The sequence below is a fragment of the Schistocerca cancellata genome, chromosome 3, assembly GCF_023864275.1.
Source record: "Schistocerca cancellata isolate TAMUIC-IGC-003103 chromosome 3, iqSchCanc2.1, whole genome shotgun sequence".
Taxonomy (NCBI): Eukaryota; Metazoa; Arthropoda; class Insecta; order Orthoptera; family Acrididae; genus Schistocerca; species Schistocerca cancellata.
The window spans coordinates 197,219,895-197,291,983 of NC_064628.1; the positions used below are offsets into that span (position 1 = coordinate 197,219,895).

General features: G+C 42.1%; 1 protein-coding gene across 2 annotated transcripts; it reads left to right on the forward strand.

The window, feature by feature from the left end:
- Nucleotides 1-24,826: 24,826 nt before the first annotated feature.
- Nucleotides 24,827-58,607, forward strand: LOC126176680 (trypsin-2-like). 2 transcript variants are annotated; one of them, XM_049923842.1, is made up of 2 exons: nt 24,827-25,219; nt 57,814-58,607. In XM_049923842.1, the coding sequence occupies exons 1-2, from the start codon at nt 24,836-24,838 to the stop codon at nt 58,174-58,176; spliced, it is 747 nt and encodes a 248-aa protein (XP_049779799.1). In that variant the 5' UTR covers nt 24,827-24,835; the 3' UTR covers nt 58,177-58,607. The 2 variants fall into 2 exon arrangements, with proteins under 2 accessions (XP_049779799.1, XP_049779798.1); XM_049923841.1 differs by lacking the exon at nt 57,814-58,607 and adding an exon at nt 41,332-42,125.
- Nucleotides 58,608-72,089: the final 13,482 nt, after the last annotated feature.

Here is a 72,089-nt window from a genome sequence, read left to right on the forward strand (position 1 = left end):
ACCAGTCAATTCAGATTACCAGCCCCATTAGGATCACGGTCATGTTACTAATAAATATTGGACTGCTATTCGATCAGATCAGGTCGGGATAGTAAAACGGAGGTGTTGCACCGTCCAGTAAGAACTCCTGAGGACAAAATGATAATAAAACGGAGGTGTTACACCGTCCAGTAAGAACTCCTGAGGACAAAAGTTTTTTTGAGAAAATTCCTTTTCCTGATATGTAAGAAAGTGGAGTAATTTATGATTTAAGTCTTATACGTCTATATTTTAATTTACAGACGAAATAAAGTACAAATAATTTAATGGGATCAGTTGGCTAAAACATTGTGATTGTGTATTTTCACATTATGCCTGTTAGCACCAATGGCTCAGCGCAAGGACATGCAGAAACGGGCTGCCCGAGATTCATTGCACTTCGTCTTCAAACGGCTGCAAGCTATTATTCTGGCAGCTTGTTCAAATCATCGGAGACAATCATGTTTATTGCACGTTAGTACGTGAATGACTTGAGAGCAGTCACCACAACAGTTGGGAGTTTTGTCAAAAGCTGTAACAATTTCGCAGAGTGGACTACACTTTGCATTGAACAGAAGAGAGTCACTTCTAGTGGTAAGAATGATAAAACTGGCTGAAGCATAGGAATTCTTGCATCTTCTACTATTAGCCACATGATGGAGTAAGGCTCTGATGCAAAAGTCATGACTTTTGAAAAGTACCACATCATCACCAAAGGCATGAGAAGTCCTCATCGTAGTTCCAAGTTTAATCTAATAGTAATATCAAAAGATTATATATTTGTAATTAAATAACCACAAGAAACTATTGAAAGAACAAAAAATTTGCATATTACACTCTAACATTCTGTTTCGATTTGTAGTTCTATATGAGCACAATTTAGAGAGACTTTGGCGCCTAACATCCTTCTAGGAACACCTTACACGAAATAGAACGTCGTCTTGGAGCACCTTGCTTATGAAATGGCCTCTCACATCAGACATAATTGTACATGTTTTGACAGTATCTGCTTGCACAAAGTGAAAAACTAATCTGGAGAACTATGTCTGATAGTTCATCCTTCGTTTTATAATACCCAGAGACATATATGATAAAAGATCAGATGCCTTCCCTACATCTTCTTGAGTTCAGTTTATTCACAAGCAACGCATAATCGTGTACAAGCTATTCCGTCTGAGGCCAAACTGCACTATGCGAGCATAGATAAGGCGATACCAAGATAATGGAGAATGCTGTAGGCCTTGTGGGAATTGTGGTTAGCATGTTGCGACACCAAATCAGAATGCTGTAGGCCTTGTGGGAATTGTGGTTAGCATGTTGCGACACCAAATCAGTATAACTTACATTTCAGCACTTGATAGAAAAATGCGTTTTAAACATGGTGTCTGCGGGAATGCAACTTCATTCGTGATTAGCAGGGCGCAAAACATTTCGACGTATCGGTATTTTCCTAAATAATTAATGATTGACCATTAGGTGCCCATTTTGACTCCGCATAATTTCGCTGTAATTTGTGCAGGCTTGAGGCGAGATATATCCTCGTGCACTTGGAATGATTCACAAAATTGGTGAGTGACTTGATGCTGAGCGATATTATGATGCTATCAGCAGGACAAGAATATCCCGAAGTAATGATGTGTATCCAGTAGTATCAGTCCCAAATAATGATGATGCAGATGTGGTTTGCAGAAGATAATGGCGTTTTCCTTCTCGTTTGTCCTAGTTCTGTATGAGACTTTGCCATTGTTGAAAACCTGTGTGGGCAGAGATGAAATGGATCACATAAAAAAAACTTGATCCATCCCAAGAGAGTTTGATAGTCTTTCCAAAGTCTACTTTGCTGCCTAAAATGAGGTTGAGAAACGAATTATTACGTTCCTCATATACCCTCTTCCCTCTCTTACTTAGAAAATACAGATGGTCTCCGAAGTACGAGATATAAAACGCAGAGGAAACCACATGCACATCCATTTTTAGAGTGAAAGTGTTTTTTTCAGAACTGTGAACTGTTCGTCGTGCTGTTTTCTTGTACGCTACAAATCAAAGTAATTAATGCAGTATGTAATATACCTTGCTCTGTGACCCATAATATTCAATAGCAAGAAACTACTCAGCATGGAGACGGGAATGCATTGGATGGTGTATAATATAAGTGTGCAAAAAACTGTACAAAATTTATAATTCAGCTGTTGGCTGCCACGACAAAGGATGGTCCAGATCTCACATTTTCATTCTGAAGAGTGCCAACGGCACTCAGTAGGTTGAGGGGTGTGTTCGCAGGCCAATAGTGCGTAGTAGATATGCTGATGACCAAGAAACACTACGTTGTTAGCTTCAGATATCAGGCCGTTTGTAATGAGAGGCAGGTATGCCGCAGAGGACAGTTTTAGAGAACAGTTGTCCATGGTAATAAAGGGGATAAGTTAAGAAAGGTCAATGGTTGTACATACGAGTTGGGGCAGGATGCTGTGAGAAATCAAGACATTTTACAGGAGACTGAGGACAAATTTTAAAGAAGGTTGCCTTCGGAAATGTTTAGGGGAGTGCCAACACTGGTTCCAATTGATTTGCGTGCAGCTGTTAGAGTGGCAGTGGAATGCACGGACCCTGATGTGTCGACCAGTTTGCAAGCCATATCGGCAGTGGTTTAGGTCAATATAAGGTGTCGACAGATGGGACACATCAGAAGCAATGGTGCCAGCAGGGAACAATGGGAATAGAGGTTAAGGTCACCGTAGTGGTAACTGTTGTTTCAGAGGAGGGGGACCAGGAAGGGAGCAGGAGTTAAACTCCAAAAGAACCCAAGGTTGACCTATGGGCATTCTCAGTAAAATTACATGTTAGGGAATCGTATGCAGAGATGGATTGTGCAGAGGAAAAAGTAGCGAGGGAGAAGAATAGCAGAATGGTATGCCGCACTGGAGTGCATGTGCCAGTTGCCAGGGGGGATCTTGTGAAACGTAAGTAGTGAAGATCACCACAGTATAAACTGCATGGAGCGGGGAATGCAGATGTCACACCGCTGGGATTAGTGTACATAGACTTTTGCCTGGGCATGGTTCATTTCGGACTCTGTGTAGAAATTGTGGTTCAAATGGCTCTGAGCACTATGGGACTCAACTGCTGTGGTCATAAGTCCCCTAGAACTTAGAACTACTTAAACCTAACTAACCTAAGGACAGCACACAACACCCAGCCATCACGAGGCAGAGAATATCCCTGACCCCGCCGGGAATCGAACCCGGGAACCCGGGCGTGGGAAGCGAGAACGCTACCGCACGACCACGAGATGCGGGCGTAGAAATTGTGGCTCGTGTAGATGAGGACTGTGACATGATTCTGTATATCGTCCCTCGCTCCTTTAATTTTTTCGATGATTCGTCGTATGAACGAATAGATTTGTATGCTGCTAGTTATGAAATGCCACACGTAAGCACAGACTGAATTAATTCTTTGCAGAAATCCGCTTCTCAGTACCAATACAGTCCCAGGATGTAACATACAACTAACTTGTTAAATAATCCTATTGAAATTACTCAGTACAAAACAATGCTACCCAGAGAAACGACATAAACGCCTTCGTAGCTGTATTGCTCAAATTTTGATTAATAATCAATATTGGCCACTGAAGGCTTTCTGAATCAGAGGTCACCCTCATTCTGCCTGCGGCCTTGTCAAAGAGGGCGGGTGAGTGGAAAGACTTTCAGGGTACTACCTTGCCCTTGGGGTGGGGAACTGTTCCTAAAAGCGGAAGAATCAACAATGATCAATGGCGTGAGAGTGCAGAAGGAAATAGAAACCAATGCATTAAAAACACATACCCTGATCCTCAGGACACGTGGCCTGCAATTGAAACAATGTCATGATGATTTCTTCAACGGCAAAAAACTGAGGAATATTCCCTCATTCTGATCTCCGAGAGGGGGTTGCCGAAGGTGAGGTGACCATAAGAAAAAGACTGAATAACCAACGAAAGGATAACGTTCTACGAGCCGGGGCGTGGAATGCCAGAAGCTTAAGAACGTATTAGGGAAGCTAGAAAATCTGAAAAGGCAAATCCAAAGGCTCAATTCAGATATAGTAAGGGTGAGTGAAGTGAAATAAAAAAAGGACAAGGATTTATGCTCAGATGAGTATAGGATAATATCAACAGAATCAGAAAATGGTATAACAGGAGTAGGAAACGTTGTGGATAGGAAGGTAGGGCACAGAGTGTGTTGATGTGAACAGTTCAGAATTGATTCAGGTGTACAAGTCAACGTCGCAAGATGGAGATGAAAAGATAGAGTAAATATATGAGGATAATGAAAGGGCAATGCGTTACGTAAAAAGAGATGAAAATCTAATAGTCATGGGTGATTGGAATGCAGTTGTATGGGAAGGAGTAGAAGAAGTTGTTACAAAGAATATGGGCTTGGAACAAGGAATGAGAAAGGGGAAAGGCCAGTACAATTTGATAATAAATTTTAGCTAGTAGTAGCAAATCCTCTGTTCAAGAATCACAACAGGAGGAGTATACTTGGAAACCGCCGGGTGATAAGGGAAGATTTCAGTTGGGTTAGATGGAAGTCAGACAGAGATTCCGAAATCAGATACTAAATTGAAAGGCGTATCCAGAAGCGGATGTAGACTCAGATCACAATGTGGTAGTCATGAAGAGTAGGCTGAAGTTTAAGAGGTTAGTCAGGAAGAATCAGAGCTCATAGAAGTTGGATATAGAAGTACTAAGGAAAGATGAGGTAACCTTGAAATGCTCTAAGGCTATAGATACTGCTATAAGGAATAGTTGAGTAGGCTGTACAGTTAAAGAGGAAAAGTGCAATCGCAGAAGTTAGTAAGAAAAACAAAGGTACAAAGAAGGTAATTGCCAAGAAACCATAGCTAAAAGGAAAAAGTAATTAAATTTATCTATGAAAGAAGGAAGTACAAAAATGTTTATGGAAATTCGTAAATACAGAAACGCAAGTCGCGAAGAAATGAAATCAATAGTAAGCGGAGGGAAACTAAGATGAAATGGCTGCATGAAAAATTTGAAGAAATCGAAAAACAAATGATTGTCGGAAAGACTGATTCAGCACATTTTTGTTTTTGTTTTGTTTGGGTCATCCGTCTTCTGACTGGTTTCATGCGGCCCGCCATGAATTCCTCTCCTGTGCCAACCTCTTCATTTCAGAATAGCACTTGCTACCTACATTCTCAATTATTTGCTGGCTGTATTCAATCTTCTGTTTTCCTCAACAGCTTTTGCCCTCTACGGTTCCCTCCAGTACCACGGAAGTCACTCCATCAAGTCTTAAAATATGTCTTATCGTCCTGTCCCTTCTACTTATCAGTTTTTTCCACATATTCCTTTCCTCACCGATTGTCAGCAAAACCTCCTCATTCCTTACTTTTCAGACCACCTAATTTTCAACATCCGTCTGTAGCACCATATCTCAAATGCTTTGATTGTTTTCTGTTCGGGTTTTTCCACAGTCCATGTTTCACTACCATACAATGCTGTACTCCAGATGTACGTTCTCAGAAATTTCTTCCTCTAATTAAGGCCTATGTTTGATACTAGTAGACTTCTCTTGGCCAGGAATGCCCATTTTGCCATTGCTAGTCTGCTTTTGATGTCCTCCTTGCTCCGTCTGTCATTGGTTATTTTACTGCCTAAGTAGCTGAGTTCCTACGCTCCATCTACTTAGTGACCATCATCCTGATGTTAAGTTTCTCGCTGTTCTCACTCCTTCTACTTCTCATTACTTTCATCTTTCTTCGATTTACTCTCAATCCATATTCTGTACTCATTTGATTGATCATTCCGTTCAGCAGATCATGTAATTCTTCTTCACTTTCACTCAAGGTAGCAATATCATCAGCGAATCGTTATCACTGATATCCTTTCACGTTGAATTTTAATTCCACTCCTGAACCTTTGATTTATTTCCATCATTGCTTCTTCGATTGAACAGTAGAAGGGAGGGGGGGAGAGGGGAAGACTACAACTCTGCCTAACACCCTTTTTAATGCGGTCTCTTCGTTCTTGGTCGTCCACTGTTATTATCCCCTCTTGGTTCTCGTATATATTGCATGTTACCCGTCTCTCCCTATAGTTTACCCCAGTTTTCCTCAGAATTTCGAACATCTTCCACCATTTTACATTGTCGAAGACTTTTTCTGGGTCGACAAATCCTATGAACGTGTCCTGAGTTTTCTTTGGTCTTGTTTCGATTATCAACCGCAATGTCAGGATTGCCTCTTTCGTGTCTTTACCTTTTCTAAAACCAAACTCATCGTCGTCTAGCACATCTTCAATTTTCTTTTCCATTCTTCTGTATATCATTCTTGTATACAACTTGGATGCATGAGCTGTTAAGCAGAGTATGCCATAATTCTCGCATTTGTCAGCTCTTGCATTCTTCGGAATTGTGTGGATGATATTTTTCCGAATGTCAGATGGCATGTAGCCTGACTCATACATTCTACACACCAACGTCAATAGTCGTTTTGTTTCCACTTCTCTTAATGATTTTATAAATTGTGAGGGAATGTTATTTATCCCTTCTACCTTATTTGATATTAAGCTCTTTTAAATTCTTATTCTAGTACTGGATCCCCTGTCTCTTCTAAATCGACTCGTGTTTCCTCTTCTATCACATCATACAAATCTCCCCGTTCATAGACGCTTTCAATGTATTCTTTCCACCTATCCGCATTCTCCTCTGCATTTATCAGTGAAATTCCCGTTGCACTCTTAAAGTTGTCACCCATGTTTTTAAGGTAACCGAAGGTTGTTCTGACTTTCCTATATGCTGAGTCTGTACTTCCGACAATCATTTCTTTTTGTATTTCTTAAAGTTTTCATTAATCCATTTCGTCTTAGCTTCCCTGCACTTCCTATTTATTTCATTCCACAGTGCCGTGTATTTTTGCTATCCTGAGTTGCCCTGAACGTTTTTGTATTTTCTTTTTTGATCAGTCAACTTGAGTATTTCTTTTGTCACCCATGGTTTCTTCGCAATTACCTTCTTTGTACCTATGTTTTTCTTTCCAACTTCTGTGATGGCTTTATTAAAAGTAAATGCACGAGAGAGACAATTCTGACGTTGTGGTTGATAATGGAAATTTTTTCCAAAATATCAAGGGTGATATGAAGTTGTGAGAACCACATCACCGGCGAATATCAAGATCCACTTGCCGACTAGGGCGACAGTTGTATATGTGGGACATCTGAAACTGTTTCAGGAGAGTGTGCAGTTTATTCCAGGAGTTGTGGGGCTGCAACGAAAGAAAGAGAAAGCGAAAAAAAAACGTGCACTGAGATAGAGGAAGGTTATAGACCAAGAAATAATGAGAGGAAATCCGTGTGCAATTAAGGTCTAGGAGAAAAAAACTTTTTTTGTTTTGTTGGTTGGGTATAAGCAGTGCTGATTTTCTGGAAAATAGTTAAGTGACCTGTTGCCATTGTCTGAAGTATAAAAATTATTGCTGTGAGAAATTGTAACATACTTTTAAGACGTACCTTAAAGTAGGCAAGCCGGCCGCGGTGGCCGAATGGTTCTAGGCCCTTCAGTCCGGAACCGCGCGTCTGCTTCGGTCGCAGGTTCGAATCCTGCCTCGTACATGGATGTGTGTCATGTCCTTAGGTTAGTTAGGTTCAAGTAGTCCTAAGTTCTAGGGGACTGATGACCTCAGATGTTGAGTCCCATAGTGTTCAGAGCCATTTGAACAATTTTTTTAAAAGTAGGCAAATAATCCAGACTCATGCACCATATCTAGAATTAAGGTTAAAAGAAGTATCTTGCAGATGAACCTAGTTGTTTAAACCAAGTTCCAAATCCTCACAGAATATTGCTATCATGTTTCTCCAGCTATCGCTCCATACTTCTGCTGTCTGTAGCTAGGTGTCTTCCTTTCAGGAACCACCTCCACATAAAGAATTTTACTGAACAGCTGTAAAGAAGGTCCTGGTAGTTTGATGAACATAAAGTCTTTAGATGCAGTAATATTCTTAATGGGGTAAAAATTGGGTTCCTTTATGAAAAATTTCTAGAAAATTCACTGGTGGATACTGGTGTGTGGTTAACTGTGTTTGTAAGAGTCAATGAAGAAGGTGAAAATTTCTTTTTGCTAGGAACTCTTTTATTTCACAATATCTGAGTCCCTGATATTTTTAAAAAAATTTTTTCCTCACCGAAGATTACTGCAGGTTAGTCAAGCAGTAAGAAGGGTCTAATACTTAACTGCAGGAAGAAACATTATTTTAGTTACTTGAAAGGTCTTCTTCCAATCGCTCACCTAACATTTCATAAAATGGCGTTGGATCAATGGGAACAATGCCTAGCAGTACATCTCCTCGTATTTCCTTTTTGAAGAGAAATCTCCTAGAACTATAATTAATCATTGGCTTTCAGGACTTCATTATAATATAGATCTTTGTTTATTTCTCTCTTTCCAAACACTCTGAGTTGAGTTTCTATTTACTTTCTTGGTGGCAGTATGAGGAGTGATATTACGAGTCTGCAGTTCTAAACTAAGTTCAGACAACTCCTGTAGCTCATCACACATTAAACCCAGATCCAAAATAAAATCAATAATACTCTTGATTTTCTTTAGAAGACCTTCATACATTTATCTCTCAGTATTGTCTCTGGTCATATCACTCACACCGCCAGTAAATTACGAAGATAGTGCCTCATAATTTCTCCAAACTGCTGCAACGCTTATAAACCAATAGGCAACAAACCGGGTAACCAAGACTCTCCTTATTTTAAGAACTTGTGTTTCAACTTTTTCTTTATGTCTTCTCAGCTCTCTGGCCCTTTTGAGCGATTGTGGTAGAGAGTGTACGCTTTATTCAGGAATGATTGATGTCTGAAGAAGAAAGTTTTCGTATAACATCACCCAGCTCTTGCTTATGGCTGGCTCAAGACCTACCTAAAATTTGTGAAAAAACTTGTTTTACAAATCCAGCTGCAACTTTCTTTTTCGCCAAGATAACTGTTGCACCATCAGTGGTACTAGAAATGGAATTTTCATTTAAAAAGTCTTGACGAAAACCTGACATCTTGGAACTGAGACACTGGAGCCAGAAACAAGTAAACAGGGAAGGAATATTTTGCAACGATGGTCAATAATTTCACTGCCATGCTTCGGAGAAAGTAAAACAGACTAGAGGTCATCATTCTGAAAGAAAATCTTTAAAGCACTAAATACGCATTTAGCTGCCATGCATTTTATTTCATTCATAACTAGGAAAATATTACTTGGTTCCGTCATATCAGATAGCATTATTTGAATATATATAGTGAGCGATGACATTTGGCTAACTGTTGAACTTTAATGAAGTATCAAGTAACGTTTGTTATGTGATTCACTCATATTTTTTTGATGACTCTGGCTTTCATTTCTGCAGCAATATGACTTAATATATTGACACACGCAAACCTATAATGAAGAATACAAACCATGTCCACTCCATTTACTTTCTGAACACCAATTTCTAACTCAATCATCACTCTGTCAACTTCAATGTGTAACTCAAAATCATTTTGCGTTTCACTCGGAAGCTTTATAGGCAGTTCTAAATACATTAGCAGTTACTGACTTGTCATTCTCCAGTGCTTTAACACAGACAGTTTCCAAAGGTTTTCCACTTGCTGCAGATAATATTTTCAAAACAGCTTTGTAATCTAAGCTTCCTTTGTGTTTCAGGGGTTCTGGAAATGTTCAAAGTAATGAAATGTCTAGTTTTTACTTTTTTGAATTTTAATAATCTAAAATCTTTCCCCTTTCACAATTATTCATTTCAGAAATTTCAACTATTTTAAAAATATTTTGAAATAAGTTCTGCATGAGCATGATCCACTGGGGAGCTGTTAAACTGCTGTCAAATGTCGTACTCGTGAATGTACATGCTCATCATGTACATTTTAGTGATGTGAGAGAAAATAAGTGTAACAAAATAAGTGTTGTGGCTAACCTTTGATAGTTCGATCTATATCGCTCACTCGATTGCCGTGCTTATTTACTCTTTTGTAATCCTGAAAATATTTGTAGTGCCTTCTGTTCATTAAAGGATCAGTTTTATTGAAGGATAATCATGGGTAAACGTAAAGTGACTGGAAATCCTCTGAAGGTTTTTAAGAGAAGTAGAAATGTTGGAAAGCCAAAGGTAGGTGTTATTACCGTAAGCAATAAAGACGATAACCAAGAGTGTGAACCTAACATTGCTGACACGCCTGCCCATTGCAATGAAAGTGAGAAAGGAAGTACTTTGCGGAGGCAGCTTGCTTCAGTTAGTGATAAGTATGAATGTTTTATAGATGAATGGGATGTGAATGAAATATTTGAAATGTCAGTTCTCAACGCAACTATTGTCGACTGTGTATGATGTATTCAGTGTAGTGAAGTCGGTCTGGAACTCTCTATACAAATCACGTAGGACTTGCCAGCGAAACGGAATTGAGGTGTGGTAAGTGTTCATACATGACCACCTTTTGGAACAGTGTTGCAGTAACTCCAAATGAAGAAAATGTAGCAAAATCTATGAACACAACTTTAGATTTGTTTACGCATTGTGTACAATTGTTAAGGGTGCTATTGCAGGTGCTGGTTTCTGTGACTTAAAGAATCTTCCAAATTCCCCAACCAAGTTTCGGAACTATAATAGATTTATAGAATCTAAAGTAGAATATATCTGTAAGGAATCTATGAATTAAGCTGTAGAAGAGGCAGTAATAGAAAACAGTGGTAATAGAGGCTTGGATGCAGCATTCAGTGGTACCTGGCATAAACGGCGACACACATCTCTTCGTGATGTAGTATCTGCCACCAGTATGTACACAGGGAAAGTCTTAGATGTAGCAGTAATATCTAAATGTGGTAGGTACCCACAAAAAAATAAAGGTACACATGAAAATAATTGCACAGCTAAGTATAGTAGTAGTAGTGGAGGAATGGAAGTGACTGGTGTTGCTAGTGTATTTCAACATTCTATTGCATGTGATAAAGTGCGATATGTGAATTACTTTGGTGACGATGATTCCAAAAGTTTCAAATGTATTCAAGAATTGAAGCCCTACGATGGTGATGCTATAGCACAGAAGTCTGGTTGTATTGGAGACGTACAGAAATGAATGGGATCAAGACTTCGGTGGCTGAAAGTTTCGTTCAAAAAACAAAAACTCAGTGACGGTAAAGGGTTGGGTGGGAAGTGAAGGTTAACTGACAGTGTACTTGACAAAATACAGAACTATTATGGAGTGGCTATTAGGATAAACACACACAGAGTCGATGAAATGAAGAAGGCTGTTTGGACTCTTTTCTTTCATACCTTTTCAACCGATGAAAGTCCCCATCATTGCATGTGTCCCACAGGAGAAACAGTTAGTGTAAGTACAACAAGAGATTCCTAACTGGTAAAGTGAACAATCGTGAACATGGCGGTAATGCAGGAGATAAAAATCTATTTTTAGAGCGAAAGCAGCAGTGGAACTGTTGAAAATGTGTGTTCATGGAAAAATCCCAATGAAAGTGTAAACAGTGTTATACTGTCAATAATCCCCAAGACTATGTTTGTTCGAATAGAAACACTTCACTTTGGTGTTTATGATGCTTTTGCTGCTTTAAATGAGGACATCGTTGTAAGAGGCAAAATATTTCGAAATATGGCAGTGAACACAGGATTCAACATGGTACAAACTATGCTTACTTTAGACAAGGGACTTCTTAGTGCTGCTGAGAGGGCTGTAAATAGCCTAGAAGTACAAACCAAAGTAAACAGGTGGAAGATGAAGAGGAGGCCGGAGGAGGAGTTTGCAGAAGATAAAGATAATCCATCCTGTGGATCTAGAATGCACTAAAAAGGAATCCAAACTTTGTGGCTCGATTCCCGAAAGCTTTATTTTTTCATACAAATTACATGTTTTCTCAGAATTTACCCAACCAATTCACTTCAAATTTTCAGTAAATGTTACACAGTTCCTGTTGAATTTATAAAAAAAGTAGCAGAAAAGGTAGTGAATTTTCATTACAACAGAAAAAAATTAATCTCTAACAGCTGAAGCCAATTTTTAAAAATTCTTGTGGTAAGTTATAGCCAATAATCCAATAAATAAACTGTAAAAATTTCGACTTCATAGCTCTAATACTTTCTGAGAAAACATGTAATTTATAAACGCTATTTTAACATTGAAAACACAGCCCTTACCGGAACCCTTTAAAGATTTTCTTTCGGAGAGATAACTTCTGGTCCGTTTTGCTTTCTCAAAAGCATGGCAGTGAAATTGTTGACTGCTGTTGTAAAATATTCATTCGTTGATAACTTGTTTCTGAATTCAGTGTTTCAATTATCTTACAACTTTACACCACAGTTTCTTGTTTTTTACTATGTCACTCATACTCTTTACAGAAATCTCCTTTCTGTTCCCGTGACCAACAGTTAGGAAAATCACGATCTATACTATTTACAGGAGTAGGACCACAAGCTAATGGCACATTTCCTGCAAGTGCGATTTCATATCCACTACTCTTTCCCTGACTTTCATTACCATCGCCATTTTCATCATCACCTTGAAACAACTTAATTTTCTTATTCTCTGGGAATGGGAAATACTGTGTAACCTTACGACTTATTTTAACTCTGAAACTCTAACAGTATTCAACACTTCACCTTAACCTTTTCAACAATGAATACCGAAGTCAACATACGACAGCACAACATCACTGCAAAACAAAGTAATGTCTTCTCGAAATATATTTTAAAATCTGATCACATAAGGCTATTATTCATTTCCGTGGCCCTTTAACATTCACATATGGAACGATTTCAGTTATACTGTACATATCGATGTTATACTCTCGCTTTTAAAGAACAGTGAGACAGGTTATCATGACACCTAAAAGCAATACTAACACACTACTTATAAATGCCACAGATGATATAGACGAAATTCAATATCATTGCTTGCGGTTGCTAACGATGTCACTGATTGACGATTTTTCTGCCTTTCAAAATGAATAAAATGAGGATTTTTTCCTCTCTAGGGATTCCTAAACTTAAACGGGACACATCCTGAGCATATCCCCAGAAACTCAACACTGGGAATGAGTATAGCATAACGTATAACGCAGGCGAGATAAACTGCCACGGGGCAGCAGAGGACTTTTATGGAGAGGAAAGGGTAATAGGAATCGCTATCCTTAGGTTGATTACGTCAGGAAACAACACAAAGGAGGTGCAGATCGTACCCGTGTTATTGATCATTGTTGAAGTGAAAGCATTGCGGAAGAAGCATATGGACGGGGGAGTGGCATTCGGTAAGCAGGAAGATGTGGTAATTACGTCATCTTTGGGCAACAGAGGGGGGAGGGGGCGGAGGAGTAATTAACGCATGAGAAATGCGACGCTGAGGCGAGAAGACTAGAGGAAGCATTCTACAGTTTCTGGCAAGGTGCAAAGAGTGACGGTGTACTCAAAGGAGTTTCAGGACAATGCATGAGGATACATGGGACTTAATGAGAATTTGAGAGACGAGATGATGTAAGTCCTGGGAATTACACCACATGATCGCTGTGGGTGGCCAGCTTCTGAAAATTATGTTCGCGTCAGCTAACGTGAAAGACATCTGGAGGAGGGACGACTCAATTGGAAGTGGAAAAACAATGGGTAAAAGGAAACGAGGCATCAAGGAAGTGGCACAAAATGCAGATTGCAAATTTAGAGCAACATTAATTTCTCATGGTAGGGGTTCACAACCATGAAGAACTTTTGGAAGTACCTCATATTCGCCACTGACTGTAGAAATTATTTATTTCACAACTGCAGTTTCGGCCTTTGGACCGTTTTCAAGTGATACTTCAAAAGATTTTGCTGATGTGTGCAGTACCACTCGAAAATGTCCCAAAGACCGAAATAGGATTGCTAAATAACTAAATTCTACAGTTTATGATAAATATGATGTACCTTCAGAGAATCAAGTTTTAAGTAATACTCGGTTAATACAATAGCCTGGAGAAGTGACGAGCTAAATAAGAACTGTGGAAGAATCAGTGAACCTGAACGTAAAGATGTTGCAAGCCGAGCTGGAGTCAGTGAGTAAGGAATTAATGATAACGAAGTGCTTACAGCCCTTGGAGAACAGTATGTAGGAAGCACAAAGAGAAATGCCGGAAAGGAAAGAAGCGATGCAGCAGGCTTTGTGAGGACGACCGGGAGTGAACTTATTCTCGCCGTATCAGTGCCTGGGGTGACTACAGGAGGTTCAAAAGGAACTACCACCAAAATGAATGTGACGGAACCTAGCTATGAATACTTGACTTTGTGTTTTAACCTAGCCATGATGGATGTGAGGACTCTTGGAGCGAAGGTGTACATTTCAGTCTGCTTTCCAGTAACAGGAAATCAGGCATTTTACCAACGTTACGTAGTCAATGCGTATCTCATCAGGAGGGGGATCCTGAAGAAGTTTGTCAGGGTAAAAGTGAGCGGTTGTTGCTAAGTGCGGAGGATAAGAGCAGGCATGTGGAAATGGAGGAAGCGGAGTTACAGAAGTGTTACAGGTGTGAAGTTACTTTTATACAACCAGGATAGTGAGAGAGGATCAAAACGCCTGCACAGTGTAGTTGTAAGTAGGCTGTTTATGTTTTCTTATCGGCAACGTTACGTAGCGCTCGGTATGAAAATCACTGGCTGTGCTGTGTGCAGTCTGTAGCTAGTTTGCATTGTTGTCTGCCATTGTAGTGTTGGGCAGCGGCAGCTGGGTGTGAACAGCGCGTAGCGTTGTACAGTTAGAGGTGAGCCGCCAGCAGTGGTGGATGTGTGGAAGGAAATGGCGGAGTTTCGAAATTACATATATTATGACTTTTGATGATATTAAGGTAAATACATTGTTTGTTCTCTATTAAAATCTTTCATTTGCTAACTATCCCTATCAGTAGTTAGTGCCTTCCGTAGTTTGAATCTTTTATTTAGCTGGCAGTAGTGGCGCTCGCTGTATTGCAGTAGTTAGAGTAATGAAGATTTTGGTGAGGTAAGTGATTTGTGAAAGGTACAGGTTAATGTTAGTGAGGGCCATTCCTTTGTAGGGATTTTTGAAAGTCAGATTGCGTTGCGCTAAAAATATTGTGTGTCAGTTTAAGCACAGTCTCGTATACAATTCTTCTAAGGGGGACGTTACATAGTTACTGTTGGGCCATAAAACGGGAAAAGATTGCGTGAAAGAGGTGATTTGACATGACTAGTACTTCCAGTAGGTCGAGGCACATTATTTATACTCTACCTTCGATAGCTGATTGTAGTAACCAGATGCTATGAACAGAGGAATCTCACACCAGCATAAAGGACGGACCTGTGCGGGAACTGAATGCTAATAAATGGGAAAAAATGCGCCACAATTTCAAGGAGAACAGCCTCCTTTGTATTAGCCAGAGGAATCTATGGAAATGTTACCACCTGTGAATCCGACTGCTTTGAACCACGCTTTAAGATCCGAATTCATTCAGTCCATAGACAACTTTACTTATGGGCAGGAGGGGTGAAACTCCATGTAGACGTTAATGCAGCGTTGACCATTGTCATATCAAGCAACAAAGCGGTTTGTTAAGCATAGTCCTAGCTGACACGTACAAGAAGCCATTCTCCAGATCCAGGTGGACTGCATTCCCAGAGCCTAAGTGGTAGTAAAGGGCACTATAACTGCAAGTTAATTTCAGTCAAAAAGGAACTGTCGGAGGTTAGAATAAATAGTGCATAAGAAAACGTAGTGGTAAGAAAAAATCGGAGTAAAGGAGCAGACTAGATCCAACTGTGATAGCTGCCAGCGAAGTTTTTACCTTAGTCTGGTTAAAGATGATTTACTTTAAGGCTACCCGAGAGACTGGGACTTGTTAAAGAAAATGAGAATGTAGCACACTGACCACTGTTAGTCATAAATTCTTGAAGTTGGAAGTTAATTACAGCAGCGGCAGCTGGAGGCAAGTGCGGGTGTTAGGCTTTACAAAATATAAAACTGCCGTCACAGTGTTGTGAGCAGAGGCAGCCTGGCAGGTAGGAAAAACAGTTGACATGGCATTAACCACGTGGTAGATCCCATAAGCATTTCCACTCCAGCGGCAGCCGAAATTTTTAGTATAGCTGCCACAAGGCATTGCAAAGTCCAAACAAGCACAGCTCGAATTTGTATAAATTCTTAGCCTTTTATACTGAAGTCACTTCTGCTGGTATCGCAGCTCTATCACCATTGCACTGTGTCTTTTGGCCGCTCTCTGGAATGCTGTTCATGGACTACAGTTCGACTATGCGTCAGGGCAGTCCGACTTGAAACTAGGGGACCGGCAGCCACCATCACAATGAGCCAGCCCTGGCCCTACGTTGCGGCTTGCCAACTGTCGACTTGGGGACTATGGGTCGCTGCTGCCATTACGTCATCGGCTTGCTTCCTTCTGGGCATTGGGTAGGAGGTTTGGGGGGGGGGGGGTGGAGATGGAGTCGTCGATGATGGAAGTAGTGGCCACTGTCCAACTGATGCTGCATTCTCTCAGCACTGTGAGGTGATAACACACAGGAGCAAATGTATGCAGCTGCCAAGCTGCTACTTCCTGTACTGAGCTACAGCAGGGGACTGTAATAAAGTGTTTGGAATTGCGAGCTGTTTCATTAGCGCCACACAGCACCTCCAACCGACCCATCTCCACCACTTCTCTTACACAGCTTATACATTCTTTGCTCAGGTCCTCCTCCTCCGGAATTTCTGTCATTGCCACCAATGTTCCTGCCCCTTTCCTGCAGACGCACGATGCTTTGGTTCACTAAACAACGTGCTATAGCTAATGTATCTCAGTCGTGTTGGCTCGTTTTCCAAGATATTATATCGTTGCTTATTGGCATGATCCGTTTTTCTGTCACGCCAGCAGGTGGCGCTTTGGTCGTCTTTGATTTCCTCTGATGTGCCCACACTGTACGCGTAGTAAGGCACTACAGTGCTCAAACGAACCTTCAGATTGAACACTGCTTTCCGTGATTTGTAGCCCAAAAAATGAAACACAAAAATGCTTATAGGTAGACAGCCTTAGCAGTTAAAGAGCTGTAACACACAAGGAAACGTTGCTGATGCAGCCACATTGTTGAGCAGCCAGCTGACGGCCAGTAGCGACAGATCAGCCCAGCTAGGTCGACCTGGAATATGTTTTGTCTTTTTTCTCGCAATAGAGGCAAAAGCCCATTATTCAGGTTCATTTTACTATAATTACAATTTTTTTCCATCGTTTTACTTACTGTATGCGATGTTGTTTCTAAGCTCACTTGCATGCAGTAGATATTGGAGCACTCGGAAATTACAGTGACTCATCTATTTTCATGCAATCAATTTTGCATCAAGAATTTGTTTAATAATGATTTACGAACATCAGAGAAAAGCACCACATCAAACAATGTCCTTGTATGACACGAGGCATTTCGTTTATTTGAAAATTTAATGCTACCTTATGGAGGAAAGAATTTAACAAGCAATAAAAGAATCTTTAACTATAGACTGTCTTGGACATATGCAGTTGATAGAATGCATAGTTAGCGCTCTGGGAAATAAATGGTTTACTTTTCGTCGCCCATTGGATGTTCGGGAAGGCCTTGCAATTGTTATAATAAAAGCATGCTGTGGCTTACGTGCCAGAAAGAGCTGCCTATAAATTTGGAGACATATTGTACCATGACTTACAAGCTGTCGACAGTTACCGCGAATTTTGTTTCAGGATGCAAGCAAGGTCTGTCTCCTTCGGCAAGTGCACAAACACTGAAAGCAACCGCATACTTCTCCACGAGACACCTGCTCACCACTAGCGGCGCAGAGCCAGCTGGCTGCTGTGCAGTCCGACGTGTTCTAGTGCCCGACCAGCGCTCCAGCTGCAATGTACCGTCATTCTTTTATTGGTTGTCACAGCCTGTGTCAAAAAGGGGCTGCCGAGTGCCTTACACTATTACACTACCGACGTGGCCCCATTCAACGGTCTCTGCGCCTGTCAGTATGTCTTTTCCCTCCCCCTTCTCCCCAAATTGCTAACATGAACAAGACCTCTACATAAGCAACAACGATGAGGCTGCATTGCGGCAGAAACCTTTAATATTCAACACATTTCTTAGACAATGAACGCTGTCGGGCATGAGTGTCTCCTTGATAAAATTACACAATCCATTTGTGTTTATAGTGCTACAAAATGAGTTATGTATGCAAGAACTCAGTGGTTGCTAACGAATAACACCAATAGACTTTTAATCTGGTGACCCTGAAAATGTTTACGGAATGCTTCTGGATGTCAAAGTATCCAAAGTGCTTTAGGATTGACCCTGACTAAGACTGCTGTTAGAATATAGAATAGTCTTTCCATCCGACATCTGTGTAAGTAGTTACGTAAAGCTTTGGAATTCAAATATTTCGGAAGAGACAGTGGTTTCTAGTGCATAAAAGAGTTCGCATTGCACCACAATAGGAACTTTTGTACAGTGAAAGGGTTATAAGACAAATGAAAGACTATTGTCGCCTTTCTACACCAACTGAAATTATTTCGGCAGTATCTTACCGACGATTTAAAAACAAGCACTGTAGTTCACATTTATTGCTTGCCATGACCAAGGGAGGCTTACAACAACCTACAGAGACTTGATAGCCAAAGAAATGTCAAATAAAATGGGTCACGAGTTGCGAATAATATGATGGCATAAAAAGATTTTATTTGGAATGTGACTTTGAAGTGAAATGAAAGGCCAGCCGGGATCGCCGAGCGGTTCTAGGCGCTACAGTCTGGAACCGCGCGATGTCAAAGAAAATGGGTCACGAGTTGCGAATGATATGATGGCATAAAAAGATTTTATTTGGAATGTGACTTTGAAGTGAAATTAATGGCCGGCCGGGATGGCCGAGCGGTCCTAGGCGCTACAGTCTGGAACCACGCGACCGCTATGGTCGCACGTTCGAATCCTGCCTCGGGCATGGATGTGCGTGATTTCCTTATGTTAGTTACGTTTAAGTAGTTCTAAGTTCTAGGGGAATAATGACCTTAGAAGTTAGTCCCATGGTGCTCAGAACCATTTGAACCATTATTTTGAAATTAAAGTGGAATCACATTGAATTATTTGCCAAAAGCAGCGGAATTGATTATTTCTCGAGTTTTGCTCTTTTTGCTGAAGAAGACTGTGACTTGGAAGACATGTATCGTTGTCATAATTACAGTACATGTGAAGAGAGTATTTCCTTTAGCATCACAAATCACAAAGGATGAATCTCTGAAAAATAAAACAAAGTTTCTGATGAGATGTTTGAAACAAAAAGTTGTTCTGAATATTAATTTTAAAAAAATACTATTGTTTAATAAATTACAAGGAATGAGAGCACGAGATTTCAAACTTATTTATTATTCTTAACACGTTTTATTCACAGATGAACATGTAAGTGAATAATGCTTCAAACATTATATCTTACTCACAAACAACGAATAGTAATTCATATGCTCCTCTGTTATTTGTCATTCGCATACATTTCGCCCAAATTTAGTGTTACGTGAAGCGCATCTCACATGCGCACACTGCAAATTCGCTGCCAATGTGGGAGTGCAGGCGCATGAAATCTGCGTGGCTGCGCGCAATCCTCACACTGCTGGCACAGCAGGCCGGGGACTACATCAGCCAACGCATCTGAGATTAGCGCCGATAAACTTCGGGAACTTCCGACAACGCTCGCGAAGCGTATTTGTATACTCACTCGCACATTAAAGGCGTGTGCAGGTAACATGGGTGGACCACGTGCTTGCAGGGCTCTATCGCTTTGCCCTCCCTTATCATCATAGGGTGCTTACTTTCTTCCCTCCTGCCAAGGGGGAAGCAGCTGCCTGCGAGCCTCCGTCGGCCCAGGTCGCTGAAGTGGGCTGCGTCTGCTTCACATCTTTAATGGTATGATGTGTATCTGAAGATAATAAGGTATTGTTTCTCGGTCATCAGTGTAATCACTAGACCCCACCGGCCCACTACCGTACCACTCACCCCATTGAGTGCCGCCAGCACTCTTCAGTGATGTCAAGGGTGTCAGGAGAGCTCACAACGCCACAGTGAACCGCAGTGTGCCATCTGAACTGCACCTACTGTGGGGTGACAATCATTGGGTCATCCGTTAAGGGTCGTGGTAATGTAGAGTGATAACGTAGAGTTAATTTTCTGAGGCCAGAATAACTGGTAAATGTGTCCCAGTTTAAAGATAACTTTAAGCATGAATGTCTAGAGCAGGGCTGGGCACATAAGCTGTCAGTGATGTTGCCCATAGTCACTGTGGGCATCTGTATTGTAGTGAGGACACAATTGGTGCACAGCTCCCATTCTCTTATTCGCGAACAGAACTGAATATTGTCGATATTGGATGACGGACAGCTCACGTTCAAATGTATAGTCACTCTCATATACTTTACATTGTCGTAATTGCTGTAGTACAACAGTGCAATGAGCAATTACGACACAGTATTACGTCTGCATAAGTAGCTGATCAATCATTACACGAGTTTTGTGTGTTGCAGTCAACAAACTTATCCTTAAAGACCACTGTTGTGTTACACAAAAATGCTATCGAATGGAAAAGTAATAATAAGAAGTTTATAACAATTCTTGAAAAAATCAAATGAATTTACGTTAATACGCATGCTTTTATATGCCATCTCTTCATATAAGGTTTTACATCTCAGTTATTAGATAGAGTTGTTTTCCCAGGTTTGTCTGTGAGTGAAATTTAGTTATGTATTGTTTTCCCTGGATGTAAGCTCGTACATCACGTTCCACTTTCTTATGAGCATAAATGTATCGCTCCATTTTCGTTACAAAATCTGACAAGAGGTACACACATTCAGATGACACCAGTAGACAACAGAAGATCGATTAACCATCTGCAGTTCGATATAGGCACTATACAGCGACAAAGAAAGAAATAAGGAATAATTTTTCCAGTGTTAAATGTCGTAACGAGTACTGCAGCTGTTACCATCTACCTAATAGCCGGTATTGGCATGGCATGGCGTGGATAACACTAACGGCCGGCCGCGGCGGCCGTGCGGTTCTGGCGCTGCAGTCCGGAACCGCGGGACTGCTACGGTCGCAGGTTCGAATCCTGCCTCGGGCATGGGTGTGTGTGATGTCCTTAGGTTAGTTAGGTTTAAGTAGTTCTAAGTTCTAGGGGACTTATGACCTAAGATGTTGAGTCCCATAGTGCTCAGAGCCATTTGAACCATTTAACACTAACGATGGAGCGTGGCATGGAAGCATTGTGGCCCTGGTAGGTTGCTAGACGGTTGGCACCACACCTGCACACACAAGTCACCTAATTCCCGTAAATCCCGGGGAGAGGGTGATGATATCAGATGCTGTGTTCATTCACATCCCAGGTGTTATCGATCAGGTTCATTTCTGGTGAGTTGGAGGGCCAGCACATCAATGTGAATCCGGCACTGTGTTCCTCGAACCACTCCATCACAAACCTTACCTTGTGATAAGGCGTATTATCTTGCTGAAAAATGCGACTGCCATTGGGAACCATGATCATCATCAAGGGGTTATGTGGTCTGGAACCAGTGAACAAGCCGCACGGGGTAGCCACGTGGTCTGAGACGCCTTGCCACAGATCACGGGGCTCCACAGAGTAAGTTAGTTTCAGTCAGATTAAGTAGTGTGAAGCTTAGGGACCGATGAGCTCAGCAGTTTGGCCCCACAGGAACTTAACCAACACTACCACAACCACCACCACCACCACCCGTGTATGATACTCCTTGGCTGTCATGGTGCCTTGCACAAGTTCTATTGAGCGTATGGATGCCCAATTGAACGTTCCTCAGAGCGTAATGGAGCCACTGCCATCTTGTCTCTGACCCACAGAACAGGTATCAAGGAGCTGATCCACTGGAAGACGACGGATTCGATCCTTGCCATTGGCAGGGTGAAGAAGATATTGGGATTCGTCAGACCATGCGATGCTCTGCTACTGCGCCAACGTCCAGTGCCAATGGTCACGTTTCCATATCAGCCTTAGTTGCCAATGTCATGTGCTAACATTGGCATACACATGGATCACTGGCTGGCGGAAGCTCGTCGCTAGGAGTGTTAGGTGTACTGTGTTTTCAGACACAATTGTACTCTGCCTAGCTTTAAGTCAGATGTTAGTTCCGCCTTAGTTAATTGTCTTGTTTTACCAGTCTGCCTATTCCAGGACGTTCAACATCTCTAATGAGGAATGGCTGCCCAGACGTCGTGGATTTGGGCGGCCACTCCACGATGTCTGGACGTGGTTTCACCTTGGTTTCGCCACTTGTTAAGGACACTCACCATAGCGCTCCTTGAATACCACACACGTCATACAGTTACCGAAATGATCTTACTGAGCCTCTGGGCCATCACAATCTGTCATCAGTCAAACTCATCTCGTGCACTGTCCCCATTCTACAACCAGACGGCATGCTCACAGAAACTACATGCACTGTGAATTTGTCTGACTTACACTCACTCCTCACCACGTGACGCTGCTATCACATGTACAGGTTCATATCGATAGTAGGTCTGTGGTCATAATGTTCTGGACCCGTAATCACATACCCACCGTTCGTCACCCACTGTATATCAACAACCTGCCTCCAACTTCCTCCAACCAAAGAGCCAATTAAAATACGACCATAGCGCCGCCTGGTGGCGTGACAGGGAAACGGATCATGCCCGTAAGCAACGATATAACATCTTGGAAAACGAGCCAACACGACTGAGATACATTAGCTGTTGCATGTTGTTTAGTGAACCAAAGCATCGTGCGTCTGCAGAAAAGGGGCAGGAGCATTGGTGGCGATGACAGAAATTCCGGAGGAGGAGGACTTGGGCAAAGAATGTATAAGCTATGTAAGAGAACTGGTCGGTTGGAGGTGCTGTGTGGCGTCAATGAAACAGCTTGCAATTCCAAATACCTTATTACAGTCCCCTGCTGTAGCTCAGTACAGGAAGTAGCAGCTTGGCAGCTGCATATATCTGCTCCTGTGTGTTATCACCTCACAGTTCTGAGAGAATGCAGCATCAGTTGTACAATGGCCTGTGACGCCGATACTTCCATCAACGACGACTCCAGCTCCGGTCAACCTCCGCTAGCTGCGGTCGCATGTATTTTGCTGAATATCAGGGGCGAAAGACTATTTCCCTGCCTTACACCATTTCTACTCTAACACTTCGTTCTTTGTCTCTGCCCTCTTGGTTCTCTTACGTATTGTATATTACCTGTATTTCCCTGCAGCTTACTCTGTTTTTCTCAGAAACTCGAATACCTTTCACCATTCGACATAGTCGAACGCTTTTTGCATGTCGAAAAATGATATGAACACATCTTGATTTTTCTTCAGTCTTGCTTCCATTAACAACCGCAGCGTCAGAACTGCCCCTCTGGTGCTTTTACATTTCCTAAGCCGAACTAATAATCATCTGACAACTCCTCAATATTCTACTCGATTCTTCTGTTTATTATTTTGGCAGTAACTTGGATATGTGAGCTGTTAAACTGATTGCACGGTATTTCTCATACTTTTCGTTTCTTGCTGTGGTCGTTGCCAATTCTGCATGAGCCCAGAATTTTTTGTACTGTACTTATTAATAAATCGAATTACATTTGTTTTAGAATTTACCCCAACTCAGCCCGTGGCGCTTACCATTACCATAATTTGCGGTACTATAGAAACCAATCGGAAACCTTTTTGATGAGTTAGAACGTCGACTTCCCTCCAGAGCTCAACGCCAGACATCAGTACATTCTCTGGTTTCGACTGTTGAGAAAGAATCGACTACCATACCTACACAGACAATCAAACGCCTCACAGAAAGTGCCCCCAGCAGAGTTTCAAACTGTCATAAAGGATTTTTGTGCACACATCCCATATTAGGTGTCCCCATACTTTTCAACAGACAACGTATTTGTAATAATATTAGTAGTTGTTACAGCTGTTTATTCATCATCATATCATTTGTACCATATATTAGATCTTAGAGGTTAACAAGAAAATATACTAAAGGGTTGACTTAGTCATGTTTACAGCAGCACATCAACTTACTTATCTTGTTCAGCAGGCACTTAAACGTTATGTGCAATGAACTTTTGAACACAGATGCGCAGAAACAAATTTGGGGATGACGTCGAAACTGACCTTAATAGCGTCTCGCATGGTCTGTAATATTGGAAATATCCATTTGCCAACATAATGGGTGGCACATCTGGATCCTCACTGTATTCATTTTCAGTACTGCACTGTAATCCGAAGTTGCTGTATGTTGAACATGCTATCCATGGACAGTATGTCTATAGATGTGTGATCCTGTCGACAGAATCATGTCTTGTGTAATAGGTATTATGTACAATGTGTGCAGGATAAGTAATAAGTGGGTAAATCTTCCATCACGCAGATCCGTTGCTTCATGCTGATAATCTTTTCTGCTAGTGTACAATGGTGCAAACACCGGACGTCATTCATTTAATCATTTAACTCTCTTCCAGTCAAGGGATAAACCAGTGGACAATTCATTATGTGGGAAACTCAGGCAGACCTTTGTTCATTGGTGGAAACTTACGAGTGGGTTATTCGTTGACATGCAATGCTTTACAGATAATTTTAGCACGTTGATACTCTGCTTGTGGTAATAGCTACAGCCGTTAGATGAGGCTGGCGCAACTGATAATAAATCTCTTTTGATTCAAAGCGACTGATAAATCTGGAGAGGTGCAGATAACTCGTGAGGCAGTTGCTGGCACACAACGCGAACGACAGTGCTGCCCGGCTGTCCCGAGAGATGAGTCCGGCCCTCACCTTGTGGCTGCTGGCTGCAGCCTGCAGCGTGGTACGCACAGTAGCGGGCGACGACCGCATTCTGGGCGGTGAGCCGGCGGACATCTCACAGTTCCCCTGGCAGGTCTCTGTGGAGTATGTGGAGGCGCACCGCTGCGGCGCCTCCATCGTCAGCGCCAACTGGGTGATGACGGCCGCGTGGTGCATCTGGGGCACCGAACCAATGTATTACGTGCTGCGGGTCGGTACATCTATACGCGAGAGTGGCGGCGCCACATACACGGTGTCCGATTTGTTCTGGCACGAAGATTTCGATTATGTTTTGACAGATAGAGACATTGGTTTCTTCGAGATCTCTGGCTCCATCTCGTTTGACGACAACGTTCAGGTATTCTGTACAGAAATATTTCATTGAGAAAAATCTTACAAAATCAAACTATGGTCGCACAATGAATTTCCACTCTTTTGTGAAGTGTGAGCTGGTTTGAATCTTCCTGGTAAATTACAACTGTTTGGTGGACCTGATATCGAACTTGGAACTTTTGCCTTTTAAGGGACAAATACTCAACCGACACGTTTGTAATATTTATATTATATGTAGGATCTCCTTCCTCTCTTTCACCCCTTCCATTTCTCTGCAGAACTACATGCATTAGCCTGGGTACAGTGCCAGTGTTGATTAGAATACACTCTGGAATTGTTTAAAGGTCGTCAACACTCCTTTTTACATAGTTGAAAATGGGTGACCCACCACAAATACTCTTAAGAATATCTCCATTTTTCCCGGACTTCTACATCTCGGAGTGCCTAGCGTCATGTTTGGTATGTCTTCTCCATTACCTGGTTCGTCCATCATCTTGGTGGTCGTCCCTACTACCTTTTACCTTCGACTTTGCCATTGATGGTCATTTTTTCCAAGTTATCCTCCTGTCGTAGAGTTATATGACCAAATAACTGCAGGATTCACTGGAAACACCCTGTGTTCTTGAAGGATTGATTTGATTGGTCCGTCTGTCTAACCATGATATTCTCAGCAACCTCTTCCAAGTCCATATGTCAAAAGATCAAGTCTTTTTGGTCCCCTTTTGTTATTGTCTATGTTTCAGCGCAATAAAGGAAAATTGGAAATATTGGAGATTTGTGCACTGTTAATTTTGTTGTATGGTTAGGACTCCATCTTTCAAAACACTTTCAGTTTCGGTGCAGCATCCCTATCCAGAACAATCCTGCATTTTATTCACTGTGTTGGCCACCCTCTTTCTGAATCACTGAGCCCAAATAGACAAAGTGATCCCCTTCTCATATTCTGATAGTACGTCAGCGGCTGATATTGGTTCACCTCTGTCAGTTATCATGATCTTTGTCTTTTTCTTACTAATTGACAGTCTAAGTTATTCATTTTCTGTCTTAACCCTACCCAGTAGTTCCTTTATTTACAGTTTTGATTCTGTGCACAGTACAGTGTCATCACCAAAACTTAAATTACGGATTCTTCGTCCTGCAATTTTGATCCCACCAGCCCAGCCAGGAAGACTCTTTCTCGTAACATATTCTCCATAGTTGTTAAACAGAACCGATGATAGAATGCACTCATGTCTGGCTCCTTTACATGGTTCAAAAGGTCTTGAAGTACTTTTTCCTAGTCTGATTATTGCCTTCCCATCAGAGTAAAGATTTGTGATAAAAGTAATAAGATGTTCGTGAACGCCCATTTCTGCTAGTACGCTCCACAGTTCTTTCCACTGAACACAGTCGAAGGCCTTGCTATAGTCATAGAAACGAAGACTAACGGGGTATTGAATTGGCTAAATTTTTCAACTAGAGGGCTGACATTAAGAATCTGCTCTCGTGTTCGTTTATTATGCCTTGTACCTTTGGAAGGTAGTGGGAGCAAAGTACTTGGAGTGGATCGTTATTAACAAAATGGCATAGAAACCAGGCGGCAGTTATAAGAGCCGAAGAAGGCATACTTTGCTATTAGGAAGTTTGAAATTAAAATTATGCCGCCTTTCTAATACCATTTCTGTTGTTTCATTTCATTAGAAATTACATGTTGCTTCTTTATGAGAAGAATTGTGGTAAATCATATACAATTCGTCGTGGAACTAAAGGTCTCCAACTTAGACATTAAAATGAACTACTGCGAATGAACTCCTTGGCAAGTGAACTGTCATTTTCTTTTCCAAAATTTATTAAATGAAAATATTATTTCCGTTAGGATAGAAAGAAGTGAAATGCAGATTTGAAAACTAAACTAATCGTACTGAGAAGACTTGAATTAAATGAATTTCTTTCTCATTGACCTAAAAATTACTCTTCAATATAATTTTAAAAGAAGGCATTACTTTCAGTAGCATAAAAAATAAAAACACATACAAATACTAAAAACCAAGTTTAAGGTTAAAGGTTTCGCTGTGTTTGAATGTTCCAGTTAGCAAACTGGTAAATTTTCATTGGTAGATTTTTTGATTTGTTCATCCTCCTGATGCTTTGTTATCATATTTAGCCAGTAAACTGCTTTAATTTTTTCCCTTTTCCGTTAAAATGTGCTGCACCATCTGTCCCTTTAGCAAGGTCACTGCTCGTCTTTTTGTGTAAGAATAGAATGCTTCATCTGGACCAACTCGTCTATGCAGTGTAACTGTGCTGTGAGACGTATATAAAACGTAAGTTTCTGTCTGTAGAGGAACCATATTACCTTTACATTGCCACACGTTTATCTACACGATATGATCAAAAGTATCCGGACATCCCTATCCAACGCAGATTTGACCACTATATGACACAACATGCAGGTGCACTATTTCATTGGATGTCACCTGAGTAACAAATCCATTTAGGATATTTCAACCCTTCTGATGCCGCCCAGGCCGAATGCTGGCGATATGAATATGAAGTGGCAGCGTGGAGGAACAACGACAGATAAGTGAGACCAGGCAGACCTCATGTAATGAAGGACAGGAACCGTCGAGCATTTCGGGGAGTGGCTGTAAAAACCCTCATGAAGGAAGCAAGATTAGGGCATAACGTCCCGTAGACATCCAGGTCATCAGAGGCGGAGCACAGGCCCGCGGTGGTGAAGAAACCATTTCGAAGCAGCCATACCGGCAATGGACTGGAGAGGTTTAGGGAAATCACCGAAACCCTAAATCTGGATGGCAGGACGCGGATATGAACCTGCGAGTACGGTGTGCTAACAATTGCGCCACCTCCATCGGTAAAAATCGCATGAGACTTGAGACAGGAATCTCTCGTGAGTTTAAAATTGCTACCAGTGGTAAAAGTAAAACAGAGTTTCTCGGGGTGTTTGTATCAGACTGCAGAAGTAGTGGGTCAAATCACCACTTCCCGACCTTGTGCAATAGCGCTATATCTCTCTTTCCTTACGCTTGTCTCGCCCGCCCCGTCCCGACCTTTATCAAAACTTCACCTCCGTTTTCTTCGTAATTGCCAAATGTTTATGTGCAGTGGGTGTGGAGGACTGAGTCTGATGAGACACGATTACCCGTACAAAGGAAGTTTAAATAATAATAATGATAATAATAATAACTTTAAATTTGCTTTCTGCAGTTTATGTGACAAACTCTTATGTTTTCATCTCTTTTTTTGGGAGTGATTATCACATCCACAAGAAAACCTAAATCGGGCAAGGTAGAAGAATGTTTTTAGCCATTCGCCAAGTGTACAAGTTCGCTGGGTCGACAACATATTCCTGTCATGTGACGCACATGCCGTCACTAGTGTCGTATAGAATATATCAGACGTGTTTTCCTGTGGAGGAATCGGTTGACTTATGACCTTGCGATCAAATGTTTTCGGTTTCCATTGGAGAGGCACGTCCTTTCGTCTACTAATCGCACGGTTTTGCGGTGCGGTCGCAAAACACTCAGACACTAAACTTATTACAGTGAACAGAGACGTCAATGAACGAACGGACAGATCATAACTTTGCGAAAATAAAGAAAGTAAACTTTTCACTCGAGGGAAAACTTGAGCCAAGGACCTCTCGTTCCGCAGGTGCTCAGGCTAACCACGGGACAACGGCGCTCCTGAGCTCACACTGTCCTTGATGTTGCCTATCTGCGGCATGGACTACTCAGTTTGTATATTTTGCTTAATTTTTTCATAGTTCCACACAACTTCTTCCTGTTTTCTCGATTGATCTGTGTTCAGTTTTTCACGGCCTATCCACTGTGCCAACTTATAACTAAATCTGAGGGGAGTGCGATGGGGAGGTTCCCTTGTGAGCAGCTTAGGAAATTCTTCCTTCGACAAATTCTGGTAGAATTAGAGCAGACCTTTAGTATTATAAAATAAAACCTTTCGGTATTCATCGGTTTGCAACCGGATTAGTTCGAAATGTAAGTCGAAAGGTGCACTTTCAATTGCCGGGCTTTACCAACACTTCAAACATTGGCTGCAAGTTAGTAATTTCCTGAAACAAGGACAAAACTAAATGGTAATAAATGAGAGTAGCGTATAAAGTTGCTTTGAAGTACTAAAATGTGATATGTTTCAATAAAAAAGTACTGTTTACTGTTGTTTTTAATTTAATGTTATGCTTGTACATTTAACAAAATCGACTTTATTTTCCTCTTAGTGGTATACCGGTGCATTAACTGGAGTCGGCTACCAAACTCATTTTTAAGGGATTGTAGCAATTTGACAAATTTTTCAAAGCGTGCTACTTCCCACGCATATGCTGTAAAATAAAACCAAAGTACTGTTTTGAATAAAACACTTTTAAAAATCCGGATACCTAACTAAGTAAAGAGTTGCTTACATCTATAGAAAAGTTGTTTTTTCAGGAGCTGAAGTTTACTGCTAAAAATCCTAAATCGACTGCCCATTCAGGGTCATGCATGAGTGGCTCTAGTTTCCCTTGTCCTCTAAAAATTGAGCCACGGCGTGGCGCAGTCGAAAAAATGCGGGAAATTATTTACCTCTTGCTCAGCCACCGTCCATGAGCATGGCACGACATATCTGGATACTCCTCTTCAAATGAAATAAAAAAATTCTTTGAAATGACGATGAATGAGTCCATGAGAACGAATACATTTCACGATGCGCACCACAAAATTCATTACATCTTGAACTCCGATAACTTTTGCACAAACAGCCTCTTCGTGGGCAAAATAATAAGTGGAAGATAAATTCAGTGTGTTAAGGTTTCTCCGCAGTAGGCCAATAATCCTTTTAAATTTACCATGCATTGCTGGCACCTCGTCTGTTGTTACAAAAAGGAGCTTTCTTCAAGTGAGTCCTATTCTTTCAGTTGTCATTTCGATCGCTTCTCACATATCCACTCCTGTAGCAGTGTCATTTATCGACATCATATCCATGAGCTCTTCCGTTACATTTAGGTCGTCATTCACGCCACGGAAAAAACGGCTAACTGATCCATGGACTCATCAAGCCCGCCTGGACGTTTTCAAATTTGGCTGACAGTTGTTCATGAAATTCCCGGCAATGTCGCTGCTTCGCCATATTTTATCGTTCTAGAAAACGCGTATTCTGCTGCATGTGGGAGATATTGTGGGACTTATTGTCTCTACTACATCCAACAAAATATTGTTTATTAATGGCCCTTCACAAAGCGGCATCCGTGCTCTTGCTAAACATAAAGCAACTTTACAACTAGTTCTGAATCCTTTCAAGGCACCCTTCATCTTCGTCGCACTAAATCAGAGAGAAAAGGATGGGTTTGGGAATAATACAAGCGAAAACGAAAACGAATACATAATTGAGAGTAATGTAAACAAACTTCAATTCGTTTCGCAGATCCTTTGATCAAAGTAAATATGATAAAGTGCTGATACGAGCCTCATTTGTGGATATAGAATTGTCTGGCGCTAGAGTTTGCACATTAATTTTTTTTTCTCTGGCTTCCCATATGATTTCAGCATACTCTTCTGATTACAATTTGCTGTAGTGTCTTCAAATAGATGATTTTCTTACACATATAATTCCTGTACTGCAGATTTGATATTTGGCGCTATAGTCACAACTAACAAAAAAGAAAGAATTTCCCATTCCGGTTTAAATGGACTTTCGGAAATCTTTGCTTCCTTGGAGCAGATTGTTCCATTATTCGAGTAACTGTCTTGCGCTTATCTATTTCACTGATGAATATGCCTTCTGTCAACGTTCTCGGCAGTGCACCACGGCGGCTTCACCGCGCAAGCCGAGATGAGGCAAATGAAGCCCAGTTCGACCGAAGCACTGTGCAAACACACTTTGCACTTCGCCTTGCAAGCGGGCGATTTGTCGAATGTGAAAGGTCCTGAACTAGAACAATGGGTCGAAAAGGACGGAGTAGAATGATTGAGCCGCTCCTCATAAGCCACACATTTCTACAGTGAATGCTGAGCGATGCTTGAGATGGTTTGAAGAGCGGTCCCACAAAACATCGGTTACCTGAAATAAAGGGATTTGGACTGATGAATCACGTTGTAGCCTGTGTGGGCTGGGATTGCGAATACGTGGAGAACGATACCTGCCATCATCCAAGTGCCAACGGTGAAGTACAGAGGAGGTGACCTGACACTATGGGGGTATTTTCGTGGTTAGGATTGTGACCCATAATTGCGCTTAAGGAATTGGTAAATGCGAAAGGAGGTGAACAAATTTTACTACAGTGCGTACTGCATACAGCAGAACATTTCGAGGGCGATGAGTGATTTTGCCAGCAAGACAACGCATAATGCAATATTTCTGATTCATTTGTTTGTGGACATTAACATTTCTGAAATGGTTTGGCCGACCCAGAGTACCGAGCTGATCCCAAAGAAATATCTTTGGAAAGAGGTGGAAGGTTGACTTCGCTCCAGACCCCAGCATCCTATATCACTACCTTCTGCGGTTTCGGTTTTTGAGGAAGAAAGGGCTACCACTCCTACGCAAATTTTCTGGCACCTCATTGAAAGTGTTCTCTGCAGAGTTCAAGTCTTCATAAATGTGCATGGTGGACACTGATAGGTGTTCACATACTTTTAACCAGATATTACACGTTTGTCCAAGTGCAGTAGGTTGCACCTGTTGTAGTTTGGTGTGTCTGACAGATGAACTGTTTGGTTTTTTGCGTTGGTCGGGATTTTCCTATTTGCAGCCAAGTACCTCGTTGACCTCACATTGGTTCATAAGTGTGAGTCCCGAATATTTTCCGAGACTTTGTTCCAGCTTTATTTCATAGACTTTTGCTTTGTTCTATTCTTCCCTTCGTTTTCTCCCATGTTGTTGCTGACTGCTTCGATTTTGTATAGATCTTTGTCTGGAATTGTTCTTTCGATGAAGCTGTACTCTTAGAGAAAATGTTTTAGGTGACGTCTGCTGAGAATTTGACTAAGGGGTGCTGGTATTTACTGAGCTATGTATCTTGGTAATTGCTGTACGTGAGCGACTCTGTTTACTTCGGATTTCATATAGCTACTGACCAAACGTATGCTCATGTTCAGAAAAAACAGAACACAGTGAACCATGGGAGGTAGGACGTTCATATTCACAAGACGTTGCAGTAGTATGTTCTCCAGAAATGATTAGCATTTTAACTACGTCGGCCCGCGATTTCGAGGTAAACGTCGACATCACGGCGCAACACCACCTACCGGGTAAAATGTACCTATGGATCTCGTTGTCGCTTTAAACCGAAGATAATACATCTGTGTAATCTGAGCAGACGTGCGGCATTTCTCACAGACGTATATGCCTTTCGTAAGGTCAAATCAATGAGCATGAAAGAGGGCGCGTTATTGGCATGAGAGGACGTAATGCTTCCATCCGGCAAAATGTTACTCGGCAAAATGTTTCGGCAGTGCAACGGGCATATGCAGAATAGTTCACAGAAGGCCGTAGAACACGAGGAAATGGTTCAGGTTGCACCGCCCAGACCACCCCCGAAAAGATCGACACCTCAACCTAATGTCATTGCAGGACAGATCTGCGTCGCCCCCGGGTAAAAAATGATTCAAATGGCTCTAAGTACTATGGGACTTAACATCTGAGGTCATCAGTCCCCTAGATGTAGAACTACTTATCATAAATAACCTAAGGACATCACACACATCCATGCCCGAGGCAGGATTCGAACCTGCGACCGTAGCAGCGACGCAGTTCCGAACTGAAGCGCCTAGAAGCGCTCAGCCACAGCGGCGTCCTCGGCTATGGTGCAACAATGAAACAGTGTGTACACTATCAGGAGGGACAGTCCGTCCCTTTATTACGGCATCGGTTGCGTCCACATCTCCGCTTACCTTTGATGAACGTGTAGAAACACGCTAGACGGCAGTGGTGTGTGAACGAAGTCGCTGGCGACAGGAATGGCACCATAATTTTTTCGGACGAATCCAGGTTCTCTTTTTTTGAAAATGATGACCGCATTTTGGTTCTCCGCAGACGGGGGGGGGGGGGGGGGAGGAGCATCACAGTAACTGCATTCACACTAGACGAACAGCACCAACTCAATGCCTTATGGTGTAGCGCGCTACTGCGTACAATCACAAATCGGAGTTGGTGCGTGTCCAGGCCACTGTCACCAGTGTGACCTAAGTGAATGACATACTACGACCTGTAGCATACATTTTCTGCACAACACCCCAAATGCCATTCTTCAGTAAGACAATGCATGAGCACATGTTTCAGCTCGAACACGTGTCATCTTGGTGGCACAGGATGTCAGCCTTCTGCCCTGGGAAAGCCAGATCACCGGACTTGCCGCCAATCGAAAATGTATCGGATATGGTGAAACGAAGAGTGCAGGACTGTGACCCAATGCCAACCACCACAGATGAACTTTGGAAATGAAAGCAGCATGGATGGATATCGTACAGGACGAAATTCGCGCCTTATACGCATTGGTGCTTCCACGCATGGAACAAATTATCAAGGCACATGGCGAACACGACATATTCTGAAGCGAGGTTACTGAAATGTTAATAAGTTCTGGAGAACTCACTAACGTACAAGTCCTATGAATACGAACATCCTCTATCTAGTCGTTCAAGATATTCCGTTTTTTTGTTTTTTTCTAACAGGTGTGTAATTTTTGTACTGCTTTCGGATTTTTCAAACTGTTTTGTTGTATGCTGACTGTAGTTTAGCCAATTATTTGTTCTTCCGCTCAAAATTCTACAGATCCAGCAATGTTCATAAGTCCCGTCTTATTTCGGTTTAATTTGTTTCATATTCTGGCTTCATAATTCCTTATGATTTAACGCGCTTCTTCCCTCTCATTTTCTTCCATCCCCAGGAATCGGACGTAGGTGGTCCGTGTATGCTTGGCATATGATCTTCTGATCACACATTTGTAATCCATGAAGTTGTTGCCTCAGGGTAAAGAGAAAAGCATCAACAGCTATTTCATATAGTGCCAAGGAGACGGGGTAATCTTGTCGTACCGAATTATTAATTTGTAGTAGTCTACGTACTTGTCCGTTTACCCTGTGTCCGGATATGCCAATTTTGGGAGGTTCTTTGTTGTGTCAGTTACTTTTTGGGAAGTTCAATGCTTTCACAGTCTAGAAAAGACGTAAATGGTTGACTGTATCAAAGGCTTTTTCGATGTCAAGCGATATGATTGCGTATTGCAAATAGCGAGCCTCTACTTTTGTTCTGATGCCTCTGTAATCAGTTAAAGTTTGGTGTATCAGCCGATCTTTCTCCACACATGCCTGGTATGTTCCAGTTATAGTGCTGACAACTGAACTGAATGACAGTGTAATCCGCATGAAAATTTTGTAGTCACTGTTGAGCAGTGTTATAGTTCGAAGACTCTCGACTGTCTTTCCTCCTCGGTTTTTGGCAATTAGGACCACACCACTGTCCCATCAACAATTATCTCGCGATGCATATGTAAGCAACAGGTCCGTATAAACATTTTTAGCTCTTTTCAGTAGCACCAACTACTTTCACGGTTAGCTCTGTTGCGAAGTCTTCTTCTTCCTCTGGATTTTTTTTCGTTGTCATATAATAACTCTCTGTGTCTTTTCGTCCGTTGCTATGCTGGTTGCTAGTTCTGTAATGTGACTAAGGGTTTCTTCTCTTTTTTCAGCTTGTTTGTTCAGTAGCATCGTGCTTGTACACTGTGTTGACAAAGTCATGGGACACCTGATAATATCACGTCGGGCCTCCTTTTGGCCGGCATACTGCAACAACTCGACATGACGTAGACTCAATAAGCCGTCGGAAGTCCCGTGCAGAAACAATGATCCACATTGCCTCCCTAGCTGTCCATAATTGCGAAAGTGTTGGCGGTGCAGAATTTTGTTGCCGAACTAAACTCTAGAGTATGACTAATAAATGTTCGATGGGATTCATGTTGGCTACATAATTCGCTCAAATTGTAAAGAATTTTTTCAAACCAATTGCCAACAACGATGGACCGGTGACATGATGTCAATGAATGTCTGCAGATGTTTTCCAACAAGCAGAACACAATCAGTCAATGTTCGGTTCAGCTGGACCAGAGCACCCAGTCCACTCCATGTAAACACAGCCCACATTATGAAGCCACCACCAGCTTGCTAAATTCAATGTTGAAAATTTGGGGCCGCGCGGGATTTGCCGTCATGGACTGTGCGGCTGGTCCAGGCAGAGGTTCGAGTCCTCCCTCGGGCATGGGTGTGTGTGTTTGTCCTTAGGATAATTTAACCCTGCGGCAGGCGCGCTTAAGATTGTTGCGTGAGCGGCCGCGTGCGGTACACAGTGCCGCGTACATTTAAATACATAATAAGCAGTTTCTTTAATATTTAGGTGGAATTAATTATTTATTGTGTATAACATCATTCTTAACATCAACTTTTAATATGATCTGTATACATACACTCCTGGAAATGGAAAACAGAACACATTGACACCGGTGTGTCAGACCCACCATACTTGCTCCGGACACTGCGAGAGGGCTGTACAAGCAATGATCACACGCACGGCACAGCGGACACACCAGGAACCGCGGTGTTGGCCGTCGAATGGCGCTAGCTGCGCAGCATTTGTGCACCGCCGCCGTCAGTGTCAGCCAGTTTGCCGTGGCATACGGAGCTCCATCGCAGTCTTTAACACTGGTAGCATGCCGCGACAGCGTGGACGTGAACCGTATGTGCAGTTGACGGACTTTGAGCGAGGGCGTATAGTGGGCATGCGGGAGGCCGGGTGGACGTACCGCCGAATTGCTCAACACGTGGGGCGTGAGGTCTCCACAGTACATCGATGTTGTCGCCAGTGGTCGGCGGAAGGTGCACGTGCCCGTCGACCTGGGACCGGACCGCAGCGACGCACGGATGCACGCCAAGACCGTAGGATCCTACGCAGTGCCGTAGGGGACCGCACCGCCACTTCCCAGCAAATTAGGGACACTGTTGCTCCTGGGGTATCGGCGAGGACCATTCGCAACCGTCTCCATGAAGCTGGGCTACGGTCCCGCACACCGTTAGGCCGTCTTCCGCTCACGCCCCAACATCGTGCAGCCCGCCTCCAGTGGTGTCGCGACAGGCGTGAATGGAGGGACGAATGGAGACGTGTCGTCTTCAGCGATGAGAGTCGCTTCTGCCTTGGTGCCAATGATGGTCGTATGCGTGTTTGGCGCCGTGCAGGTGAGCGCCACAATCAGGACTGCATACGACCGAGGCACACAGGGCCAACAACCGGCATCATGGTGTGGGGAGCGATCTCCTACACTGGCCGTACACCACTGGTGATCGTCGAGGGGACACTGAATAGTGCACGGTACATCCAAACCGTCATCGAACCCATCGTTCTACCATTCCTAGACCGGCAAGGGAACTTGCTGTTCCAACAGGACAATGCACGTCCGCACGTATCCCGTGCCACCCAACGTGCTCTAGAAGGTGTAAGTCAACTACCCTGGCCAGCAAGATCTCCGGATCTGTCCCCCATTGAGCATGTTTGGGACTGGATGAAGCGTCGTCTCACGCGGTCTGCACGTCCAGCACGAACGCTGGTCCAACTGAGGCGCCAGGTGGAGATAGCATGGCAAGCCGTTCCACAGGACTACATCCAGCATCTCTACGATCGTCTCCATGGGAGAATAGCAGCCTGCATTGCTGCGAAAGGTGGATACACACTGTACTAGTGCCGACATTGTGCATGCTCTGTTGCCTGTGTCTATGTGCCTGTGGTTCTGTCAGTGTGATCATGTGATGTATCTGACCCCAGGAATGTGTCAATAAAGTTTCCCCTTCCTGGGACAATGAATTCACGGTGTTCTTATTTCAATTTCCAGGAGTGTATATCCGAGGTGCATGGGAAAATTAAAATTGTTACAGAATATCTGACATACAGTTCCAGGATATTTCCTAAGCGCTACTTTGATAACAAATTCTAATTAAATTATAACCACAGATATGATTCGATAGTTTACCATTGTCAAAGCAAGTTTTACAAAAACGTGTAATATGTATAAAAACTTTGTAGTAATTATAAAGAATAAGGCAGTCAGTAAATACATATCAAGAATCACACACTTTCTTCCTCCGGAGAAGCTCTGCAATCATTACATGTGACAACATTGTGGCAATGTTGCTTGATTAGCGGGAATTGATTGATGAGGTGACAGTTATCCTTGAATATCTCGTGGTAGAGTAGGGAGCTGCGCCCTTTCTTTCAAATGGCAGTCCATCAGAGCCAAGGCCAGGTTTCTGTTTGCAACGGCATAACCAATTATCTCAGGTTCAAACAATTTGAGAAAATTTTCAATTTCAGCTTTACCAATGCGTTTCGGGCCAGGTAGGACTTTGATTATATTCTTACGTTTTGGTTTCCCTGGTAGTGCTAACGGATTATTTATCCACAAAGTTTCCTGGTCCTTACCAATATAAAAATGGCTGTCATCATGTGGCATTCCTTTCACTTCATTCCCATCAACGCATGACTGCTCAGATTCGCTGGAATGATCTGCAGTTTCTATTATTTCTGCTTCCTCATTGCTGTCAGAGAAATCTGCATACTTTTCTTCGACAGATGACTGCAGAAGAAGAGGCTCAATTTCTTCTGGTATTAGTCCTTTCCTTTGTGCGGACGTGGGAGGCAATAAAATAATTCTAATACCAAAGCAATGTTAATAACTAAATCATCATTCACTCAGAGAGTTGTAAAACAAAGCTTCTAATACTCAAAACATTCGACAATGGTATGGCTACACGTACTTACATTACCGGGCGCGTGCGGTACGCAGTGCCGTCTCGGTGCAGTCGTCCGCTTCACAGGTGAGTCACAGCTGTTATGGTGGGTATAATGACGGCGCAGCAATGCAGTTTGGCGCGTGACTAAACAATGGAAGCTTATCTAGCACCACTGTTGTGTGCTCGGCGAGCTGATGTAATTATTGAAAGAAAACAAAATTGGCGGCACTTTATGCCGCCACGCGCCCGCCGCAGGCTTAAGTTAAGTAATGTGTAAGCTTAGGGATTTATGACCTTAGCAGTAAAGTCCCATAAGATTTCACACACATTTGAACACATTTTTTTTGAAAATTTGGGTCCATGGCTTCGAAGGGTCTGCACCAAACTCGAATCCCACCATCAGCCCTTACCAACTGAAATCAGGACTCACCCGATCACACCGCGGTTTTCCTGTCTTTTAGGACCCAACCTATGCTGTCAAGAGCCCAGGAGAGGCGCTGCAGGCGCCGTCTTGCTGTTAGCAAACGCACTCTCGTCGGTCGTCTGCTGCCATAGCCCATCAACTTCAAATTTCGCCGCACTGTATACGTTCGACGCATGTTCTACATTGATTTTTGCTGTTCCTTCACGCAGTGTTGCTTGTCTGTTCGCACTGACAACTCTACGCAAACGCCGCTGCTCTCCGTCGTTAAGTGAAGGCCGTCGGCCACAGATTGTCCGTCGTGAGAGGTCATGCTCAAATTTGGTACTCTCGGCACACTCTTGACACTATGGATCTCAGAATATTGAATTTCCTAGCGACTTCCGAAAAGAAATGTACCATCCGTCTAGCTTCAATTGCCATTCGATATTCAGAGTCTGTTAAATCCCGTTGTGCGGTCGTAATCACGTCGCAAACCTTTCCACATGAATCCCTTGTGTACAAACGACAGCTCCGCCTATGCACTGGCCTTTTATACATCGTGTACACGATTATACCGCCATTTGTACACTATGTGATCAAAAGTATCGGGACACCCCAAAAACATACGTTTTTCATATTAGGTGCACGGTACTGTCACCTACTGCCAGGTACTTCACATCAGCCATCTCAGTAGTCATTAGAGATCATGAGAGGGCAGAATGGGGCGCTCCGCAGAACTCACGGACTTCGAACGTGGTCACGTGATTGGGTGTCAATTGTGTCATATGTCTGCACGTGAGATTTTCACACACCTAAACATCCCTAAGTCCACTGTTTCCGATTTGACAATTAAGTAGAAACGTGAAGGCTCACGTAGAGCGCAAAAGCCTACGCGCTGACCTCGTCTGTTGACTGACAGAGACCGCCGACTGTTGAAGAGAGTCGTAATGTGTAATACGCAGACATCTATCTAGACTATCACACAGGAATTCTAAACTGCACCAGGATCCACTGCAAGTACTATGACAGTTAGGTGGGAGGTGAGAAAACTTGGATTTCATGGTCGAGTGGCTGCTCATAAGCCACACATCACACTGGTAAATGCCAAACGAAGCATCTATTTGTGTAAGGAGCGGAAACATTGGACGATTGAACAATGGAAAAAGGTTGTGTGGAGTGACGAATCACGGTACACAATGTGGCGATCCAATGGCAGAGTGTGCGTACGGCGAATGCCCGGTGAACGTCATCTGCCAACGTGCGTAGTGCCAACAGTAAAATTCGGAGGCGGTAGTGTTATGGTGTGGTCGTGTTTCTCATGGAGGTGGCTTGCGCCCCTTGTTTTGCGTGGTACTATCGCAGCACAGGGCTACACTGATGTTTTAAGCACCTTCTGGCTTCCCACTGGTTGAAGAGCAATTCGGGAATTGCGATTGCATCTTTCAACACGATCGAACACCTGTTCATAATACAAGGCCTGTGGCGGAGTGGTTATACGACAATAAAATCCCTGTAACGGACTAGCCTGGACAGAGTCCTGACGTAATTCCTATAGAACACCTTTGGGATGTTTTGCAACGCCGACTTCGTTCCAGGCCTCACTGACCGACAACGATACTTCTCCTCAATTCAGAACACCGTGAAGAACGGGCTGCCATTCCCCAAGAAACCTTCCAGCACCTGATTCAACGTATGCCTGCGAGAGTGGAAACTGTCATCAAGGCTAGGGGTGTGCCAGTACTATATTCAATTCCATCAGTACCGATGGAGGGCGTCACGAATCTGTAAGTTATTTTCAGCCAGATGTCCTGATACTTTTGATCACATAGTGTATATGTGCACATCGCTACCAAATGACTTTGTGGCTAGGGTGCAATTATCATATCTGGAAGTAGTTTCAGGTTTCTTTTTTTATTTTCTTGTATAACGTGATACATTAATGCCGTTTCGCAAGAGTAAACAAATGAAATCGTATGGCATTGTTGGCCGGGATTCCTCATGGTTTAAATTATAGCTGGTTTTGCAAACTTCATCCACCAGTTAATACTGTAGCTGAATTGTACGCTGGGAACTTTCTTTCTTTTTCTACCCACATATTATGAAAGGCAGCACAGCGTCTTGTGTCTTCCAGATGAGCTAAGTTTAATTTTCACAATCCTCTTGCTCTGTAGGTTCCTTCTTTCTCTAAGTTTATACTACATACGAACGCCACGTTATCTGAGATTATGGTTGGCCATAGCTATGACTGCAAAACGTGTTCCCTTAACCTGTACGTTGCATACATTCTGTCAGTACGGCTAGTCATCGTATTTAAGCTCTAACTTATGAAATGGATGTAACACTCTGGTGTTGTTCTTCAGTACCATGTATGTGTTACAACTTGATGACTGATTTTTGGTACCGGTTACACTGCAAAAATCATCTAAATTATTATTTGTTTGGGATGGATTGTAAAAATGGGAGTATCTAATCGTTAAAAAACGCTCCTCTGTTAGTCTTTCCTGTAACTGAAGGGCAAAGAAATTAATTAATCTTATATTACAGACCATGCCGGCTGTACCTCTGCTATTCGGCATTTCTCTATGTTTGTTACTATGACCCCTTCCCTAGTCATAATCCCTGTTCCAAGTTCGTTGTCATTTCTACGATATACTGTGGTCCATTAGCCCTTAATTCGATTCAAATAAGAAAGTTACTTCTTACAACATTATGATGTCCGTATCAGCTTATAAGGCACCAGTCCTTGAAATCTAAGAACCTATAAAGCCGCTTTACTTTCGATTTTCGTTAAATCGTTGGTTTTATCCAAAAACGTATCTGAACTCATTGCTTGGTATTCATAACCCTAATAATACATTAATTTTTAAAAATAGATTATTCATTTGTTACTCATATCATCTACACTATTTATTTAATGTTCACCTCTCACAGCGGACTGCCCTGTTATTACCATCACTGTTTCCACAGCCTGTGGCTCTGGCCACTGAGGAGCTCGAGGCCGGCACCACCGTCACGGTGAGCGGCTGGGGTAGCCTTCAACCTGGGGTGGACTACCCGGAGCAGCTGCACGCCGTCAACACGACCATCATCGACCGTTCTTCCTGCAACGACACCTACGAAGGAATAGTCACAGAGAACATGATTTGCGCTGGTGAGCCAGAAGGCGGCAAAGACGCTTGCAATGGTGACAAAGGTGGTCCCCTGGTTGCGAACTCCACGCAATACGGAATCGTCTCTTGGGGCTATGGCTGTTTTTACCCACCATACCCAGGAGTGTACACCAACATCGTTTCCCTGCGCTCTTGGATTAACGAAACAATTGGTGTCTAAATGTCTGCTTCTCACATTCAAAAAGTTGCCTTCTGTGACCGTACACACATTGAGGCATACAAACGCGTACACGGCCATGAATTGTTTTAGACATGTACCTTCAGCAAAGTCCAGGAGATTTTTTATTTGATTTATGAAATTATTTTGCGCCTGAGCCCTCATTATCAAATAAAAGAAACGCTGTCTTTTCCCAAAGATCAGTCTCAGTAGAATACGCAGGTGTTGGGGTAGGTTCTCTAAATAACAAAACGAAGAACTATAACAGGATGTCAATGCACTGACAACACACTAATGTGAAATGAATTTTAATTCCAGCTTTCTTTTTATCTTCAAAAAATAAATGAGAGTTAGCAGTTTTTGATGACTAGAAATTAGTATAACATCTACAATTAAGGAAAGACGAGGGAGTCATTTAATCCTATATATATATATATATATATATATATATATATATATATATATATATATATATATACCTGAAATAGTGACTCACTCAATTTCATTTTCATGAAGTCACTTTTGCAAGAGCAATCCGCGTTCAGGAAGGGCGTACCTTGACACAAAAGAAACCAAAGAACCCTCTTTTATGAGATCAATACGTTTAAACGCAGAAAATTCAAAAACAAATCTATTTATTAGGTGCTGATGAAATGAACATTGCGAAAAACCAGAAAGGAACGTTTTAGCCAAAAATATAAGAACGCAGTGAGATATCCAATGTTACACAATATAGATTACATGTGCCGAATTTAAACAAATTCATAGATGTCAATAAATTATGTCAGACGTGAAACTTAACAAAATTCTTCTCGCAAGGTAGAATTTACTAAAATACTATAGCGTGTTAGGTATGCTTTTCCTGCCGTAGGCATTCTTGTGATTTTAGTTTTATGCGGTAGAAAAACATTCAGTTAAAGGATATACCTTATTGCCAGCAAGAAAAGAAAACACACAGCTTTAAAATTCGAAAGAAGGTGTTAGATCTTTCGCTCTATTTTTACAGCATAAAATGATTCTGTAAGAGATTATTACTTTACTCGTTATAGTTTGATTTTATTCTCATATAATATTTAGCTGCAGGTTTAGGAATCGTAGTCAGAAAAGAGCGCGCTTGGTGACGTAAAACCGTGTTATTTTTAGCTATCCATGCAAAGAAATAGTTTGCATGGTAATAATAACTACACTAAATACATAGACTGCAACTTCCACTTACAAATATCGAAATGGAAAAAACAATAGAGCACTGATGGCGTGCAATTTTTGCATCATCGAACTGACCGATTTCAACTCATTTATAGGCTCAGAATCGAACAAAACTAACTTCGTTATTATAGAAATGTAGGGTTTCGTACTGTATTACTCAATTAAAGAGGAGGTAGTCCAAATAACATTTTTATAGAACAAAAAGTTACAGGAATGATACAACCTTACATTTCCGAGGCTCGAAGAAGAAGAAGCAAGGACTGACAGTTCTAGTGTTTTAACAAGAACCAATCGTAAAATTCTGTTTCACAGGTATTTAGTATACAAAGATGAACTTGATTTTCTGCTTAAAATAAAATTTTTTTTACAAGCGTTACTGTTTCGACTCATGTATCATAAAAAGTATGTATCAAAGAGTAATTTCAAAAGCAAGGTAGTTCATCTTCCTGTGAATTGTCATCTCCTTCCAAAATGAAAAACGTATGGCAGCAAGTAATATACAGATGTTCAGCTATGTCATCGGAAGCCCACCTGGAAATAGCATTAAAAATACTAGCAAAAAATTTTAACAAAAGTCTACAAAATGAAGGCAGCAAGACCATGGAAATAACGTGGGAAAAGAACGCATAATGCAAACTGGTTAAGGGTTAAGCGATGTTTTTAGTAATATCTGACATTGTAGAGTAACGAGAAACAGTAATCTGTATAACGTGTTGTAATTTTTAATATTGTTCAGCGCAATAAAACATAAAATTGCAACTTTATGTTTCCAAGTTTCTGTTGGCTAACAATCATCCTCACATCATGCTTACTAAAGAATCATACTAAAGAATTAGTATATAAGTACAATTTTGGCCACAAAACCATGGTTATTAAGTGTTATTGATATAATGCTTAGTAAAGAAACAGTTGGCTATAACATCATCGTTACTAAGTGTAGCTCAGATCTAAAGTTGCATGTCCTGCAGGCATTAGATTGCAACTTCTCACGCATGATGAGTTATTCTCAGATCGCTGTGTTTGTCACATCTGAGTAGTAATCGTTTCTGAGACTGATATTAGAGTCCTCTATGTTTTCATATTCTTATGCAATAAGTAATTTAAAACATAGGCATTCCTTAATACAGTTTTGTTAAGTTACTATTATACCACTATCAATGGGATTAAGTTTCTCTTGCTCTTACACCGTTCACCCTAACTGGTGCTAAGAGAATTTATAGAATCTAAACTCTCTTAGTAATGAAAGTAATCTTAACTATCATGCTCACAAGCAAGAGGCAGGTCCTAACTTGTGCCACTAGAGAGTCATGTAATTATATTTCATTACACGAAAAGAAACACCAGGTAAGAGTACAGTGCACTACACATCATATTACTTGCGCAATCGAACTGAAGGCATTAAAGAACTTTGCACATTACCCCCTAGGGAGCTCACGGTTCTTTCTTTTGTGAGTTCGTGCATGGTGCACACGGGGCTCCAAATTATTGCAGCCAATGCTTCCTTCGCTTGATGCATTTCCTTCAAGCCACTTTCTCTACCTCTCCTCACTCCTTCCACATTGTCCCCTCCTTTCCCTCTCTTGGCCTTCTGACTTATGTAGACCTGGCTATCCACCTGGTTTACTGTATTGGTTGCAATTTTGATCCTTTCGTCCGTTCTTTCATCCTTTTTTGTCTTTTAGACCCCGACTTGAAGTTTGACCTCCATTTCAAAATTTCCTTTTTTTAGTGTGAGCCATTTGGGGAAACTCTCCCTCTCTAGCATCTATGGTGCAGATTCCTCCCCCCCCCCCTTCCTCTTCCTCTCCCTTCCTCACTGTAGCTCCCTTCCACCCTGCTAGGTCACCAGCACGTGTAGCCAGTCCATGTGAGGATATGTTATGAACCCATATGGCTGAGCCCTCTGACAACATGTCGATCACACTACTGATACCTAAGCTGCCCCATCAGAACTCCCGGCAATGGCTGCCATGCCAGATGGTCCTTGCTGTGGCTGGGTGACGCCCATGAGGAGAGCCCCTGGTTGGACAGGGTTGTATCAGGACAGATGCTTGGTCTATGAAGTGCATCAAGCTGCAAAAATCTGGCAGTTCTCAATTGGCCATCTCTTCGAATGGTGAAGGATCATTAATGCTGCTTCGTATGACCAGCAGCCGTCCGTTCCCTGGCTACACCATGGGAGGAGGGTAGGCTCGCCTTCTTGGGATGAAACATTTTTCCGATTTCCTCATCTGTACTAGGACAGACGGGGACACATCCACTGCCAAAAAGCCATTGCTTTTGTGGAGAATATCGAGGACAAGTTTGGTGGAGTCTCTTAGTAAGATGTGGTCGGGCTCCTTGTAGGTAAAAGCTTCTTCTGCCACCCAGTCAGCTGCTCTTTGTGGCTGTGATCGTCTTCGCAGTGTCCTAGTGTCTATTACGCCTCACCAATCTCTGAATTTGCTCCAGGGAGTGATTTTTCATATGGACCTCATCCTGCAAACAGATAAGGAACTCTGGGCTAATCTGGAGTGGCGTGGTGTTCATTTTGTTCGACGTATGCAGAAGGGTCACAAATACAACTGCACCGATACTGGCATCTTCAATCTGGCTTTCGAGGAGGATACCCTCTCGTAGAAGGTCAAGGTTATGTGCCACAGATGCGACGTGAAGCCATACATCCCTCCACCTATCTGATGCTTTTGGTGCTTGCCTTGGGCATATGTCTTCCCACTGTACGGCGGACCCTCTGTGTGGTGGTTGTGGCCACCCACTCTATGAGGGAAGCCCCTGTGTTCCGCAACCTGTGCATGTCAGTTGTGCTGATCGCCACGCCCCTGGCTCGCTGCATTGTCTGGCTTACAAGAGAGAAAAAAAGATCCAAGAATACAACTCCCTGGATTGCCTGTCTTATGCCAAAAGTAAGAGAGATTCCATCCAGTTTCACTATCTTCAACTGTTGTCTCTGTTACTTCATTTTCTCCCCCTACCTCTGCCTCACCCAAGCCCCATCCTCCTCTACCCTCCCCCTCGCCTGCAGTTTCCACGACCTCCCATCCAGGAGATGCTACCCCTCCCCAGTTGAAGAAACGTCCCTCTTCTTTGGCATCTGCTGTCGATTGGGCTCTCTCCTTGGACCCCTCTCCCTGGCCAGGAGACTCTTACCACCAATCTGCCACGAGACACACCATCTGTGTGCCTCGAGGTCACCTAACCTCTTTTGGTTTCAGGTCTTGCAGAAGCCTGTACTCCCCCTGTGCCCTCCTCCACTTCAGAAAGAGAAGAAGAAGAAAAAACATAAATCCCAAGACAAGACCACCCCGGTGCCCCTGGAGGTGCCATCTCCCACCTCACATCTTATTTGTGGATGTCACTCCATCCTTGTCCGTGAAGGGCTACTGACTGAGTGACATGATCTCTCCTCGGCTTCTTTTATGTCTAACCTGGAGTCTCGCTACATAATCATCCAGTGGAATTGCAACAGATTCTATCCTGACCTACCGGAAATGCACCCTCTTGTCTCCTCCTATTCTGCATTCTGTCTTGTTCTTCAAGAAACGCTTTTCCATGACGACACTCTCCAACATTTTGTGGTTATAGGGTGTTTTATTGGAACCATGCTGGTCACAGGCCATCATCTGGTGGGGTCTGCACTTTGATTCGCTCCACTGTCCTTAGCGACTGGATCCCCCTACGTACCAACTTGAAAGCAATAGTGGTTCGAGTGCAAACAACTCAGGCAATCACCATTTGCAATGTCTACCTCCCTCCAGGTAGGCCACTTCCTTATGTTGCACTGTCTACCTTAATCCAGCAACTCCCAGCCCCATTTCTCCTCCATGGGGACTTCAATACCCACCATCCACTATGAGGGAGTGTTACTTCAATGTGTAGGGGTATCCTAGTTGACCAACTTACTACGGAAATCGATATGTGTCTTCTCGATGATGGTTCTGCTACCCACTTCAGTGCCAATAATGGCACCTTCTCTCCTCCCCTACCCTAGTGGCTTCCCTACATTGGTCATCCCATGATGTCCTTAGCGACAATGACCACTTTCCAGTGTCTGTATTATTTTCTTGCTGCCTCCAGGCAGACAGGCTCCCGTGTTGGCCTTTCTGCAGGGCCAATTGGCCTTTATATACATTTGCTGTACACTTTGAGAACTCCCTCTCGAATTCCATTGATGTAGTCATGCAAGGCGTCTCTGCTACTATTCTTCATGCTGATGGCACTGCTGTCTCCCTATCCACAGGTCCCCCTCGTCGTCGACCGGTACCATGGTGGAGCAAGGATGTTGCAGTCGCTGTCCAGGACCACCAACAGACGCTGTAGCGATTTAAGCGACACCCTTCCAGACCAACTTCCTCTCGTTTAAGCTTCTCCGTACTAAGGCTCGTTATCGTCTTAAGAGGAGTAAAAAGGAATGCTGGGAGTGCTATGTTTCCTCCCTGGGGACGTATGCCTCTTCCCTGCAGATTTGGTCCAAGCTCTGTAACCTTCTGGGCCTCCAGTGACAGTTAAATGTCCTTGTTCTGTGCATAGATCCATTGGTCCTCACAGTACACCTCGTGACTACCTTTGCGACAGCATCAGCATCCACTTCCTATCCTACTGCCTTTCTCTGACAGAAAAAAAGAGTTGAACAGATCCCCCTTTGTTCCATCCCGCACCACACTGAGCCCTATAATGAACCCTTCGCTGAATGGGAATTGTTGCAGGCTCTTATCTCTTCACAAGACACGGCCCCAGCCCAGGATTCCATACACAACCAGATGATCCAACACTTGGGTATTCCCAAGAGGCAACATCTCCTAAGGGTCTTCAACTGCATTTGACTTACAGTTGCTTTTCGATCACAATGGCGAGACAGTACAGTTATCCCCGTCCTTAAGCCCAGGAAGAACCCAACGTCTCTAGACAGCTACCAATTAGCCTGATGAATGTACTTTCTAAACTGCTCAAAAGAACGGTCAGCTTCCGATTATGTTGGGTACTCGAATCTGGGGGCCTTTTGTCCCCATATCAGTGTGGCTTCTGGGCAGGACGATCTCCAATGACCTTTTACTATGACTGGAATCAGCCATATGACAGGCTTTTACTCACTGCCGGCACCTTGTTGCAGTCTTCTTTGACCTACATAAGGCATACGACATGGCCTGGTGTCATCACATTTTAGTTACCCTCCATGACTGGAGTTCCTGTGGTCCCCTTCCAAATTTTATCCGCAAGTTTTTATCTGTGTTAGAGTTGGCACTTCACTCAGTGCCCCTCAGATTCAGGAGAAAGTATCCTGTGCGAAGTGTCACACTCTTCTTCACTGCCATCAATGGGCTTGTGACCACTGTTGGGCCTCTGGTTACCCTGGCGTTGCATCTGATGCAGCTCCCACTTGGTAGCATCTGATGAGCACCAGCTCCAATGCACCTTCCAGAAGGCCTCTGCGTGGGCCACCTCCCATGGCTTCCAGCTACCTCTCTCCAAAATGCAGGTTATGCATTATTGTCACATCCCGATCCAGAACTGTATTTAGGCAGCCAGCTTCTCTTGGGCCGTATCTTTGATAACAAGCTGACATGACTGCTCTACAATCGCCACCTAAAGACTACATGTATGCAGAAGCTTAATGGTCTCTGCCTCCTGACCCACACATTATGGGGTGCAGACCATTCCACTCTTCTCCAGCTTTACTATGCTATGGTCTTGTCCAGACTAGGTTATGGTAGTCAGGTTTATCTGTTCACCATTTTGGGGTGTGCCTGACTATTAGTGTCTTTCACACCAGTCCTGTTGATAGTCTCCTCACAGAAGTGGAGATCCCTCTCTACACATGTGATGGAGCCAATCGCCATTCGTCGATTCCCTGACCATCCCATGTACCCTGTGCTCTTTGCCGATGAGGCATATCTCCCTCCGAACAACCACCCATGGGTGAGGTTACTGGCTGGCAGGCATCTCACATCCCTCTGTTTGGATTTCCATCTCCACTCACTGGAATGCACCCCGTGTCTTTCCTACCATATCTCCCCCCCCCCCCCTTCGGATGGAGCCTAAACCACGGATTAAGACTGATCTATTCCTGGGTCCTAAGACCTCTGTCGCTCCTATGATTTTCCAGTGTCTTGTATGTGCCATCCTTGCAGAGGTCCAGAGTTCCAGGGTGCCATCATCTTGTACACTGTTGGTTGTAAGACAATCAATAAGGTGGGATATGCTTTCACGTCTCCTACAGGCTTAGGACACCTTTTATTGCTCGGATCACGTAGTGTGTTCACGGGAGAGCTTCTAACCATTCACAGGGCCCTCCTTTTTGTTTCTCAGGCCTCCCTCCACAGTGTTTTAATTTTTTTGTTCAGACTTAATGAGCAGTCTGCAAGCTATCGACCGATGCTACTCTGACACCATTTTGTCTCTGCTTCCGTGACCTTCTCTCTGGACTTGGCCATGTCGCCTGTTCTGTTGTCTTTCTCTGGGTCCCAAGTCATGTGGGCATCCTAGGATATGAACTGGTTGACCCTTTAGCTAGAGAAGCAGATACTTACCCCCCATTTCCTTTCATAATTCCAGCTATGGATATGCAGATCTACGTCAAACCCCTCATTGCCCAAAAGTGGAATGACATTTGGTGCGCTACTCCTCACAGTAATAAACCCCACATGGTCAATGAGTCTACTGCAATTTGACGCTCTACCTTCCACTCCTCTCGGAAGGAGTCCACTGTTTTGTGCCATCTATGCATTGGTCATACCAGGCTGACCCATTGTTTCCTCCTACATAACGACCACTCCCACAACGTGGTTTTGGAGCCAGGCTGATGATATCCCACATATTAGTGGAATGTCTCCTTTTTGCAGCCCCATCGTGCTAAGTACCGTCTTCCCGATTCCTTAAATTTAATATTAACAGACGATTTATGGATGGTAAACCTGGACCTCGGTTTCCTCTGTGAAAGTGGTTTTTATTTCGAGGTACAAGATTCTACTTTAGTCTTGGAGCAGGGGCAGTTTGGCTGTGGCTGGGACCTCTTTTACAGTCCTCTTGGTCTGTGACGCCATGACAGCTCCTTTCTTCCAGTTTTTAGATTTTAACTCGCCTTTTATGCCTTTTATTTTACTGTGTGTGTTTAATGTTTATTATTTTATAATTTGACTCCTCTGACTGGTTCCATCCACTTTTAGCAGAACCTCTTTCTTCTGTAACTAACTTCGGAATCGCGGGACTGATGACCTCGCCGTTTCGTCCCACAACCCCTCTTAATTAATCAATGTATCTATCAATCAACTTTGCACTTTTTTGGTCATCGTTCTTCTGACTGGTTTGGTGCGGTCCACCACGAATTCCTCTCCTGTGCTAACCTTTTCGTCCTCAATTATTTGCTGGAGGTATTCCCATTTCTGTCTTCCTCTACAGTTTTTGCCCTCTACAACTCCCTCTAGTGCGATGGAGGTCATTCCATCATCTCTGAACAGATGTCCTATCATCCTATCCGTCCTCCTTATCAGTGTTTTCCACATGTTCCTTTCCTTTCCGATTCTGCACAGAACCTCCTCTTTCCTTACCTTATCAGTCGACCTAATTTTCAACATTCGTCTATAGCACTACATCTCAAATGCTTCGATTCTCTTTTTTTCCCGTTTTCCGACAGTCCATGTTTCACTACCATACAATGCTGTACTCCAGAAGCACATTCTCAGAAATTTCTTCCTCAAAATAAGGTCGATACTTGATATTAGTAGACTTCCTTTGGCCAGGAACGCCCTTTTTGCCATTCCTAGTTTGCTTTTGATGTCCTCCTTACTCCGTCCGAATTGATTATTTCACTGCCTAAGTAGCAAAATTCCTTAACTTCATCTACCTCGTGACCATCAATCCTGATGTTAAATTTCTCGCTGTTCTCATTTATACTACTTCTCATTACCTTCGTCTTTCTTCGATTTACTCTCAATCCATACTCTGTACTCATTAGACTGTTCATTCCGTTCAGCCGATCATGTAATTCTTCTTCACTTTCACTCAAGGTAGCAATATCATCAGCGAATCGTATCATTGACATCCTTTCACCTTGAATTTTAATTCCACTCCTGACCCTTTCTTTTAATTCCATCATTGTTTCCTCGATGTAGGGTCGAAAGGCTACGTGATGTATATTGCTGGTATTACAGGTCGAGGTTTAGCTATGTTGGATAACTTTTTTTATTCTGTTTTAATCAATACGTATCGAATCTGAGTAAGCGAGAATTTAGAGGCCAGAATGAGGAACGAGCAAACAGAATTTGAAACGCATTAGATAGCATTTTATTAACGTAAAGAATCAGTGAGTGGGGATAATAAGCAGCAAGGAATCCTACGTAGCAGCGTAATATAGCTTCTATGGATGGCAAACTTTCAAAGCAGAGATATAACCTTCGCAGTGCTAACTCTAAATGGTTATTTTACAGTTCTTTTTGTTCTTATATGTCAGTATAGTTGCGAAGCATTGATTTATGTAGTACATGACTGTCATTGAGATTTCATCCGTGCAGTAACAATACTGGTGTATCACAAATTACATGTTTCATTATCTCTGCTGCTTCTTAGCTATTCGTGAGTCTGGCAGCTGTTTCTTAACTTAGGATAACACTAATTACATCCCTTCCCATTCGGTCGCGATTCCACAAAAACGTGGGCAAAACATGCAAATGGCTTTCAGCATCATGAAACATTTTCTTACAGTGCAGTTCACAAAGTCTAACTGTTGTTGACATTTTGTCAAAGAATGATTCTGGCGACTAATATTTATATTTTACAATTTTAGAACAGCCATTTCATATTCTTCAAATATTTCCGGTTCGTTGTCGCGACATGATAACGATAATTTATCATACACAAAGTTGCAGTTTTGCTTTACTTAACGTTTACAACATATTCTTCACCGAAGAGTCAATCAGTATATTGCTCCCTCCTACGTATATCTCGCGAAGAGACCATGAGGATAAAATCAGAGAGATTAGAGCCCACACAGAGGCATACCGACAATCCTTCTTTCCACGAACAATACGAGACTGGAATAGAAGGGAGAACCGATAGAGGTACTGAAGGTACCCTCCGCCACACACCGTCAGGTGGCTTGCGGAGTATGGATGTAGATGTAGATAGATGTAGATATTGAGCTCGAAATAATCCTAAAATGTGATTAGTTACGATGATGTGCAGAAATGTGTTTCGATACTTAGAGAGCATAAAATATAAATATACGAGTATTACATCAACGTGTATAGTGCATCTTTTTCATTATCAATGTGTTCTGATACATAATTTATTACAAAAGATTAAGAAAAACAGCAAAAGCATCTTCTTCATTCTTGTAAATTAGTAGCAGAGGTGGTCAGATGAAGCACGAGATGCGGATTTCATTCAAATGGTTTCTCGTGTAATGAAGAAGGTGAACAAGACACATCTTGGCTCTCCATTCCATATCAGCTGGTGAAGTACGTGAAACAGTCAAAAACAACAATATTGACTACCATCAGACGTATAATGGAATGGCGACATGGAAAATTTGTGTGAGACCGGGGCTCGAATACAGATTTTCTGCTTATCACATGGTTAACGACATATGGAAGTTTGGGTCCGGCCGTGAGACGGGCTCGGATAGCCAAATGATAAGGTACCACTCGCGATACGCGGGAAATCCGAGTCCCAGGCCGTCGCTAATTTTCATAATTCATTCTATTCACAGCTGATGGCAATCAATATTTGCAATTGCAATTTCATGTCAATAATACTTACATTCTTCATGTGGAAAAAAGATGCTACTTCGTTACATAACAAGAGCAAGCAGAGCCATTTCCTTTGCTCTCCCTGCCGAAGCTAAATTAAGCTCTGGAATCGGGTGTATTAAGGAATGGTGGTCCCTTAGAATGTTAGTTTAGTGACTCTCTTGTTTATTGTGTTTTCTCTCTTTTTATTCATACATTTTCGCTAGCTAGATACCACCACAAGAACTCTTCAGCGTCCTTGCAGTTTAGATTGGCACTTCTGCCATTGCATGTAACTCTGTCTGGAGTCAATTGATTCGCTGCACTCCAGCAGCACTACAGTCGGACCGTTAGCGTCATAGTTAATTCTGACGCGAGCCAGTCCTCAGTTTAGATATAACTGCATAGCATAAAAAAACAATGCAGTGGTTTACGTTCATATCTGGGACTGATTCCACACGCAAGATAACATATGAAGCGTCTACGTATTCTTAGCGGCTTGACGACGCAGCAAAAATGTAAGTTTGAATTAATTCACAATTTTTTTAAGTCTCAGTTGGAAGATTTTTAATTATATGACATGTTTCGATCGCTCTGAACCATCTTCACGTCTAAGTAGTTGTGTGAGCATCTCGTCTCGTATGCTCACATCCTCATATCAGAGTACTCTGATATGAGGTTCTGAACACACAATACTGGTTGCTGACGCAACTACTTAGATCTGAAGACGATCCAGGGCGATCGGAACACCTCATATAATTAAAAATGTACAACTGAGGCTGAAAAATAAATAATTATTTTAACTAACAATACGGGTTCTGATTCTCTCAAGATGAATGTGTTGGCTATGATGAAAAATGTAAATCTTCATGCTTCACCATTGAGCACCCCAGTTGTCCCTTACACTCACTTTGTTAAAAATACACAGCTCTTACCTTCAAGATTTTACGTTTTAAAGTCTTGTTTATCCACAAATGTGTTAAGAATACTTCGTTCTTTATGATTTATATCATTAAACTGCTATGTATTTTCCAAAGAACACCATCCTAACAACTAGAACGGTTTACTGTTAACTAATATTTAACTGCTTTAGAGAAGAATATATTTATTCAAAATATGTACACTTTCTTTAGTACTTCTTGCCCTTTTTGTACTTCAGGTAATGTAACGTTGTCTGAAGTCTCGGTTTCTTCCCATTTTCCAGACATGGAAAGTCCAGAGCGTGCTTTGTATTGTTTACATACCCTTGTAGAGGGAACTCCATGTTCAGATCACTTATTTATTAACAGTGACCTACGTAAAGTACGAAACAAGTTCCAGAAACAATCTCCATCTTTGTCCGTTGGTCTATGCCATTATTCATTTTACAGTGCTTTATAACTTCCTATTCAAATAAACTTGTGAGGTTTTCAAGAACAATTTATCTACGTTTTGATAGATACTATTACTTTCTATATAGGCATCATTACTTCGTATGGTAATCGATTAATACGTACAAACACTGATGCAAGTAGGAAAAAAAATCAAGAAAATTATTGTAATACATACATCAATGCTGTACAACTAAGGAACAAACTCGCTTGTGAATAAAGAACCTTACCTATTTATATAAGAACTACATCTAGAGCTATCTATTTGTAATAATAGAAAAAAGTTGTCACTTCCTGTGAATCTCATCAATCAAAATATTTCTTACCTCTTCGCACATTCCTTTTCTTCTTTCAGTAACTGGATACAACAGTAAGTAGGCACTTACACATGGTGTCCCGCTGATTATTTATAGGCCTAAATTCAACACTTGCCATTTGTGATTCCATTTGGCCAACTTGACGATGTTTTGTATTTCCTAGCAAGTACCTTCCCCCTACTACATACTTTTGTATTCATCATGAGGTGACGTCAAAATATCGTTTCTCCGGGCCAGCTTTTCACAAAAGTGTCATTAAGGAAGACTAACATTTCGTTGAACGATTATACAAGTCTTGTGAACTCTTGATAAGTGCATCACCGTCTGATCGTTTTCCTTTTTTGTTTCATTGGCCTTCACAATACCAAATTTTTGAAAACTTAAAATTTTGAAAAAAAATTATTGTTCCTAATGGACTCCTCTACCAAATTTTATAAATGTAATAAATTTTTCATTTATACTTAACCAAAAAATTAGAGTCCAATTAGTAAGTTTCAGTTGCCACAAAGACATCATAGTCAATATTTTCAGCTACAGGACCCAGGTTACACATCAATATTTCTTTAAAAAGAATGTTGCGAATAAAAGTCAACAGCAATTAACGATTTTCGCATTTTATATTTTTTTAGTTTGTGTGTAAAGTACTTATTACTGAAAATGTGTTGATTTTGCTAAGAGTGTGCCGGAAGATACTTTCGTGTATGGAACCTACAAACACATCATAATCTGTTTAAAAAGAATGTTTTGGTGTAAGTCAAAAGCACTTAATGAGTTTAGTTTCTTAAAATTTTTGGCGGGGGTGGACATAAAGTTAACCATCTTCGTAATGTGCACTGTGAAAAATGTGTTGGTATCGTAGGGCTCATATATATGGAGCGCATTGTGTACGTGTGTGTATCACCTTGTTAAAATCCTTCTCGAACAAGGGTAAACCATCAGTCAGGCTGTTCGCTTATTCGCGCAATAAGTCCTCATAAATCAGTTAGCATTTCAAAACCCCCATCACAGGATTCTGTTCTGCGATATTAAGATTTGTTTTATATCACAGGCCTGCAGAAACTGTTTTCATCTTACACTGGTAAAATTAAGTGCATTATTGGACGGAATACCTCCTGGCTTCCCAATGTGTGGGACATACCTCTCTATGAACCAGAGAATTATTCGTACCCTATTAACACTCTCTAAGGCAACAATTTAACACGTTTAGAAAAAAGATTGGACATCTCAGTTGTTGTAATGAACTCGGGAAATTATTATGTGACATCAGAAACCATGAAAATTACCAATCATTTCGCCCCACGCTGGGAGTCAAAAATGTTGTGGAGTCTAGAGAAACTACACTCCTGGAAATTGAAATAAGAACACCGTGAATTCATTGTCCCGATTTGACAATTAAGTAGAAACGTGAAGGCTCACGTAGAGCGCAAAAGCCTACGCGCTGACCTCGTCTGTTGACTGACAGAGACCGCCGACTGTTGAAGAGAGTCGTAATGTGTAATACGCAGACATCTATCTAGACTATCACACAGGAATTCTAAACTGCACCAGGATCCACTGCAAGTACTATGACAGTTAGGTGGGAGGTGAGAAAACTTGGATTTCATGGTCGAGTGGCTGCTCATAAGCCACACATCACACTGGTAAATGCCAAACGAAGCATCTATTTGTGTAAGGAGCGGAAACATTGGACGATTGAACAATGGAAAAAGGTTGTGTGGAGTGACGAATCACGGTACACAATGTGGCGATCCAATGGCAGAGTGTGCGTACGGCGAATGCCCGGTGAACGTCATCTGCCAACGTGCGTAGTGCCAACAGTAAAATTCGGAGGCGGTAGTGTTATGGTGTGGTCGTGTTTCTCATGGAGGTGGCTTGCGCCCCTTGTTTTGCGTGGTACTATCGCAGCACAGGGCTACACTGATGTTTTAAGCACCTTCTGGCTTCCCACTGGTTGAAGAGCAATTCGGGAATTGCGATTGCATCTTTCAACACGATCGAACACCTGTTCATAATACAAGGCCTGTGGCGGAGTGGTTATACGACAATAAAATCCCTGTAACGGACTAGCCTGGACAGAGTCCTGACGTAATTCCTATAGAACACCTTTGGGATGTTTTGCAACGCCGACTTCGTTCCAGGCCTCACTGACCGACAACGATACTTCTCCTCAATTCAGAACACCGTGAAGAACGGGCTGCCATTCCCCAAGAAACCTTCCAGCACCTGATTCAACGTATGCCTGCGAGAGTGGAAACTGTCATCAAGGCTAGGGGTGTGCCAGTACTATATTCAATTCCATCAGTACCGATGGAGGGCGTCACGAATCTGTAAGTTATTTTCAGCCAGATGTCCTGATACTTTTGATCACATAGTGTATATGTGCACATCGCTACCAAATGACTTTGTGGCTAGGGTGCAATTATCATATCTGGAAGTAGTTTCAGGTTTCTTTTTTTATTTTCTTGTATAACGTGATACATTAATGCCGTTTCGCAAGAGTAAACAAATGAAATCGTATGGCATTGTTGGCCGGGATTCCTCATGGTTTAAATTATAGCTGGTTTTGCAAACTTCATCCACCAGTTAATACTGTAGCTGAATTGTACGCTGGGAACTTTCTTTCTTTTTCTACCCACATATTATGAAAGGCAGCACAGCGTCTTGTGTCTTCCAGATGAGCTAAGTTTAATTTTCACAATCCTCTTGCTCTGTAGGTTCCTTCTTTCTCTAAGTTTATACTACATACGAACGCCACGTTATCTGAGATTATGGTTGGCCATAGCTATGACTGCAAAACGTGTTCCCTTAACCTGTACGTTGCATACATTCTGTCAGTACGGCTAGTCATCGTATTTAAGCTCTAACTTATGAAATGGATGTAACACTCTGGTGTTGTTCTTCAGTACCATGTATGTGTTACAACTTGATGACTGATTTTTGGTACCGGTTACACTGCAAAAATCATCTAAATTATTATTTGTTTGGGATGGATTGTAAAAATGGGAGTATCTAATCGTTAAAAAACGCTCCTCTGTTAGTCTTTCCTGTAACTGAAGGGCAAAGAAATTAATTAATCTTATATTACAGACCATGCCGGCTGTACCTCTGCTATTCGGCATTTCTCTATGTTTGTTACTATGACCCCTTCCCTAGTCATAATCCCTGTTCCAAGTTCGTTGTCATTTCTACGATATACTGTGGTCCATTAGCCCTTAATTCGATTCAAATAAGAAAGTTACTTCTTACAACATTATGATGTCCGTATCAGCTTATAAGGCACCAGTCCTTGAAATCTAAGAACCTATAAAGCCGCTTTACTTTCGATTTTCGTTAAATCGTTGGTTTTATCCAAAAACGTATCTGAACTCATTGCTTGGTATTCATAACCCTAATAATACATTAATTTTTAAAAATAGATTATTCATTTGTTACTCATATCATCTACACTATTTATTTAATGTTCACCTCTCACAGCGGACTGCCCTGTTATTACCATCACTGTTTCCACAGCCTGTGGCTCTGGCCACTGAGGAGCTCGAGGCCGGCACCACCGTCACGGTGAGCGGCTGGGGTAGCCTTCAACCTGGGGTGGACTACCCGGAGCAGCTGCACGCCGTCAACACGACCATCATCGACCGTTCTTCCTGCAACGACACCTACGAAGGAATAGTCACAGAGAACATGATTTGCGCTGGTGAGCCAGAAGGCGGCAAAGACGCTTGCAATGGTGACAAAGGTGGTCCCCTGGTTGCGAACTCCACGCAATACGGAATCGTCTCTTGGGGCTATGGCTGTTTTTACCCACCATACCCAGGAGTGTACACCAACATCGTTTCCCTGCGCTCTTGGATTAACGAAACAATTGGTGTCTAAATGTCTGCTTCTCACATTCAAAAAGTTGCCTTCTGTGACCGTACACACATTGAGGCATACAAACGCGTACACGGCCATGAATTGTTTTAGACATGTACCTTCAGCAAAGTCCAGGAGATTTTTTATTTGATTTATGAAATTATTTTGCGCCTGAGCCCTCATTATCAAATAAAAGAAACGCTGTCTTTTCCCAAAGATCAGTCTCAGTAGAATACGCAGGTGTTGGGGTAGGTTCTCTAAATAACAAAACGAAGAACTATAACAGGATGTCAATGCACTGACAACACACTAATGTGAAATGAATTTTAATTCCAGCTTTCTTTTTATCTTCAAAAAATAAATGAGAGTTAGCAGTTTTTGATGACTAGAAATTAGTATAACATCTACAATTAAGGAAAGACGAGGGAGTCATTTAATCCTATATATATATATATATATATATATATATATATATATATATATATATATATATATATATATACCTGAAATAGTGACTCACTCAATTTCATTTTCATGAAGTCACTTTTGCAAGAGCAATCCGCGTTCAGGAAGGGCGTACCTTGACACAAAAGAAACCAAAGAACCCTCTTTTATGAGATCAATACGTTTAAACGCAGAAAATTCAAAAACAAATCTATTTATTAGGTGCTGATGAAATGAACATTGCGAAAAACCAGAAAGGAACGTTTTAGCCAAAAATATAAGAACGCAGTGAGATATCCAATGTTACACAATATAGATTACATGTGCCGAATTTAAACAAATTCATAGATGTCAATAAATTATGTCAGACGTGAAACTTAACAAAATTCTTCTCGCAAGGTAGAATTTACTAAAATACTATAGCGTGTTAGGTATGCTTTTCCTGCCGTAGGCATTCTTGTGATTTTAGTTTTATGCGGTAGAAAAACATTCAGTTAAAGGATATACCTTATTGCCAGCAAGAAAAGAAAACACACAGCTTTAAAATTCGAAAGAAGGTGTTAGATCTTTCGCTCTATTTTTACAGCATAAAATGATTCTGTAAGAGATTATTACTTTACTCGTTATAGTTTGATTTTATTCTCATATAATATTTAGCTGCAGGTTTAGGAATCGTAGTCAGAAAAGAGCGCGCTTGGTGACGTAAAACCGTGTTATTTTTAGCTATCCATGCAAAGAAATAGTTTGCATGGTAATAATAACTACACTAAATACATAGACTGCAACTTCCACTTACAAATATCGAAATGGAAAAAACAATAGAGCACTGATGGCGTGCAATTTTTGCATCATCGAACTGACCGATTTCAACTCATTTATAGGCTCAGAATCGAACAAAACTAACTTCGTTATTATAGAAATGTAGGGTTTCGTACTGTATTACTCAATTAAAGAGGAGGTAGTCCAAATAACATTTTTATAGAACAAAAAGTTACAGGAATGATACAACCTTACATTTCCGAGGCTCGAAGAAGAAGAAGCAAGGACTGACAGTTCTAGTGTTTTAACAAGAACCAATCGTAAAATTCTGTTTCACAGGTATTTAGTATACAAAGATGAACTTGATTTTCTGCTTAAAATAAAATTTTTTTTACAAGCGTTACTGTTTCGACTCATGTATCATAAAAAGTATGTATCAAAGAGTAATTTCAAAAGCAAGGTAGTTCATCTTCCTGTGAATTGTCATCTCCTTCCAAAATGAAAAACGTATGGCAGCAAGTAATATACAGATGTTCAGCTATGTCATCGGAAGCCCACCTGGAAATAGCATTAAAAATACTAGCAAAAAATTTTAACAAAAGTCTACAAAATGAAGGCAGCAAGACCATGGAAATAACGTGGGAAAAGAACGCATAATGCAAACTGGTTAAGGGTTAAGCGATGTTTTTAGTAATATCTGACATTGTAGAGTAACGAGAAACAGTAATCTGTATAACGTGTTGTAATTTTTAATATTGTTCAGCGCAATAAAACATAAAATTGCAACTTTATGTTTCCAAGTTTCTGTTGGCTAACAATCATCCTCACATCATGCTTACTAAAGAATCATACTAAAGAATTAGTATATAAGTACAATTTTGGCCACAAAACCATGGTTATTAAGTGTTATTGATATAATGCTTAGTAAAGAAACAGTTGGCTATAACATCATCGTTACTAAGTGTAGCTCAGATCTAAAGTTGCATGTCCTGCAGGCATTAGATTGCAACTTCTCACGCATGATGAGTTATTCTCAGATCGCTGTGTTTGTCACATCTGAGTAGTAATCGTTTCTGAGACTGATATTAGAGTCCTCTATGTTTTCATATTCTTATGCAATAAGTAATTTAAAACATAGGCATTCCTTAATACAGTTTTGTTAAGTTACTATTATACCACTATCAATGGGATTAAGTTTCTCTTGCTCTTACACCGTTCACCCTAACTGGTGCTAAGAGAATTTATAGAATCTAAACTCTCTTAGTAATGAAAGTAATCTTAACTATCATGCTCACAAGCAAGAGGCAGGTCCTAACTTGTGCCACTAGAGAGTCATGTAATTATATTTCATTACACGAAAAGAAACACCAGGTAAGAGTACAGTGCACTACACATCATATTACTTGCGCAATCGAACTGAAGGCATTAAAGAACTTTGCACATTACCCCCTAGGGAGCTCACGGTTCTTTCTTTTGTGAGTTCGTGCATGGTGCACACGGGGCTCCAAATTATTGCAGCCAATGCTTCCTTCGCTTGATGCATTTCCTTCAAGCCACTTTCTCTACCTCTCCTCACTCCTTCCACATTGTCCCCTCCTTTCCCTCTCTTGGCCTTCTGACTTATGTAGACCTGGCTATCCACCTGGTTTACTGTATTGGTTGCAATTTTGATCCTTTCGTCCGTTCTTTCATCCTTTTTTGTCTTTTAGACCCCGACTTGAAGTTTGACCTCCATTTCAAAATTTCCTTTTTTTAGTGTGAGCCATTTGGGGAAACTCTCCCTCTCTAGCATCTATGGTGCAGATTCCTCCCCCCCCCCCTTCCTCTTCCTCTCCCTTCCTCACTGTAGCTCCCTTCCACCCTGCTAGGTCACCAGCACGTGTAGCCAGTCCATGTGAGGATATGTTATGAACCCATATGGCTGAGCCCTCTGACAACATGTCGATCACACTACTGATACCTAAGCTGCCCCATCAGAACTCCCGGCAATGGCTGCCATGCCAGATGGTCCTTGCTGTGGCTGGGTGACGCCCATGAGGAGAGCCCCTGGTTGGACAGGGTTGTATCAGGACAGATGCTTGGTCTATGAAGTGCATCAAGCTGCAAAAATCTGGCAGTTCTCAATTGGCCATCTCTTCGAATGGTGAAGGATCATTAATGCTGCTTCGTATGACCAGCAGCCGTCCGTTCCCTGGCTACACCATGGGAGGAGGGTAGGCTCGCCTTCTTGGGATGAAACATTTTTCCGATTTCCTCATCTGTACTAGGACAGACGGGGACACATCCACTGCCAAAAAGCCATTGCTTTTGTGGAGAATATCGAGGACAAGTTTGGTGGAGTCTCTTAGTAAGATGTGGTCGGGCTCCTTGTAGGTAAAAGCTTCTTCTGCCACCCAGTCAGCTGCTCTTTGTGGCTGTGATCGTCTTCGCAGTGTCCTAGTGTCTATTACGCCTCACCAATCTCTGAATTTGCTCCAGGGAGTGATTTTTCATATGGACCTCATCCTGCAAACAGATAAGGAACTCTGGGCTAATCTGGAGTGGCGTGGTGTTCATTTTGTTCGACGTATGCAGAAGGGTCACAAATACAACTGCACCGATACTGGCATCTTCAATCTGGCTTTCGAGGAGGATACCCTCTCGTAGAAGGTCAAGGTTATGTGCCACAGATGCGACGTGAAGCCATACATCCCTCCACCTATCTGATGCTTTTGGTGCTTGCCTTGGGCATATGTCTTCCCACTGTACGGCGGACCCTCTGTGTGGTGGTTGTGGCCACCCACTCTATGAGGGAAGCCCCTGTGTTCCGCAACCTGTGCATGTCAGTTGTGCTGATCGCCACGCCCCTGGCTCGCTGCATTGTCTGGCTTACAAGAGAGAAAAAAAGATCCAAGAATACAACTCCCTGGATTGCCTGTCTTATGCCAAAAGTAAGAGAGATTCCATCCAGTTTCACTATCTTCAACTGTTGTCTCTGTTACTTCATTTTCTCCCCCTACCTCTGCCTCACCCAAGCCCCATCCTCCTCTACCCTCCCCCTCGCCTGCAGTTTCCACGACCTCCCATCCAGGAGATGCTACCCCTCCCCAGTTGAAGAAACGTCCCTCTTCTTTGGCATCTGCTGTCGATTGGGCTCTCTCCTTGGACCCCTCTCCCTGGCCAGGAGACTCTTACCACCAATCTGCCACGAGACACACCATCTGTGTGCCTCGAGGTCACCTAACCTCTTTTGGTTTCAGGTCTTGCAGAAGCCTGTACTCCCCCTGTGCCCTCCTCCACTTCAGAAAGAGAAGAAGAAGAAAAAACATAAATCCCAAGACAAGACCACCCCGGTGCCCCTGGAGGTGCCATCTCCCACCTCACATCTTATTTGTGGATGTCACTCCATCCTTGTCCGTGAAGGGCTACTGACTGAGTGACATGATCTCTCCTCGGCTTCTTTTATGTCTAACCTGGAGTCTCGCTACATAATCATCCAGTGGAATTGCAACAGATTCTATCCTGACCTACCGGAAATGCACCCTCTTGTCTCCTCCTATTCTGCATTCTGTCTTGTTCTTCAAGAAACGCTTTTCCATGACGACACTCTCCAACATTTTGTGGTTATAGGGTGTTTTATTGGAACCATGCTGGTCACAGGCCATCATCTGGTGGGGTCTGCACTTTGATTCGCTCCACTGTCCTTAGCGACTGGATCCCCCTACGTACCAACTTGAAAGCAATAGTGGTTCGAGTGCAAACAACTCAGGCAATCACCATTTGCAATGTCTACCTCCCTCCAGGTAGGCCACTTCCTTATGTTGCACTGTCTACCTTAATCCAGCAACTCCCAGCCCCATTTCTCCTCCATGGGGACTTCAATACCCACCATCCACTATGAGGGAGTGTTACTTCAATGTGTAGGGGTATCCTAGTTGACCAACTTACTACGGAAATCGATATGTGTCTTCTCGATGATGGTTCTGCTACCCACTTCAGTGCCAATAATGGCACCTTCTCTCCTCCCCTACCCTAGTGGCTTCCCTACATTGGTCATCCCATGATGTCCTTAGCGACAATGACCACTTTCCAGTGTCTGTATTATTTTCTTGCTGCCTCCAGGCAGACAGGCTCCCGTGTTGGCCTTTCTGCAGGGCCAATTGGCCTTTATATACATTTGCTGTACACTTTGAGAACTCCCTCTCGAATTCCATTGATGTAGTCATGCAAGGCGTCTCTGCTACTATTCTTCATGCTGATGGCACTGCTGTCTCCCTATCCACAGGTCCCCCTCGTCGTCGACCGGTACCATGGTGGAGCAAGGATGTTGCAGTCGCTGTCCAGGACCACCAACAGACGCTGTAGCGATTTAAGCGACACCCTTCCAGACCAACTTCCTCTCGTTTAAGCTTCTCCGTACTAAGGCTCGTTATCGTCTTAAGAGGAGTAAAAAGGAATGCTGGGAGTGCTATGTTTCCTCCCTGGGGACGTATGCCTCTTCCCTGCAGATTTGGTCCAAGCTCTGTAACCTTCTGGGCCTCCAGTGACAGTTAAATGTCCTTGTTCTGTGCATAGATCCATTGGTCCTCACAGTACACCTCGTGACTACCTTTGCGACAGCATCAGCATCCACTTCCTATCCTACTGCCTTTCTCTGACAGAAAAAAAGAGTTGAACAGATCCCCCTTTGTTCCATCCCGCACCACACTGAGCCCTATAATGAACCCTTCGCTGAATGGGAATTGTTGCAGGCTCTTATCTCTTCACAAGACACGGCCCCAGCCCAGGATTCCATACACAACCAGATGATCCAACACTTGGGTATTCCCAAGAGGCAACATCTCCTAAGGGTCTTCAACTGCATTTGACTTACAGTTGCTTTTCGATCACAATGGCGAGACAGTACAGTTATCCCCGTCCTTAAGCCCAGGAAGAACCCAACGTCTCTAGACAGCTACCAATTAGCCTGATGAATGTACTTTCTAAACTGCTCAAAAGAACGGTCAGCTTCCGATTATGTTGGGTACTCGAATCTGGGGGCCTTTTGTCCCCATATCAGTGTGGCTTCTGGGCAGGACGATCTCCAATGACCTTTTACTATGACTGGAATCAGCCATATGACAGGCTTTTACTCACTGCCGGCACCTTGTTGCAGTCTTCTTTGACCTACATAAGGCATACGACATGGCCTGGTGTCATCACATTTTAGTTACCCTCCATGACTGGAGTTCCTGTGGTCCCCTTCCAAATTTTATCCGCAAGTTTTTATCTGTGTTAGAGTTGGCACTTCACTCAGTGCCCCTCAGATTCAGGAGAAAGTATCCTGTGCGAAGTGTCACACTCTTCTTCACTGCCATCAATGGGCTTGTGACCACTGTTGGGCCTCTGGTTACCCTGGCGTTGCATCTGATGCAGCTCCCACTTGGTAGCATCTGATGAGCACCAGCTCCAATGCACCTTCCAGAAGGCCTCTGCGTGGGCCACCTCCCATGGCTTCCAGCTACCTCTCTCCAAAATGCAGGTTATGCATTATTGTCACATCCCGATCCAGAACTGTATTTAGGCAGCCAGCTTCTCTTGGGCCGTATCTTTGATAACAAGCTGACATGACTGCTCTACAATCGCCACCTAAAGACTACATGTATGCAGAAGCTTAATGGTCTCTGCCTCCTGACCCACACATTATGGGGTGCAGACCATTCCACTCTTCTCCAGCTTTACTATGCTATGGTCTTGTCCAGACTAGGTTATGGTAGTCAGGTTTATCTGTTCACCATTTTGGGGTGTGCCTGACTATTAGTGTCTTTCACACCAGTCCTGTTGATAGTCTCCTCACAGAAGTGGAGATCCCTCTCTACACATGTGATGGAGCCAATCGCCATTCGTCGATTCCCTGACCATCCCATGTACCCTGTGCTCTTTGCCGATGAGGCATATCTCCCTCCGAACAACCACCCATGGGTGAGGTTACTGGCTGGCAGGCATCTCACATCCCTCTGTTTGGATTTCCATCTCCACTCACTGGAATGCACCCCGTGTCTTTCCTACCATATCTCCCCCCCCCCCTTCGGATGGAGCCTAAACCACGGATTAAGACTGATCTATTCCTGGGTCCTAAGACCTCTGTCGCTCCTATGATTTTCCAGTGTCTTGTATGTGCCATCCTTGCAGAGGTCCAGAGTTCCAGGGTGCCATCATCTTGTACACTGTTGGTTGTAAGACAATCAATAAGGTGGGATATGCTTTCACGTCTCCTACAGGCTTAGGACACCTTTTATTGCTCGGATCACGTAGTGTGTTCACGGGAGAGCTTCTAACCATTCACAGGGCCCTCCTTTTTGTTTCTCAGGCCTCCCTCCACAGTGTTTTAATTTTTTTGTTCAGACTTAATGAGCAGTCTGCAAGCTATCGACCGATGCTACTCTGACACCATTTTGTCTCTGCTTCCGTGACCTTCTCTCTGGACTTGGCCATGTCGCCTGTTCTGTTGTCTTTCTCTGGGTCCCAAGTCATGTGGGCATCCTAGGATATGAACTGGTTGACCCTTTAGCTAGAGAAGCAGATACTTACCCCCCATTTCCTTTCATAATTCCAGCTATGGATATGCAGATCTACGTCAAACCCCTCATTGCCCAAAAGTGGAATGACATTTGGTGCGCTACTCCTCACAGTAATAAACCCCACATGGTCAATGAGTCTACTGCAATTTGACGCTCTACCTTCCACTCCTCTCGGAAGGAGTCCACTGTTTTGTGCCATCTATGCATTGGTCATACCAGGCTGACCCATTGTTTCCTCCTACATAACGACCACTCCCACAACGTGGTTTCGGAGCCAGGCTGATGATATCCCACATATTAGTGGAATGTCTCCTTTTTGCAGCCCCATCGTGCTAAGTACCGTCTTCCCGATTCCTTAAATTTAATATTAACAGACGATTTATGGATGGTAAACCTGGACCTCGGTTTCCTCTGTGAAAGTGGTTTTTATTTCGAGGTACAAGATTCTACTTTAGTCTTGGAGCAGGGGCAGTTTGGCTGTGGCTGGGACCTCTTTTACAGTCCTCTTGGTCTGTGACGCCATGACAGCTCCTTTCTTCCAGTTTTTAGATTTTAACTCGCCTTTTATGCCTTTTATTTTACTGTGTGTGTTTAATGTTTATTATTTTATAATTTGACTCCTCTGACTGGTTCCATCCACTTTTAGCAGAACCTCTTTCTTCTGTAACTAACTTCGGAATCGCGGGACTGATGACCTCGCCGTTTCGTCCCACAACCCCTCTTAATTAATCAATGTATCTATCAATCAACTTTGCACTTTTTTGGTCATCGTTCTTCTGACTGGTTTGGTGCGGTCCACCACGAATTCCTCTCCTGTGCTAACCTTTTCGTCCTCAATTATTTGCTGGAGGTATTCCCATTTCTGTCTTCCTCTACAGTTTTTGCCCTCTACAACTCCCTCTAGTGCGATGGAGGTCATTCCATCATCTCTGAACAGATGTCCTATCATCCTATCCGTCCTCCTTATCAGTGTTTTCCACATGTTCCTTTCCTTTCCGATTCTGCACAGAACCTCCTCTTTCCTTACCTTATCAGTCGACCTAATTTTCAACATTCGTCTATAGCACTACATCTCAAATGCTTCGATTCTCTTTTTTTCCCGTTTTCCGACAGTCCATGTTTCACTACCATACAATGCTGTACTCCAGAAGCACATTCTCAGAAATTTCTTCCTCAAAATAAGGTCGATACTTGATATTAGTAGACTTCCTTTGGCCAGGAACGCCCTTTTTGCCATTCCTAGTTTGCTTTTGATGTCCTCCTTACTCCGTCCGAATTGATTATTTCACTGCCTAAGTAGCAAAATTCCTTAACTTCATCTACCTCGTGACCATCAATCCTGATGTTAAATTTCTCGCTGTTCTCATTTATACTACTTCTCATTACCTTCGTCTTTCTTCGATTTACTCTCAATCCATACTCTGTACTCATTAGACTGTTCATTCCGTTCAGCCGATCATGTAATTCTTCTTCACTTTCACTCAAGGTAGCAATATCATCAGCGAATCGTATCATTGACATCCTTTCACCTTGAATTTTAATTCCACTCCTGACCCTTTCTTTTAATTCCATCATTGTTTCCTCGATGTAGGGTCGAAAGGCTACGTGATGTATATTGCTGGTATTACAGGTCGAGGTTTAGCTATGTTGGATAACTTTTTTTATTCTGTTTTAATCAATACGTATCGAATCTGAGTAAGCGAGAATTTAGAGGCCAGAATGAGGAACGAGCAAACAGAATTTGAAACGCATTAGATAGCATTTTATTAACGTAAAGAATCAGTGAGTGGGGATAATAAGCAGCAAGGAATCCTACGTAGCAGCGTAATATAGCTTCTATGGATGGCAAACTTTCAAAGCAGAGATATAACCTTCGCAGTGCTAACTCTAAATGGTTATTTTACAGTTCTTTTTGTTCTTATATGTCAGTATAGTTGCGAAGCATTGATTTATGTAGTACATGACTGTCATTGAGATTTCATCCGTGCAGTAACAATACTGGTGTATCACAAATTACATGTTTCATTATCTCTGCTGCTTCTTAGCTATTCGTGAGTCTGGCAGCTGTTTCTTAACTTAGGATAACACTAATTACATCCCTTCCCATTCGGTCGCGATTCCACAAAAACGTGGGCAAAACATGCAAATGGCTTTCAGCATCATGAAACATTTTCTTACAGTGCAGTTCACAAAGTCTAACTGTTGTTGACATTTTGTCAAAGAATGATTCTGGCGACTAATATTTATATTTTACAATTTTAGAACAGCCATTTCATATTCTTCAAATATTTCCGGTTCGTTGTCGCGACATGATAACGATAATTTATCATACACAAAGTTGCAGTTTTGCTTTACTTAACGTTTACAACATATTCTTCACCGAAGAGTCAATCAGTATATTGCTCCCTCCTACGTATATCTCGCGAAGAGACCATGAGGATAAAATCAGAGAGATTAGAGCCCACACAGAGGCATACCGACAATCCTTCTTTCCACGAACAATACGAGACTGGAATAGAAGGGAGAACCGATAGAGGTACTGAAGGTACCCTCCGCCACACACCGTCAGGTGGCTTGCGGAGTATGGATGTAGATGTAGATAGATGTAGATATTGAGCTCGAAATAATCCTAAAATGTGATTAGTTACGATGATGTGCAGAAATGTGTTTCGATACTTAGAGAGCATAAAATATAAATATACGAGTATTACATCAACGTGTATAGTGCATCTTTTTCATTATCAATGTGTTCTGATACATAATTTATTACAAAAGATTAAGAAAAACAGCAAAAGCATCTTCTTCATTCTTGTAAATTAGTAGCAGAGGTGGTCAGATGAAGCACGAGATGCGGATTTCATTCAAATGGTTTCTCGTGTAATGAAGAAGGTGAACAAGACACATCTTGGCTCTCCATTCCATATCAGCTGGTGAAGTACGTGAAACAGTCAAAAACAACAATATTGACTACCATCAGACGTATAATGGAATGGCGACATGGAAAATTTGTGTGAGACCGGGGCTCGAATACAGATTTTCTGCTTATCACATGGTTAACGACATATGGAAGTTTGGGTCCGGCCGTGAGACGGGCTCGGATAGCCAAATGATAAGGTACCACTCGCGATACGCGGGAAATCCGAGTCCCAGGCCGTCGCTAATTTTCATAATTCATTCTATTCACAGCTGATGGCAATCAATATTTGCAATTGCAATTTCATGTCAATAATACTTACATTCTTCATGTGGAAAAAAGATGCTACTTCGTTACATAACAAGAGCAAGCAGAGCCATTTCCTTTGCTCTCCCTGCCGAAGCTAAATTAAGCTCTGGAATCGGGTGTATTAAGGAATGGTGGTCCCTTAGAATGTTAGTTTAGTGACTCTCTTGTTTATTGTGTTTTCTCTCTTTTTATTCATACATTTTCGCTAGCTAGATACCACCACAAGAACTCTTCAGCGTCCTTGCAGTTTAGATTGGCACTTCTGCCATTGCATGTAACTCTGTCTGGAGTCAATTGATTCGCTGCACTCCAGCAGCACTACAGTCGGACCGTTAGCGTCATAGTTAATTCTGACGCGAGCCAGTCCTCAGTTTAGATATAACTGCATAGCATAAAAAAACAATGCAGTGGTTTACGTTCATATCTGGGACTGATTCCACACGCAAGATAACATATGAAGCGTCTACGTATTCTTAGCGGCTTGACGACGCAGCAAAAATGTAAGTTTGAATTAATTCACAATTTTTTTAAGTCTCAGTTGGAAGATTTTTAATTATATGACATGTTTCGATCGCTCTGAACCATCTTCACGTCTAAGTAGTTGTGTGAGCATCTCGTCTCGTATGCTCACATCCTCATATCAGAGTACTCTGATATGAGGTTCTGAACACACAATACTGGTTGCTGACGCAACTACTTAGATCTGAAGACGATCCAGGGCGATCGGAACACCTCATATAATTAAAAATGTACAACTGAGGCTGAAAAATAAATAATTATTTTAACTAACAATACGGGTTCTGATTCTCTCAAGATGAATGTGTTGGCTATGATGAAAAATGTAAATCTTCATGCTTCACCATTGAGCACCCCAGTTGTCCCTTACACTCACTTTGTTAAAAATACACAGCTCTTACCTTCAAGATTTTACGTTTTAAAGTCTTGTTTATCCACAAATGTGTTAAGAATACTTCGTTCTTTATGATTTATATCATTAAACTGCTATGTATTTTCCAAAGAACACCATCCTAACAACTAGAACGGTTTACTGTTAACTAATATTTAACTGCTTTAGAGAAGAATATATTTATTCAAAATATGTACACTTTCTTTAGTACTTCTTGCCCTTTTTGTACTTCAGGTAATGTAACGTTGTCTGAAGTCTCGGTTTCTTCCCATTTTCCAGACATGGAAAGTCCAGAGCGTGCTTTGTATTGTTTACATACCCTTGTAGAGGGAACTCCATGTTCAGATCACTTATTTATTAACAGTGACCTACGTAAAGTACGAAACAAGTTCCAGAAACAATCTCCATCTTTGTCCGTTGGTCTATGCCATTATTCATTTTACAGTGCTTTATAACTTCCTATTCAAATAAACTTGTGAGGTTTTCAAGAACAATTTATCTACGTTTTGATAGATACTATTACTTTCTATATAGGCATCATTACTTCGTATGGTAATCGATTAATACGTACAAACACTGATGCAAGTAGGAAAAAAAATCAAGAAAATTATTGTAATACATACATCAATGCTGTACAACTAAGGAACAAACTCGCTTGTGAATAAAGAACCTTACCTATTTATATAAGAACTACATCTAGAGCTATCTATTTGTAATAATAGAAAAAAGTTGTCACTTCCTGTGAATCTCATCAATCAAAATATTTCTTACCTCTTCGCACATTCCTTTTCTTCTTTCAGTAACTGGATACAACAGTAAGTAGGCACTTACACATGGTGTCCCGCTGATTATTTATAGGCCTAAATTCAACACTTGCCATTTGTGATTCCATTTGGCCAACTTGACGATGTTTTGTATTTCCTAGCAAGTACCTTCCCCCTACTACATACTTTTGTATTCATCATGAGGTGACGTCAAAATATCGTTTCTCCGGGCCAGCTTTTCACAAAAGTGTCATTAAGGAAGACTAACATTTCGTTGAACGATTATACAAGTCTTGTGAACTCTTGATAAGTGCATCACCGTCTGATCGTTTTCCTTTTTTGTTTCATTGGCCTTCACAATACCAAATTTTTGAAAACTTAAAATTTTGAAAAAAAATTATTGTTCCTAATGGACTCCTCTACCAAATTTTATAAATGTAATAAATTTTTCATTTATACTTAACCAAAAAATTAGAGTCCAATTAGTAAGTTTCAGTTGCCACAAAGACATCATAGTCAATATTTTCAGCTACAGGACCCAGGTTACACATCAATATTTCTTTAAAAAGAATGTTGCGAATAAAAGTCAACAGCAATTAACGATTTTCGCATTTTATATTTTTTTAGTTTGTGTGTAAAGTACTTATTACTGAAAATGTGTTGATTTTGCTAAGAGTGTGCCGGAAGATACTTTCGTGTATGGAACCTACAAACACATCATAATCTGTTTAAAAAGAATGTTTTGGTGTAAGTCAAAAGCACTTAATGAGTTTAGTTTCTTAAAATTTTTGGCGGGGGTGGACATAAAGTTAACCATCTTCGTAATGTGCACTGTGAAAAATGTGTTGGTATCGTAGGGCTCATATATATGGAGCGCATTGTGTACGTGTGTGTATCACCTTGTTAAAATCCTTCTCGAACAAGGGTAAACCATCAGTCAGGCTGTTCGCTTATTCGCGCAATAAGTCCTCATAAATCAGTTAGCATTTCAAAACCCCCATCACAGGATTCTGTTCTGCGATATTAAGATTTGTTTTATATCACAGGCCTGCAGAAACTGTTTTCATCTTACACTGGTAAAATTAAGTGCATTATTGGACGGAATACCTCCTGGCTTCCCAATGTGTGGGACATACCTCTCTATGAACCAGAGAATTATTCGTACCCTATTAACACTCTCTAAGGCAACAATTTAACACGTTTAGAAAAAAGATTGGACATCTCAGTTGTTGTAATGAACTCGGGAAATTATTATGTGACATCAGAAACCATGAAAATTACCAATCATTTCGCCCCAC

Coding starts and splice junctions, on each gene's coding strand:
- LOC126176680 (XM_049923842.1), top strand. CDS start 24,836: ATGAGTCCGGCCCTCACCTTGTGGCTGCTGGCTGCAGCCTGCAGCGTG. Junction 25,220..57,813: donor CGTTTGACGACAACGTTCAG/GTATTCTGTACA, acceptor CTGTTTCCACAG/CCTGTGGCTCTGGCCACTGA.